At 50.0% G+C, this 60,672-nt stretch overlaps 2 protein-coding genes and 1 long non-coding RNA gene across 3 annotated transcripts; 1 reads left to right on the forward strand and 2 right to left on the reverse strand.

Annotated features, from left to right (window-relative positions):
• Positions 1-9,051: 9,051 nt before the first annotated feature.
• On the reverse strand, positions 9,052-16,086 carry LOC142072638 (uncharacterized). Its single transcript, XM_075130131.1, has 4 exons — positions 15,941-16,086; positions 14,354-14,483; positions 13,304-13,420; positions 9,052-10,764 (listed from the first exon to the last, which is right to left on the reverse strand). Exons 1-4 carry the CDS (start codon positions 15,962-15,964, stop codon positions 9,356-9,358), a joined length of 1,680 nt encoding a protein of 559 aa, XP_074986232.1. The 5' UTR covers positions 15,965-16,086; the 3' UTR covers positions 9,052-9,355.
• Positions 16,087-16,134: 48 nt separating this feature from the next.
• Positions 16,135-21,266, forward strand: LOC142072646 (uncharacterized). Its single transcript, XR_012669155.1, has 3 exons — positions 16,135-16,999; positions 17,552-17,753; positions 18,774-21,266. It is a non-coding gene; the product is annotated as an uncharacterized LOC142072646 (long non-coding RNA).
• A 3,441-nt stretch (positions 21,267-24,707) lies between these two features.
• LOC125637941 (uncharacterized) lies at positions 24,708-32,060 on the reverse strand. Its single transcript, XM_075130103.1, is given in 5 exon segments — positions 24,708-25,075; positions 25,078-26,504; positions 29,044-29,160; positions 30,094-30,223; positions 31,927-32,060. Coding segments are annotated over 5 exon segments (1,800 nt in total). The 5' UTR covers positions 31,951-32,060; the 3' UTR covers positions 24,708-24,973.
• Between the last annotated feature and the right edge of the window lie 28,612 nt (positions 32,061-60,672).

A 60,672-nucleotide genomic window follows, 5' to 3' on the forward strand; every position in this document is an offset into this window, starting at 1 on the left:
CATGAGCTTAAGTGAGCTACAGCTCACTTCAGCGGTGCATAAAGTGGAAAGTACAGTGATGAGATTTTATATATACACACAGACCATGAAAAAATGTACATTGTAAGGAGAGTGATCACTTAAGATGAGCTATTACCAGCAGGAGAGTGGGGTGGGGGGAGAGAAAACCTTTTGAAGTGATAATCAAGGTGGGCCATTTCCAGCACATTTCCAGGAGTTAACAAGAACGTCTGACAGGTTTCAGAGTAACAGCCGTGTTAGTCTGTATTCGCAAAAAGAACAGGAGGACTTGTGGCATCTTAGAGACTAACCAATTTATTTGAGCATAAGCTCTCGTGAGCTACAGCATCCGATGAAGTGAGCTGTAGCTTACGAAAGCTTATGCTCAAATAAATTGGTTAGTCTCTAAGGTGCCACAAGTCCTCCTTTTCTTTTTAAGAACGTCTGAGGAACAGTTGGGGGGCGGCAGGTGGGGCGAAGAATAAACAAGGAGAAATAGTTTCACTTCGTATAATGACTCAACCACTCCCAGTCTCTATTCAAGCCTAAGTTAATTTTATCCAATTTGCAAATTAATTCCAATTCAGCCAGTCTCTGGTGGGAGTCTGTTTTCAAAGTTTTTTTTTTTTTCTGGGGTGCCACAAGTACTCCTTTTCTTTTTGCGAATACAGACTAACACAGCTGCTACTCTGAAACAATAAGACAAGGCTCTGGATGTGTGCTGTGTTTGTTGTTAGGCTGTGTGATGTTGGTGTGTGTGTTACTTACAGGGGATCACAGCCTGGGGTGTGGTCCCCTGTAATGTGTGTGTTAAACGACAACTGTGTGTGAGTTAGAGGAGGGCGGTGTGTTCATGAGTGTTACAGGAGCTCACACGTGGCTGTAGTGTGTTTGTGTGTTTCAGGAGTTCACACCCATATCACTGCCCAGTGCCATGGGGAGGGCAGGTGCCCCATACAGATGCCGCGTTCTGGCCTCGGTGCTGGCACTGAAGCAGCTGCCCCTGCCCCCCGCTCATTGTGCCGGGCCCTGCACACCTCAGGTGTCCCACCGCGCTGGTGACAACATCAAGGGCCTGCGGGAAGCCAAGCACAACCCGCTCTTCCAGAAGCTTGTCATGCTCCTGCACTTTGCCCGCAAAGGTATGGGGAGGAAGGGATGGATCCTGTGTCTGTGTGACACAACCCCAGCCAGAGGGAGTGCTGCAGAGCCCTGTCAGCTTCCCAGATAACAGCTAACGATGGCTGAAGAGGGGAAGGGCCCTGGAACAGGTAGTTTGGGGCAGGGAGGGTCACCAGGGGCCTCAGGACTCCGGGGTCCCATCTCCGCTCTGCAAGGGGATGGCGGCTTATAGCAGAGGGCTCAGAGTCAGGACACCTTGATTCTATCCCAGGCTCTGGGAGGGGAGTGGATCGTGGTGGGTTGAAGCAGAGGGGGCTCGCAGTCAGGATTGCCCTCGAGTGGGGTCCCAGCTGTATCTTCCTTGTGACGCTCCATCTCTGTGCATTGCAGCAGGGGGACCCAACCCTGATTTCAACACCAACCTGGCAAACATCACTGAGCAATGCCAGAGTATGGTCTTGACAAAGCATCCACTGAGGTGGCCATCTAGGGAAGGGTTCGTAGCTGCGTCCCGTCAGCCGGGCTCATGGGCTGCAGCCTTTTTGAATTCTCTGGTCAGGCCCGACCTTGCCGAGGTGTTACAGGTGTCACCCTGGATGCGGCAGGTACATGGATGGGATGGATGAGGGTGAGCTGTCTTTCACGATTTGCAAAAAGAAAAGGAGTACTTGTGGCACCTTAGAGACTAACCAATTTATTTGAGCATGTGCTTTCTTGAGCTATAGCTCACTTCATCAGATGAAGTGAGCTGTAGCTCACGAAAGCTCATGCTCAAATAAATTGGTTAGTCTCTAAGGTGCCACAAGTACTCCTTTTCTTTTTGCGAATACAGACTAACACGGCTGTTCCTCTGAAACCTTTCACGATTTGCTGACTCGTGATCTGAGGACCGTGCTAACGCCACTGCGATCGGCTGCCTCTGTGACGGAGAGCATTGTGGTGACGTCACGCAGTTCCTTTTAACGGTTCTGTGACGGGAAGACCTGAGGTAAACTGTCAGTTACAGAACCAGTTCAGAGTGGCCTGTTAGCTGCCCTTTCCCGCCAAAGTTCAAAAAGGGTGCAAAACCACCACCACCCAGCTGAAACAAGATGGAGTCTTGTTGCTTGTGGCAAAGAGACACCGTATTAGATGTCTGACTCCATATTGGATAATCATTTTAGTGATTATGAGGGGATAACATTATAAAACCTCATTAAAAACACTATAAAATTACAAGATACAAATATATTAAAACTCTTAACAGGGGGCGTTCGCAGCCTTGAATGAAGGAGAGAGGCTGGGCTTGTAGTTATGGTGCTGGGCTGGACTACAGGACTCGTGGTTTCTATTCCTAGTTCTGCCACTTGGTCCCTCTCTGACCTTGAGCAAATCACTCAGGTCAATGGTTCTCAACCAGGGGTACAGATACCCCTGGGGGTATGCTGAGGGGGTACACCAGGCAGTACACCATCTCATCTAGAGAGTGGCTTAGTTTTACAACAGGTTACAAAAAGCACTCGCAAAGTCAGTACAAACTAAACTTTCATACTGACAATGACTTGTTTATACCACTCTATATACTATACATTGAAATACAAGTACAATATTTATATTGCAGTTGATTCATAATTACATGATAAAAATGAGGAAGTAAGCATTTTGTCAGTACTAGTGTGCTGGGAGACTTTTGTATTTTTATGTCTGATTTCGTAAGCAAGTGGTTTTTAAGTGAGGTGAAACTTTGGCATACGCAATAGAAATCACACTGCTGAAAGGGGTAGAGTAGTCCGGAAAAGTTGAGAGCCACTGGCTATTCCCTATGACTTAAGTCAGACTGGATCAGAGCGGAGGCCTCATTTGTTTGGTCAGTAATCTAATCTAACATAGTTCAAGTAGGCGCTAGACAGCATTTTATTTTTATTATTCTTGTAACCATTTCTGACTGTTATGCCTCATTGCTGTACTCACTTAAAATCTCTCTTTGTCATTAATAAACTTCATTCATGGTTTCATCAATTCTGAAGCACTTAAAGAAGAGGAAAGTGATCATGAACAGTCAGCATGGATTCACCAAGGGCAAGTTATGCCTGACTAACCTAATTGCCTTCTGTGACAAGATAACTGGCTCTGTGGATCAGGGGAAAGCAGTGGACATGTTATTCCTTGACTTTAGGAAAGCTTTTGATACGGTCTCCCACAGTATTCTTGCCAGCAAGTTAAAGAAGTATGGGCTGGATGAATCGACTATAAGGTGACTAGATTGTCAGGCTCAACGGGTAGTGATCAATGGCTCCATGTCTAGTTGGCAGCCGATATCGAGCGGAGTGCCCCAAGGGTCGGTCCTGGGGCTGGTTTTGTTCAATATCTTCATTAATGATCTGGAGGAGGGCGTGGATTGCACCCTCAGCATGTTTGCAGATGACACTAAACTGGGAGGGGTGGTGGATACCCTGGAGGGTAGGGATGGGATACAGAGGGCCCTAGACAAATTAGAGGATTGGGCCAAAAGAAATCTGATGAGGTTCAACAAGGATAAGTGCAGAGTCCTGCACTTAGGATGGAAGAATCCCATGTGCTGCTACAGACGAGGGACCGAATAGTTAGGCAGCAGTTCTGCAGAAAAGGACCTAGGGGTTACAATGGACGAGAAGCTGGATATGAGTCAACAGTGTGCCCTTGTTCCTAAGAAGGCTAATGGCATTTGGGATTGTATATGTAGGGGCATTTCCAGCAGATCGAGGGACGTGATCATTCCCCTCTATTCGGCATTGGTGAGGTCTCATCTGGAGTACTGTGTCCAGTTTTGGGCTCCACACCGCAAGAAGGATGTGGATAAATTGGAAAGAGTCCAGTGGAGGGCAACAAAAATGATTAGGGGGCTGGAGGAGAGGCTGAGGGAACTGGGATTGTTTAGTCTGCAGAAGAGAAGAATGAGTCGGGATTTGATAGCTGCTTTTAACTAGCTGAAAAGGGGTTCCAAAGAGGATGGATCTAGACTGTTCTCAGTGGTAGCAGATGAGAGTACAAGGAGTAACGGTCTCAAGTTGCAGTGCGGGAGGTTAGGTTGGATATTAGGAAATACGTTTTCACTAGGAGGGTGATGAAGCACTGGAATGGGTTACCTAGGGAGGTGGTGGGATCTCCTTCCTTAGAGGTTTTTAAGGTCAGGCTTGACAAAGCCCTGGCTGGGATGATTTAGTTGAGGATTGGTCCTGCTTTGAGCAGGAGGTTGAACTAGATGACCACCTGAGGTCTCTTCCAACCCTGATATTCTATAATTCTATGGATGGGCACCTAGGAAAACCAATAGGTCTTTTAAGATTCTAATGTTCCCCCCCTGACTTCCAAGCCAGCTGTCCCCCCACATCATGGAGACCTGGGTCCCCACACACCCCGCCCTGTGAAGGGGCTGCGTAGGGCCCCAGAATAGCTAGGGACGGCCCTGCCAGTCGCCTCTGCGCCTCATACATTTTAGTTGCCCAGAGGATGTTAACTCACATACGAAGCAGTTAGCTTAACACAACCATGTTGTCAGTTTATTATCCAGTATGTAAATATGGTTCATTAACCAATATGTAAATATGCAAAATGATTTTTTTCTACATATCCATTGGAGCTGGCATGGAGGTGACTTCTCTAGCTCAGCTTCACCGTTGCAGTGGCTGGTTCTAGAGACGGAGAGGGAGTTCATTCAGGTTTTTCACTCAAGGCGCTGTGACAGCCAGACGCCTGTTCTCTGCATGGATTTCTCAGTGGTTGCCCAAGACCGGACTAGAACAGACAGAGTTAATAGGGTGCTTGTCAGCAACCAACTCAAGTTGTTACCCAGCAGGTGGTGTTCTCCCTGATGCTGGTCCACTCACATCTCCTTCATGCAGACATTTTGACTTGAGGAAGCGACGTACTGAACAACATGGGACATTTTATACCATTTCTGTTAGATGGCGCTGCCGCTTAAATGGTTAACCCTTTAAATGACATATTTTACTTGTTTGAACGGTTAACTTTTAAAACAGTATTTACATCCCTAGCAGAAATTTCCATCTAGAAATTCGAACAATCTCTATGGAAAGTCTCTTTCCACTCCTGGATGGCTCCGTCCTTGGAGAGTAGTTCATCCCAGAGATATATTCAGGGATTTGACTCATTTGCGTAGTCTGTGGGCATGGCTAACAGGAGAGAACAGTTGAGGAAAGAACACGAACAGTTCTACGCACCTCTGTGCCAGGGCTTGATTTTGCCGTACCCGTCAATGATTACATGTGTGACGTCACTTCATATGCGATACTCACGGAGGAATTCTGCACCACTGCGCAAGCACAAAATTCATGTGCTCCAAATATTATTTTTCACTCCAAAATAATTGATTTTATTCTGCAATTACAGCTTTTTCCTACTAGGGACTGCTGTGGCACCAGAAGAGAGGGCAGCTGGCTTACGGCTGGAGCAGCCAGCCACTGCGGGGGAGGGGGTCAGAGGATACTTCACAGTGGGGTCAGGTGTGGAGGCAAGGAGTGTGGGGGAGATGGACCGAAGGGGGCGTACAGGGCTCCTGGGGTCTCACAGGAGCTAGTGAGGTAACAGTGATCCAGGGGTGGAATGCAAGTGGGGATGCAGGGACACATGGGAGTGGAAGGGGGGGGGCAGGGACACACAAGGATGGGGGGATGCAGGGACACATGGGGAGAGAGGGCAGATGTGCCTTACTCAATGGGAGAGGCCAAGGGTGAGCCAGGGTCCCATACGGGAGGCTCCACAACTCTCTATCAATCACTCTTCCCCTCTCCCCCCAAATCCCCCTCTTCCATACGTCCCCCACCCACACCCAACAACTCTCAAAGTTCACTCCAGGCTCCTTCCCAGTAATTACTTCCCTCTCCCTCAGCTCCTTCATTACCCCTGGCTCTCCCAAGCCTTTGCACTGCTTCTGCGGGGTGCGGGAAATACATTTCTATATTGTAGTTTAAATGAATTATCACTCAAAGTTCTCTGTTAAAAGGTCTAGTAACGAATCTCTTTGTGAAAAATCTCTTTCTCAGTCTTTTTTTGTTTGTATTGTTACGAACATAGATGCCGATAGGTGGCTTGAAATCAATTATCAAAATAATTGAAACTACTGTGATTATTGTGAGGGGTTGGTATCACAGAACCCCCTTTGGGGCTGCCACCTGATGTGCCAAGACTACTACTGCCCCTGCTTTCTCCGCCAGCTTAGGATGTCAGCATCCTGTCTTACTGAGCCAGACACGCCAGTCTGCGCCAACACAGACCCAGGGCCTGAAACAGGTGCTTCAAAGGCTTAAATCATCCCAGCGAGGCTTAAATGAAAGCCATTTGAGAAGTGTTCCTGCCTTTGACACTCAGATACCCAACTCCCAATGGGGTCCAAACCCTAGATGAATCCGTTTTACCCTGTATAAAGCCTAAACAGGGTAAACTCATAGATTGTTCGCCCTCTATAACACTGATAGAGAGCTATGCACAGCTGTTTGCCCCCTCTTCCCCCAGGTACTAAGACGTACTCCAGGTTAATTAAGAAGTAAAAAGTGATTTTAATAAGTACAGAAAGTAGGATTTAAGTGGTTCCAAGTAGTAACCGACAGAACAAAGTGAATTACCTAATAAAATAAAATAAAACATGCAAATCCATCTCTAATACAGTGATAAAAACTGAATATAGATAAAAACCCTACCAGTAAGCTTCCTTGTACAGACTGGACTCCTTCTAGCCTGGGTCTAGCAGTCACTCACCCCCCCTATAGTTATTGTCCCTTGTTCCAGTTTCTTTCAGGTATCCTTGGGGGTGGAGAGGCTCTCTCTTAGCCAGCTGAACACAAAATGGAGGGGTCTCCCAGGGGTTTAAATAGACTTTCTCTTGTGGGTGGACACCCACCCTCCTTCCCTCCCTCCCCCTGTGTAGAATCCAGCTCCAAGATGGAGTTTTGGAGTCACATGGGCAATGTTAGAGAGCTTATTTCTTCACTCTCCCACTTCCCTGGTTCTTCTCGCATGAACAGAGAGCAACAATACCCGAAGTCCGAAGGTGCAAACAATTAGATGTTTATTTGGGTGAACTTCCAGCAAGCTTAAATCTAAGTTCCTTTTTCCTTATTTTCGAATCCCAACTAACTTCCTGTTATTATTTATATAGTAATATTCTTAGCTATACCTTAACCAATCATTCTACTGAAATTTAACTAACCAACCCTAACACATTGTAACATGATTAGCTAACCAATTATATCCCACCACCTTAATTAGTTTACACCCAGCAAAATTAATTATACAGTAGACAGAAACAATCACAGAGACCATGCCAATAAACAATAGCAAAGTGGGAACTACAATGACAAAACAATACAGAAGTGAGGATTTCACAACTACATCTATAAAGACATAAGAGTTTCCCAGCTGTGTCTATTGGTAAGTGAGTTCTTACCAGACAGAAAACTAACAACCTAAATGTCCTTTTACATCTTCTAGGCACTTTCCTTTCTCTGACAGACACTATCAAGACAGGATCGTATTCCGAACAGCCCAATAGCACCTTATTTCAATGTGACTAGTTTGCAATGTGAGGATGTGACCAGTCGCTTCCCAGCTTATGACTGCCTCTGTCACTTGGCCAAAGGCCTTCGCCTAAGAACAGGGCCTCAGACTGTCACAGTAAGAGAAGGACCTTACACTGGCAGACAGTGATTTTGATTCTTTCTTTCTTTCTTTTATGCCTCTAGAACTAGCCAAGTGATAAGAATACACCTAAATTCTTAAAGTACCGGCCTTTGCAGACAGGCCTGAATATCTATATCCTAACAGGCAAGTCACATGTCCCTGCAAGACTGAGTTCCTTAGCAGTCACACCACATTCCTGGGAAAGCTCAGAAGTGGATTGGCGTCTCCCAAATCACTGTTGGCTTAAGTGGTTCTTGACTGGGCACTTACTGGGATTAGACTTCTCTCAGAAAACTGACAAAATACTTTTACCAAGGCTACCCGGAAATCAAGCATGTACACAGCCAATATTCATAACTTCAACTACAAAAATGACACATGCATATAGATAGGAGGAATAGATTCAATAGATCATAACCTTTACAGAGATATGATACATGGCACATGTACCATAAAACACATTCCAGTTATGTCATATAGACATTTACAAGCATATCCCCATAAAGCCTTATGGGGTGCCCTGTCACAATTATATTGTGTTATTTTGACAAATAAAATATGCAGAATTTTAAAATATGGGGTGCAGAATTTTTTTTTGACATAGAATTCCCCAAGGAGTAATGCAAAACTCTCTGTGTGCACCCGCCGGTCACACAGTTCATCAGGCCTCATGGTCAGTCAAGCCTTAGTACATTTGGGCTGGTTTATCTTAAAGATTTACACTTCACATTGGCTTCTGAATGCAGCAGCTTCTTTAATAGCAAAGAAACACCAGGTTAGACAGACCTTTGTTACACATTAGGTACATAGTTCTGCATCGCATTTCTATTTAAAGTAGACGGCATGAGCAGTTCCTGAGTCTTCTTTCAATCTCACGCACTGAGCTGTCCTGCCCCTCAGCTCAATCCATGCTGAGACAGGACTGCAAATCCATCCCTGTAGATGTCACCCAAGAGTCACCCGCTGGCTGAAACGGAGGTAGCTGTGGGGGAAAGTCCCTGACTCAGTCCCATCTGGATGGAGGAGGGGTAGGGAAGGATTGTCCTGGCTGCCGCACAGCTATATGTGTTGGGGGGAGTTTGATAGAGATAGACCTGGCTGGATCCCTCCGAGACGGATCTCCTTTCCTAATGGAGGAGGTTGTGACCATCTACTCTAAAATCCCCCCACCTGGCTGCTCTTCCTCCACACTGCTCAGTTAAGTCCCATTCCCTGCCCCACACAGTCTCTGCTGGGCATGATGGGGACAGGACCACTCCCTGGTCTGATTCTGCTGGCACTGTGCCAGGCCTGCCAGCAGCCCGTCGGGCCCTGGTGGTGGCAGAGGGGTATTAGGGAGTCAACTGGGGACAGGTGAGCAAAGCATTTGCCACAGTCAGCACACCTGTAGAGCCGCTCCCCACTGTGAATGCGCTGGTGTATTCTCAGGTATTAGCTCTGTGCAAAGCTCTTTCTCCAGACAGTGCACTGGAACGGCCGTTCCCCGGTGTGCGCACTGATGTATTCAGAGATTTGAGCTGTGTGCAAAGCCCTTTCCGCAGTCAGTCCAGCATTACAGCTGCTCCCCGGTGCGTGTGGGTCAGCTTGTTGGCACTGCTGAACTTCTTACCACAGTTGGCACAGCGGGAGAGCTGCTCCCCCGTGCGTGTGTGCGAAGATGTTTGGTCAGCGTACTGGCATTGCTGAAGCTTTTCTTGCAAACATCACAGTGGTAGGGCCGCTCCCCGGTGTGCGTGCGCTGGTGTGTTTTCAGGGTCGAGCTCTTTGCAAAGCTCTTGCCGCAGTCGTTGCAGCGGTACGGCCGCTCCCTTGTGTGCGTGCGCTGGTGTGTTCTCAGGTTTGAGCTATGGGCAAAGCCCTTGCCGCAGTCGGTACAGTGGAGCGGCCACTCCCCGGTGTGCGTGCGCCGGTGTCTTCTCAGGTTTGCGCTCTCTGCAAAGCTCTTGCCGCAGTCGGCGCAGCGGTGCGGCCGCTCCCCGGTGTGCCTGCGCTGGTGTATTTTCAGGTGTGAGCTCTGTGAAAAACACTTACCGCAGTCGGTGCAGCGGTGCAGCCACTTCCGGGTATCTATGCCCTGGTGCCTTCTCAGGCTTGAGATCCGATGAAAGCCCTTGCCGCAGTCAGCACAGTGGTGCGGCAGCTCCCCGGTGTGCGTGCGCCGGTGGGCTCTCAGGTGTGAGCTCTCCGCAAAGCTCTTGCCACAGTCGGGGCAGCGGTACGGCCGCTCCCCGGTGTGCGTGCGCTGGTGACTTCTCAGCTTTGAGCTCGTTGAAAAGCCCTTGCCGCAGTGGGTGCAGCGATACAGCCGCTCCCCGCTGTGCGTGCGCTGGTGACTTCTCAAGCTTGCGCTCGCTGCAAAGCTCTTGCCGCAGTCGGCGCAGCGGTGCAGCCGCTCCCCGCTGTGTGTGACCTGGTGCATTCTCAAGCTTGAGTTCTGGGCAAAGCCCTTGCCGCAGTCGGCACAGCTGTATGGCAGTTCCCCGGTGTGCGTGCGCTGGTGTCTTCTCAGGTACGAAAATTGTGCAAAGCCCTTTCCGCAGTCGGCGCAGCGGTGCGGCCGCTCTCGAGTGTGCGTGCGCTGGTGTGTTCTCAGGTGTGAGCTCTCCGCAAAGCTCTTGCCGCAGTCAGCGCAGCGATACGGCCGCTCCCCCGTGTGTGTGCGCTGGTGTATTTTCAGGACCGAGGACCATCTGAATCTTCTGCCGCAGTCAGCACAGCAATACGGCTGCTCCCCGGTGGGCATGCACCGGTGCTGCGTCAGTGCGGAGGGGTTGCTGAACCTCTTGCCGCAGTCGATACAGCGATGGGGACACCGGCCCATGGGGAGTCTCTGGTGTGTAGCCAGGTCCGGTCTCTGCCTGAGTCTGCCCCGGGGATGGACTGTGTCCTGTGCATGGATCCCTCTGTGGGCTGCGGGATTCTGCGTTCCTCCCGTGCTCTCTCCACATTCAGACTGTGTCCTCGTTCCTCCCGGGATCCTGAGCCCTGCTGGAGAGAGCAGAGGGAATCCCAGTGTTAGCTCACGGTTAGGGCTAGGGTTAGAATCTCTAACCTTGGGAGTTTAATACAAGCCTGGAGTGGCAAGTATTAAGGTTTAAAGTCCTTCCAGGCCCCCACCTTCTGCACTCGAAGTGCCAGAGCAGGGAATGAGCCTTGACAGCAGGGTTTATTAAAAATCCTGGAGCAGTCACAGTAAATTTACAGACCTGTGATTTTACTAAATTTACTGTAACTGCTCCATAATTTCTGATACAAAACGCCATAACAAGTCTTCAGCCTGACTCAGGGTGGTTCTACCTTATAGTGTTTGTGCAGCACCTAGCGCCTGCTCCCACAGGGGCTAGGCATGTCTTGGGTCTTGGTTTAAGCTTCAATTGTAGCCTGCCCAGGATACAGGCAGCGCCTGGCACAACAAGACCCTGGTTTTGTTTTCAAACTGATTTTGTCTTTATTTCAATCAGAGGGGTTTATTTATGTGGTATTGGTTCTTCACTTTCTCCTGTTTTGTAGGATGAGGCCTGTTCCTCAGTATTTTTGCTGTTATAATTATATTGGTTTGAAACTAGTTTGGTTGAGGGGCTACAATCCCTTCATGTGGACGCAGTGAGACCAGTTTAAAGCTGCTTAGAACAATGTAGCTTATTCCTGTGGGGGAGCGAGTCTCTTTCTAGGAATTCCTTTTGAAGAAATCATTTACTCTCGGCCTGAGGTTTCAGTCTTTGTGCAAAACTAAAACTAAACTAAAATCCTCAAGAAGATGAGGGTTTTGGGGGGTGTCTGTGTGTGAAGGATTTGAGGGGATGACCAGTCACTCAGAGTTTGTGTGATGTAACCTGGAAAACATGTCTGTATTGTGTCACAACCCGCTCCCTGGCACTGCTGAGCTGGAAGGGGTGAATGGCTGCCACCCAGCCTTTGGTCTACAGACAGTCACAGACACGTTAGGGCTGAGGGCTGTGCTAAGCATTGACACTGAAGCAATGTAAGTGACAAAAGTATCGTGCCACAAAGAGCAAGAGGAGAGGGGATGGGACAAAGGCCATACCGCCACCCTCTCTCTCACAGCCAGCCCATACACCAGGGTACTCCAAGTCATGGCCCGCAGGACAATTTAATCTGGCCCCTAAATGTGTCCACTCCCCCCACAGCAGCCGCCTGGCCCGCGGGGCAGTTTTAGAGCATTACAGCGAAGTGCTGCAGGTGCTAGAGATCTGTTCTACACCATGGCGCCTCTGCATGGCGTCACCTTACACTAGTCCTATGTGACTGACCCTGCCCGGCATCATTCCCAGCTTTCTCCTTGCTCTCTGGGAACAGGTTTCTCCAGTCTGAGAGGTCACATGCAAAGTGAAGTGGCAGAGAGGGGGTGGGGTGGGAACCTGGGGAGAACAGCACCTTCTCTGCCAAGGATCAGTGACTCTGGGATGCTCTTGCAGGGGGCAGAGCCATGAAAAGCCATTTGAAAAATCTCTAGGGCGCCCTTTACCTTGGTATGATTTTCTGAGGTGTGGGAAGCCTAGCAGGTCTTGTGTTCTATGACCGGACAGGCTTGTCTTTCTACCCAGGTGCTTGTTTGCCCCCCATCAGCCAGTTCACACAGTCTCTATCTTCCTCTCCCCTCCTCCTCTCCACCAGTCTACGTACCCCATCTCCTCAGAGTGAGGGCAGGGGAGACAGGGCTCAGGAGAGCTTTCAGTGAATGTCTGACTATAGACTGATTACACACACACACTCACACTCATTGGCTCTTTCACACTCACCTCCGAACACACAGTTGTAATATTGTTGTTACTTCTTGCTACTTCCTATAATGCACATATATTCTCTAAAATTTTATTCTTCCTCAATGTGTTACTTTAGTGTTTTGACTGGTCTGTGCATTTCATGATTTTTATTTCTCTTGCACTTAAATTTAATTAAATTTAATTAGTAAGTTCCAAAATACCTAAGGTCTCCTGGCTGGGGTAAATATCCCTATGGTAACTTTTAAAAAAAGTATATGTAGATTTTTTTGTGTCTACTGGTGGTACACATAACTCGATGTACATAACAAAATTTATTCTGCAAATGGATGGAAAAAATGAGAGGGAACATTGCTCACAGCCCCAGTGTCCTTTCCATTAAACAGCTGGGGTAGCCGAGACATGGTGGAGCTGCAGTGACTCTTCAAAAAAGAGTCGTACAAGAAATGGAAAGCAGGTCAAATTTCAAAAATGAGTCTTAAAAAACACCACAAGCATCTAGGGAGAAAATGAGAAAGGCCAAGGCAAAAAACAAAACTAAACTAGCAATATAAAGGGAAAAAACAAAGCGTTTTATAAATACACGGTGAGGGAGAATCCATCGCGGGAGCTCTCCCAATGGTTTATTCCCCCTCCCAGATAAACACTGGCCCCTAATTCCCAGCTTCAATTTGTCTCTCTTCAGCTCCCAGCCAGTGAATCTCGCTCTGCCTTTGCCTTCTACATCAAGGAGACCTTCGCTAGCAGGTGTGTAAATCAGAAGGGACTGGATTATTATGACTCACCTGAGGAGGGGCTCTCAGGCCCAGAGTTTACCCTGGAGATCTCAGCATCCCGGATCCAGAGCTCTGCCTCCCCTAGCTCGATCCGGTGGATTAAGTCTGGTTTGGAACCTGAAGAACCTGTTTTGGGGGAAAGTTTTATTACTAAAGTTTTGGGGGCAGGGTCTCGTTTATGTTTGTGTAGCACCTGGCATGACATCTTGCACGCTGCTTCATGGGAAAGCACAAGAGTTTCCAAGCAGGAGAATAAAGAAATAAACCTTCCTTAGAGGAGATTCCTTCCCGTCTTCCGCCAGGCAAGTTCAGTTCATACTCTGAATCAGCAACGCCTACAACCCTTCTCACATTGCAGTGGGGGCCGAGTTTAAATCCTTGCTGAAGTAACTCTAGATGTTCCATAGAAATATCCCTTTCTGCTAATACCTTGGCCTCTACGCGATGTTGTGGCACTACGTTCCATAGGACAACTGTGTGACATGGATTTTCTTTTAACCCACACTTTGGACTAAGGCAACTTTGCTCCTTGCCGACTTATAGCTGTTGAAACGTTTCAGGCATGTCATTAAGGCAAATCGGCCACAACGTGTCGTGGCAGGTATGACCCGGTGTCACCGTTACACAGACATTCCAGTTCTTTTGCATTGTTCAGTTGTACAGTTGTTAAATTTACGATGTTCATTCTTTTGGGGGAGGTGGGGAGCTGTTGCAGCAGCAGTGTTTTCCCCCTGCCTTATTTGTCTGACTAGAATGAGTTCCTGAGGCAGAGTTGCTGCCGTCAACCTCTGGCTGGGATTCCGGGAAGAGATGGTTGCTCATCGGCTCTTTGCTACCATCAGGAATGTGCCACGACTGAGGCAGGTAATTCAAATAAACCAGTTACACCAAGATTAGCCCCAGGCTCTGCAGCCCCGAGTTCTCCTCCAACAGCGAGCTGACCTGAAAGGGGCTGGCATTTGCCACCACTCAGTGACAGGGTGCCACATGGCAGCCAAAGGCTCAAGGGAACCCAAATGTTTTACAGCTGTGAATAAATGAAGGGAAATTGGTCCTTACCCAAGGAAACGAGGGCCTGGTAATTCCTCAGCATCTGGTTCCGGTACAGCTGCTTCTCTGGCTGGGACAAGAGCTCCCATTCCTCCCGGGTGAAATACAGAGCCACATCCTCAAACGCCACCGGCAGCTGCTGGCACAAGCGTTACACACTCAGCACCCTCTGCTCCAGCCCCAGCCCGGGCTCTCAGCAGGGGATGCGGGTTCTAGGGCAGCGGCTCCCGGGGAACCCCCAGCCCAGCAGCTGTGCCCCAGGGAGACCCCCCCGCACAGCCCCCCGGGGACTCGGGCCCTGCTGGCCGGCGACAGGAGTCATAGAATATCAGGGTTGGAAGGGACCTCAGGAGGTCATCTAGTCCAACCCCCTGCTCAAAAGCAGGACCCATACCCAATTAAATCATCCCAGCCAGGGCTTTGTCAAGCCTGATCTTAAAAACGTCTAAGGAAGGAGATTCCACCACCTCCCTAGGCAACGCATTCCAGTGTTTCACCACCCTCCTAGTGAAAAAGTTTTTCCTAATATCCAACCTGAACCTCCCCCACTGCAACTTGAGACCGTTACTCCTTGTCCTGTCCTCTTCCACCACTGAGAATAGTCTAGAACCATCCTCTCTGGAACCGCCTCTCAGGTAGTTGAAACCAGCTATCAAATCCCCCCTCATTCTTCTCTTCTGCAGACTAAACAATTCCAGTTCCCTCAGCCTCTCCTCATAAGTCATGTGTTCCAGACCCCTAATCATTTTTGTTGCCCTTCGCTGGACTCTCTCCAATTTATCCACATCCTTCTTGTAGTGTGGGGCCCAAAAAGTGGACACAGTACTCCAGATGAGGCCTCACCAATGTTGAATAGAGGGGAATGATCACGTCCCTCGATCTGCTCGCTATGCCCCTACTTATACATCCCAAAATGCCATTGGCCTTCTTGGCAACAAGGGCACACTGCTGACTCATATCCAGCTTCTCGTCCACTGTCACCCCTAGGTCCTTTTCCGCAGAACTGCTGCCTAGCCATTCGGTCCCTAGTCTGTAGCTGTGCATTGGGTTCTTCCGTCCTAAGTGCAGGACCCTGCACTTATCCTTATTGAACCTCATCAGATTTCTTTTGGCCCAATCCTCCAATTTGTCTAGGTCCCTCTGTATCCTATCCCTCCCCTCCAGCGTATCTACCACTCCTCCCAGTTTAGTATCATCCGCAAATGTGCTGAGAGTGCAATCCACACCATCCTCCAGATCATTTATGAAGATATTGAACAAAACCGGCCCTGGGCTCCCCACGGGGCTCTGGGGCGGGGCGCTGGGAAGGGCCCGAATCCCAGGGCAGGGACCAGGCTCCTCCCCCGGCCGGAGTCCCCGCCTCCGCCCCAGGCCTGGGCTCGGCCCCGCTCCCGCCCCCGGCTCGGCCGCCTCGGGGCTCCTCGGCCCGGCTCCGCGTGTCCGCCCGGCCCGGGGCCCCCAGCGCCGCTCCCCGGCCCCAGCGCTCCGAGTGCGGCAGCCCCCAGCCCCGGGGTCACTAGCGCGGGAGGGACCCGGTCCCGGCCCCCCTCGGCCCCAGCCAGTGCCCGGCCGGGGAGTCCCCGCCCCGCGTCCTACCTGCGCCGGCCCCGCTGCAGCCATCGCCGGGCTCGGCTCCGGCCCCGGCCGCTTCCTCCGCCCGGGCAGCGACTTCCCGCCCCCGGCTGGTGCCTCCCCGGGGCCGCCTCCCGCCCGCTCCGCGCCCGGCCCCGCGCCTGCGCCGCCAGCTCCAGCAGCTGGGGGGGGCCCCAGCGCAGCGACCCTCCGGCCCAGCCCCCCGCCGGACGACTGGGTCCCGAGTCCCGCCGCTGGGGGCGCTCGCGGCACCTGGTCCCCCGGCGGCAGGAGCCCGTAATGGGGCAACCCGGTCCCCGCCCCTGGGCTGTGCGCGGGGCCCCGCTGTGCTGTGGGGAGCTGGGAGCCCGGAGCCCGGACTCCTGGGTCCTCTCTTGGCTCTGGGAGGGGAGCGGGGACTAGTGGGTACAAGAGGGCCTCGGCCAGGCTGTGCAGCGTGGGAGTGTCACAGTAACACACGGGTCGGGCTGTGGTTGTTGATTGGCTGTGTGAGGTTGGTGTGTGCATCTGAGGAGATCAACCCCCAGGCTGTCTGTGGGTCTGAGTGGTACAGGAAGGCTGTGTAACGTGAGTGTTTTACAGATCACAAGGTGACTGTGTAGTGTGTGTGTGTCACAGTAAGACAAGGCTCTGGATGTGTGCTGTGTTTGTTGTTATGCTGTGTGATGTTGGTGTGTGTGTTACTTACAGGGGATCACAGCCTGGGGTGTGGTCCCCTGTAATGTGCGTGTTAGACGACAATTGTGTGTGAGTTAGAGGAGGGCGGTGTGTTCATGAGTGTTACAGGAGCTCACACGTGGCTGTAGTGTGTTTGTGTGTTTCAGGAGTTCACACCCATATCACTGCCCAGTGCCATGGGGAGGGCAGGTGCCCCATACAGATGCCGTGTTCTGGCCTCGGTGCTGGCACTGAAGCAGCTGCCCCTGCCCCCCGCTCATTGTGCCGGGCCCTGCACACCTCAGGTGTCCCACCGCGCTGGTGACAACATCAAGGGCCCGTGGGAAGCCAAGCACAACCCGCTCTTCCAGAAGCTTGTCATGCTCCTGCACTTTGCCCACAAAGGTATGGGGAGGAAGGGATGGATCCTGTGTCTGTGTGACACAACCCCAGCCAGAGGGAGTGCTGCAGAGCCCTGCCAGCTTCCCAGATAACAGCTAACGATGGCTGAAGAGGGGAAGGGCCCTGGAACAGGTAGTTTGGGGCAGAGAGGGTCACCAGGGGCCTCAGGACTCCGGGGTCCCATCTCTGCTCTGCAAGGGGATGGCGGGTTATAGCAGAGGGCTCAGAGTCAGGACACCTTGATTCTATCCCAGGCTCTGGGAGGGGAGTGGATCGTGGTGGGTTGAAGCAGAGGGGGCTCGCAGTCAGGATTGCCCTCGAGTGGGGTCCCAGCTGTATCTTCCTTGTGACGTTCCATCTCTGTGCATTGCAGCAGGGGGACCCACCCCTGATTTCAACACCAACCTGGCAAACATCACTGAGCAATGCCAGAGCATGGTCTTGACAAAGCATCCACTGAGGTGGCCGTTCGTAGCTGCGTCCTGTCAGCCGGGCTCATGGGCTGCAGCCTTTTTGAATTCTCTGGTCAGGCCTGACCTTGCCGAGGTGTTACAGGTGTCACCCTGGATGCGGCAGGTACGTGGATGGGATGGATGAGGATGAGCTGTCTCGTGATCTGAGGATCGTGATCTCGATTTGCTGACTCGTGATCTGAGGACCGTGCTAACGCCACTGCGATCGGCTGCCTCTGTGACGGAGAGCATTGTGGTGACGTCACGCAGTTCCTTTTAACGGTTCTGTGACGGGAAGACCTGAGGTAAACTGTCAGTTACAGAACCAGTTCAGAGTTGCCTGTTAGCTGCCCTTTCCCGCCAAAGTTCAAAAAGGGTGCAAAACCACCACCACCCAGCTGAAACAAGATGGAGTCTTGTTGCTTGTGGCAAAGAGATGCCATATTAAATGTCTGACTCCATATTGGATAATCACCATTTTAGTGATTATGAGGGGATAAAATCAGAAAACCTCATTAAAAACACTATAAAATTACAAGATACAAATATGTTAAAACTCTTAACAGGGGGCGTTCGCCACCTTAAATGAAGGAGAGAGGCTGAGTTTGTAGTTATGATGCTGGGCTCGACTACAGGACTCGTGGTTTCTATTCCTAGTTCTGCCACTTGGTCCCTCTCTGACCTTGAGCAAATCACTCAGGTCAGTGGTTCTCAACAAGGGTACAGATACCCCTGGGGGTATGCTGAGGGGGTACACCAGGCAGTACACCATCTCATCTAGAGAGTGGCTTAGTTTTACAACAGGTTACAAAAAGCACTCGCAAAGTCAGTACAAACTAAACTTTCGTACTGACAATGACTTGTTTATACCACTCTATATACTATACACTGAAATACAAGTTCAATATTCATATTGCAATTGATTCATAATTATATGATAAAAATGAGGAAGTAAGCATTTTGTCAGTACTAGTGTGCTGGGAGACTTTTGTATTTTTATGTCTGATTTCGTAAGCAAGTGGTTTTTAAGTGAGGTGAAACTTTGGCATACGCAAAAGAAATCACACTGCTGAAAGGGGTAGAGTAGTCCGGAAAGGTTGAGAGCCACTGGCTATTCCCTATGACTTAAGTCAGACTGGATCAGAGCGGAGGCCTCATTTGTTTGGTCAGTAATCTAATCTAACATAGTTCAAGTAGGCACTAGACAGCATTTTATTTTTATTATTCTTGTAACCATTTCTGACTGTTATGCCTCATTGCTGTACTCACTTAAAATCTCTCTTTGTCATTAATAAACTTCATTCATGGTTTCATCAATTCTGAAGCACTTAAAGAAGAGGAAAGTGATCAGGAACAGTCAGCATGGATTCACCAAGGGCAAGTTATGCCTGACTAACCTAATTGCCTTCTGTGACAAGATAACTGGCTCTATGGATCAGCGGAAAGCAGTGGACATGTTATTCCTTGACTTTAGGAAAGCTTTTGATACGGTCTCCCACAGTATTCTTGCCAGCAAGTTAAAGAAGTATGGGCTGGATGAATGGACTATAAGGTGGCTAGAAAGCTGACTAGATTGTCAGGCTCAACGGGTAGTGATCATGGCTCCATGTCTAGTTGGCAGCCGATATCGAGCGGAGTGCCCCAAGGGTCGGTCCTGGGGCTGGTTTTGTTCAATATCTTCATTAATGATCTGGAGGAGGGCGTGGATTGCACCCTCAGCAAGTTTGCAGATGACACTAAACTGGGAGGGGTGGTGGATACCCTGGAGGGTAGGGATGGAATACAGAGGGCCCTAGACAAATTAGAGGATGGGGCCAAAAGAAATCTAATGAGGTTCAACAAGGATAAGTGCAGAGTCCTGCACTTAGGATGGAAGAATCCCATGCGCTGCTACAGACGAGGGACCGAATAGTTAGGCAGCAGTTCTGCAGAAAAGGACCTAGGGGTTACAATGGATGAGAAGCTGGATACGAGTCAACAGTGTGCCCTTGTTGCTAAGAAGGCTAACGGCATTTGGGGTTGTATAAGTAGGGGCATTTCCAGCAGATCGAGGGACATGATCTTTCCCTCTATTCGGCATTGGTGAGGTCTCATCTGGAGTACTGTGTCCAGTTTTGGGCTCCACACCGCAAGAAGGATGTGGATAAATTGGAAAGAGTCCAGTGGAGGGCAACAAAAATGATTAGGGGGCTGGAGGAGAGGCTGAGGGAACTGGGATTGTTTAGTCTGCAGAAGAGAAGAATGAGTCGGGATTTGATAGCTGCTTTTAACTAGCTGAAAGGGGGTTCCAAAGAGGATGGATCTAGACTGTTCTCAGTGGTAGCAGATGAGAGTACAAGGAGTAACGGTCTCAAGTTGCAGTGCGGGAGGTTAGGTTGGATATTAGGAAATACGTTTTCACTAGGAGGGTGATGAAGCACTGGAATGGGTTACCTAGGGAGGTGGTGGGATCTCCTTCCTTAGAGGTTTTTAAGGTCAGGCTTGACAAAGCCCTGGCTGGGATGATTTAGTTGAGGATTGGTCCTGCTTTGAGCAGGAGGTTGAACTAGATGACCACCTGAGGTCTCTTCCAACCCTGATATTCTATAATTCTATGGATGGGCACCTAGGAAAACCAATAGGTCTTTTAAGATTCTAATGTTCCCCCCCTGACTTCCAAGCCAGCTGTCCCCCCACATCATGGAGACCTGGGTCCCCACACACCCCGCCCTGTGAAGGGGCTGCGTAGGGCCCCAGAATAGCTAGGGACGGCCCTGCCAGTCGCCTCTGCGCCTCATACATTTTAGTTGCCCAGAGGATGTTAACTCACATACGAAGCAGTTAGCTTAACACAACCATGTTGTCAGTTTATTATCCAGTATGTAAATATGGTTCATTAACCAATATGTAAATATGCAAAATGATTTTTTTCTACATATCCATTGGAGCTGGCATGGAGGTGACTTCTCTAGCTCAGCTTCACCGTTGCAGTGGCTGGTTCTAGAGACGGAGAGGGAGTTCATTCAGGTTTTTCACTCAAGGCGCTGTGACAGCCAGACGCCTGTTCTCTGCATGGATTTCTCAGTGGTTGCCCAAGACCGGACTAGAACAGACAGAGTTAATAGGGTGCTTGTCAGCAACCAACTCAAGTTGTTACCCAGCAGGTGGTGTTCTCCCTGATGCTGGGTCCACTCACATCTCCTTCATGCAGACATTTTGACTTGAGGAAGCGACGTACTGAACAACATGGGACATTTTATACCATTTCTGTTAGATGGCGCTGCCGCTTAAATGGTTAACCCTTTAAATGACATATTTTACTTGTTTGAACGGTTAACTTTTAAAACAGTATTTACATCCCTAGCAGAAATTTCCATCTAGAAGTTCGAACAATCTCTATGGAAAGTCTCTTTCCACTCCTGGATGGCTCCGTCCTTGGAGAGTAGTTCATCCCAGAGACATATTCAGGGATTTGACTCATTTGCGTAGTCTGTGGGCATGGCTAACAGGAGAGAACAGTTGAGGAAAGAACACGAACAGTTCTACGCACCTCTGTGCCAGGGCTTGATTTTGCCGTACCCGTCAATGATTACGTGTGTGACGTCACTTCATATGCGATACTCACGGAGGAATTCTGCACCACTGCGCAAGCACAAAATTCATGTGCTCCAAATATTATTTTTCACTCCAAAATAATTGATTTTATTCTGCAATTACACCTTTTTCCTACTAGGGACTGCTGTGGCACCAGAAGAGAGGGCAGCTGGCTTACGGCTGGAGCAGCCAGCCACTGCGGGGGAGGGGGTCAGAGGATACTTCACAGTGGGGTCAGGTGTGGAGGCAAGGAGTGTGGGGGAGATGGACCGAAGGGGGCGTACAGGGCTCCTGGGGTCTCACTGGAGCTAGTGAGGTAACAGTGATCCAGGGGTGGAATGCAAGTGGGGATGCAGGGACACATGGGAGTGGAAGGGGGGGGGCAGGGACACACAAGGATGGGGGGATGCAGGGACACATGGGGAGAGAGGGCAGATGTGCCTTACTCAATGGGAGAGGCCAAGGGTGAGCCAGGGTCCCATACGGGAGGCTCCACAACTCTCTATCAATCACTCTTCCCCTCTCCCCCCAAATCCCCCTCTTCCATACGTCCCCCACCCACACCCAACAACTCTCAAAGTTCACTCCAGGCTCCTTCCCAGTAATTACTTCCCTCTCCCTCAGCTCCTTCATTACCCCTGGCTCTCCCAAGCCTTTGCACTGCTTCTGCGGGGTGCGGGAAATACATTTCTATATTGTAGTTTAAATGAATTATCACTCAAAGTTCTCTGTTAAAAGGTCTAGTAACGAATCTCTTTGTGAAAAATCTCTTTCTCAGTCTTTTTTTGTTTGTATTGTTACGAACATAGATGCCGATAGGTGGCTTGAAATCAATTATCAAAATAATTGAAACTACTGTGATTATTGTGAGGGGTTGGTATCACAGAACCCCCTTTGGGGCTGCCACCTGATGTGCCAAGACTACTACTGCCCCTGCTTTCTCCGCCAGCTTAGGATGTCAGCATCCTGTCTTACTGAGCCAGACACGCCAGTCTGCGCCAACACAGACCCAGGGCCTGAAACAGGTGCTTCAAAGGCTTAAATCATCCCAGCGAGGCTTAAATGAAAGCCATTTGAGAAGTGTTCCTGCCTTTGACACTCAGATACCCAACTCCCAATGGGGTCCAAACCCTAGATGAATCCGTTTTACCCTGTATAAAGCCTAAACAGGGTAAACTCATAGATTGTTCGCCCTCTATAACACTGATAGAGAGCTATGCACAGCTGTTTGCCCCCTCTTCCCCCAGGTACTAAGACGTACTCCAGGTTAATTAAGAAGTAAAAAGTGATTTTAATAAGTACAGAAAGTAGGATTTAAGTGGTTCCAAGTAGTAACCGACAGAACAAAGTGAATTACCTAATAAAATAAAATAAAACATGCAAATCCATCTCTAATACAGTGATAAAAACTGAATATAGATAAAAACCCTACCAGTAAGCTTCCTTGTACAGACTGGACTCCTTCTAGCCTGGGTCTAGCAGTCACTCACCCCCCCTATAGTTATTGTCCCTTGTTCCAGTTTCTTTCAGGTATCCTTGGGGGTGGAGAGGCTCTCTCTTAGCCAGCTGAACACAAAATGGAGGGGTCTCCCAGGGGTTTAAATAGACTTTCTCTTGTGGGTGGACACCCACCCTCCTTCCCTCCCTCCCCCTGTGTAGAATCCAGCTCCAAGATGGAGTTTTGGAGTCACATGGGCAATGTTAGAGAGCTTATTTCTTCACTCTCCCACTTCCCTGGTTCTTCTCGCATGAACAGAGAGCAACAATACCCGAAGTCCGAAGGTGCAAACAATTAGATGTTTATTGGGGTGAACTTCCAGCAAGCTTAAATCTAAGTTCCTTTTTCCTTATTTTCGAATCCCAACTAACTTCCTGTTATTATTTATATAGTAATATTCTTAGCTATACCTTAACCAATCATTCTACTGAAATTTAACTAACCAACCCTAACACATTGTAACATGATTAGCTAACCAATTATATCCCACCACCTTAATTAGTTTACACCCAGCAAAATTAATTATACAGTAGACAGAAACAATCACAGAGACCATGCCAATAAACAATAGCAAAGTGGGAACTACAATGACAAAACAATACAGAAGTGAGGATTTCACAACTACATCTATAAAGACATAAGAGTTTCCCAGCTGTGTCTATTGGTAAGTGAGTTCTTACCAGACAGAAAACTAACAACCTAAATGTCCTTTTACATCTTCTAGGCACTTTCCTTTCTCTGACAGACACTATCAAGACAGGATCGTATTCCGAACAGCCCAATAGCACCTTATTTCAATGTGACTAGTTTGCAATGTGAGGATGTGACCAGTCGCTTCCCAGCTTATGACTGCCTCTGTCACTTGGCCAAAGGCCTTCGCCTAAGAACAGGGCCTCAGACTGTCACAGTAAGAGAAGGACCTTACACTGGCAGACAGTGATTTTGATTCTTTCTTTCTTTCTTTTATGCCTCTAGAACTAGCCAAGTGATAAGAATACACCTAAATTCTTAAAGTACCGGCCTTTGCAGACAGGCCTGAATATCTATATCCTAACAGGCAAGTCACATGTCCCTGCAAGACTGAGTTCCTTAGCAGTCACACCACATTCCTGGGAAAGCTCAGAAGTGGATTGGCGTCTCCCAAATCACTGTTGGCTTAAGTGGTTCTTGATTGGGCACTTACTGGGATTAGACTTCTCTCAGAAAACTGACAAAATACTTTTACCAAGGCTACCCGGAAATCAAGCATGTACACAGCCAATATTCATAACTTCAACTACAAAAATGACACATGCATATAGATAGGAGGAATAGATTCAATAGATCATAACCTTTACAGAGATATGATACATGGCACATGTACCATAAAACACATTCCAGTTATGTCATATAGACATTTACAAGCATATCCCCATAAAGCCTTATGGGGTGCCCTGTCACAATTATATTGTGTTATTTTGACAAATAAAATATGCAGAATTTTAAAATATGGGGTGCAGAATTTTTTTTTGACATAGAATTCCCCAAGGAGTAATGCAAAACTCTCTGTGTGCACCCGCCAGTCACACAGTTCATCAGGCCTCATGGTCAGTCAAGCCTTAGTACATTTGGGCTGGTTTATCTTAAAGATTTACACTTCACATTGGCTTCTGAATGCAGCAGCTTCTTTAATAGCAAAGAAACACCAGGTTAGACAGACCTTTGTTACACATTAGGTACATAGTTCTGCATCGCATTTCTATTTAAAGTAGACGGCATGAGCAGTTCCTGAGTCTTCTTTCAATCTCACGCACTGAGCTGTCCTGCCCCTCAGCTCAATCCATGCTGAGACAGGACTGCAAATCCCTCCTTGTAGATGTCACCCAAGAGTCACCCGCTGGCTGAAACGGAGGTAGCTGTGGGGGAAAGTCCCTGACTCAGTCCCATCTGGATGGAGGAGGGGTAGGGAAGGATTGTCCTGGCTGCCGCACAGCTATATGTGTTGGGGGGAGTTTGATAGAGATAGACCTGGCTGGAACCCTCCTAGACGGATCTCCTTTCCTAATGGAGGAGGTTGTGACCATCTACTCTAAAATCCCCCCACCTGGCTGCTCTTCCTCCACACTGCTCAGTTAAGTCCCATTCCCTGCCCCACACAGTCTCTGCTGGGCATGATGGGGACAGGACCACTCCCTGGTCTGATTCTGCTGGCACTGTGCCAGGCCTGCCAGCAGCCCGTCGGGCCCTGGTGGTGGCAGAGGGGTATTAGGGAGTCAACTGGGGACAGGTGAGCAAAGCATTTGCCACAGTCAGCACACCTGTAGAGCCGCTCCCCACTGTGAATGCGCTGGTGTATTCTCAGGTATTAGCTCTGTGCAAAGCTCTTTCTCCAGACAGTGCACTGGAATGGCCGTTCCCCGGTGTGCGCACTTATGTATTCAGAGATTTGAGCTGTGTGCAAAGCCCTTTCCGCAGTCAGTCCAGCATTACAGCTGCTCCCCGGTGCGTGTGGGTCAGCTTGTTGGCACTGCTGAACTTCTTACCACAGTTGGCACAGCGGGAGAGCTGCTCCCCCGTGCGTGTGTGCGAAGATGTTTGGTCAGCGTACTGGCATTGCTGAAGCTTTTCTTGCAAACATCACAGTGGTAGGGCCGCTCCCCGGTGTGCGTGCGCTGGTGTGTTTTCAGGGTCGAGCTCTTTGCAAAGCTCTTGCCGCAGTCGTTGCAGCGGTACGGCCGCTCCCTTGTGTGCGTGCGCTGGTGTGTTCTCAGGTTTGAGCTATGGGCAAAGCCCTTGCCGCAGTCGGTACAGTGGAGCGGCCACTCCCCGGTGTGCGTGCGCCGGTGTCTTCTCAGGTTTGCGCTCTCTGCAAAGCTCTTGCCGCAGTCGGCGCAGCGGTGCGGCCGCTCCCCGGTGTGCCTGCGCTGGTGTATTTTCAGGTGTGAGCTCTGTGAAAAACACTTACCGCAGTCGGTGCAGCGGTGCAGCCACTTCCGGGTATCTATGCCCTGGTGCCTTCTCAGGCTTGAGATCCGATGAAAGCCCTTGCCGCAGTCAGCACAGTGGTGCGGCAGCTCCCCGGTGTGCGTGCGCCGGTGGGCTCTCAGGTGTGAGCTCTCCGCAAAGCTCTTGCCACAGTCGGGGCAGCGGTACGGCCGCTCCCCGGTGTGCGTGCGCTGGTGACTTCTCAGCTTTGAGCTCGTTGAAAAGCCCTTGCCGCAGTGGGTGCAGCGATACAGCCGCTCCCCGCTGTGCGTGCGCTGGTGACTTCTCAAGCTTGCGCTCGCTGCAAAGCTCTTGCCGCAGTCGGCGCAGCGGTGCAGCCGCTCCCCGCTGTGTGTGACCTGGTGCATTCTCAAGCTTGAGTTCTGGGCAAAGCCCTTGCCGCAGTCGGTACAGCTGTATGGCAGTTCCCCGGTGTGCGTGCGCTGGTGTCTTCTCAGGTACGAAAATTGTGCAAAGCCCTTTCCGCAGTCGGCACAGCGGTGCGGCCGCTCTCGAGTGTGCGTGCGCTGGTGTGTTCTCAGGTGTGAGCTCTCTGCAAAGCTCTTGCCGCAGTCAGTGCAGCGATACGGCCGCTCCCCCGTGTGCCTGCGCTGGTGTGTTCTCAGGGCTGAGCTCTTTGCAAAACTCTTGCCGCAGTCAGCACAACAATACGGCCGCTCCCCCGTGTGTGTGCGCTGGTGTATTTTCAGGACCGAGGACCATCTGAATCTTCTGCCGCAGTCAGCACAGCAATACGGCTGCTCCCCGGTGGGCATGCACCGGTGCTGCGTCAGTGCGGAGGGGTTGCTGAACCTCTTGCCGCAGTCGATACAGCGATGGGGACACCGGCCCATGGGGAGTCTCTGGTGTGTAGCCAGGTCCGGTCTCTGCCTGAGTCTGCCCCGGGGATGGACTGTGTCCTGTGCATGGATCCCTCTGTGGGCTGCGGGATTCTGCGTTCCTGCCGTGCTCTCTCCACATTCAGACTGTGTCCTCGTTCCTCCTGCGATCCTGAGCCCTGCTGGAGAGAGCAGAGGGAATCCCAGTGTTAGCTCACGGTTAGGGCTAGGGTTAGAATCTCTAACCTTGGGAGTTTAATACAAGCCTGGAGTGGCAAGTATTAAGGTTTAAAGTCCTTCCAGGCCCCCACCTTCTGCACTCGAAGTGCCAGAGCAGGGAATGAGCCTTGACAGCAGGGTTTATTAAAAATCCTGGAGCAGTCACAGTAAATTTACAGACCTGTGATTTTACTAAATTTACTGTAACTGCTCCATAATTTCTGATACAAAACGCTGTAAGAAATCTGCAGCCTGACTCAGGGTGGTTCTACCCTATGCTGTTTGTGCAGAACCTAGCACCTGCTCCCACAGGGGCTAGGCATGTCTTGGGTCTTGGTTTAAGCTTCAATTGTAGCCTGCCCAGGATACAGGCAGCGCCTGGCACAACAAGACCCTGGTTTTGTTTTCAAACTGATTTTGTCTTTATTTCAATCAGAGGGGTTTATTTATGTGGTATTGGTTCTTCACTTTCTCCTGTTTTGTAGGATGAGGCCTGTTCCTCAGTATTTTTGCTGTTATAATTATATTGGTTTGAAACTAGTTTAGTTGAGGGGCTACAATCCCTTCATGTGGACGCAGTGAGACCAGTTTAAAGCTGCTTAGAACAATGTAGCTTATTCCTGTGGGGGAGCGAGTCCCTTTCTAGGAATTCCTTTTGAAGAAATCATTTACTCTCGGCCTGAGGTTTCAGTCTTTGTGCAAAACTAAAACTAAACTAAAATCCTCAAGAAGATGAGGGTTTTGGGGGGTGTCTGTGTGTGAAGGATTTGAGGGGATGACCAGTCACTCAGAGTTTGTGTGATGTAACCTGGAAAACATGTCTGTATTGTGTCACAACCCGCTCCCTGGCACTGCTGAGCTGGAAGGGGTGAATGGCTGCCACCCAGCCTTTGGTCTACAGACAGTCACAGACACGTTAGGGCTGAGGGCTGTGCTAAGCATTGACACTGAAGCAATGTAAGTGACAAAAGTATCGTGCCACAAAGAGCAAGAGGAGAGGGGATGGGACAAAGGCCATACCGCCACCCTCTCTCTCACAGCCAGCCCATACACCAGGGTACTCCAAGTCATGGCCCGCAGGACAATTTAATCTGGCCCCTAAATGTGTCCACTCCCCCCACAGCAGCCGCCTGGCCCGCGGGGCAGTTTTAGAGCATTACAGCGAAGTGCTGCAGGTGCTAGAGATCTGTTCTACACCATGGCGCCTCTGCATGGCGTCACCTTACACTAGTCCTATGTGACTGACCCTGCCCGGCATCATTCCCAGCTTTCTCCTTGCTCGCTGGGAACAGGTTTCTCCAGTCTGAGAGGTCACATGCGAAGTGAAGTGGCAGAGAGGGGGTGGGGTGGGAACCTGGGGAGAACAGCACCTTCTCTGCCAAGGATCAGTGACTCTGGGATGCTCTTGCAGGGGGCAGAGCCATGAAAAGCCATTTGAAAAATCTCTAGGGCGCCCTTTACCTTGGTATGATTTTCTGAGGTGTGGGAAGCCTAGCAGGTCTTGTGTTCTATGACCGGACAGGCTTGTCTTTCTACCCAGGTGCTTGTTTGCCCCCCATCAGCCAGTTCACACAGTCTCTATCTTCCTCTCCCCTCCTCCTCTCCACCAGTCTACGTACCCCATCTCCTTAGAGTGAGGGCAGGGGAGACAGGGCTCAGGAGAGCTTTCAGTGAATGTCTGACTATAGACTGATTACACACACACACTCACACTCATTGGCTCTTTCACACTCACCTCCGAACACACAGTTGTAATATTGTTGTTACTTCTTGCTACTTCCTATAATGCACATATATTCTCTAAAATTTTATTCTTCCTCAATGTGTTACTTTAGTGTTTTGACTGGTCTGTGCATTTCATGATTTTTATTTCTCTTGCACTTAAATTTAATTAAATTTAATTAGTAAGTTCCAAAATACCTAAGGTCTCCTGGCTGGGGTAAATATCCCTATGGTAACTTTTAAAAAAAGTATATGTAGATTTTTTTGTGTCTACTGGTGGTACACATAACTCGATGTACATAACAAAATTTATTCTGCAAATGGATGGAGAAAATGAGAGGGAACATTGCTCACAGCCCCAGTGTCCTTTCCATTAAACAGCTGGGGTAGCCGAGACATGGTGGAGCTGCAGCGACTCTTCAAAAAAGAGTCGTACAAGAAATGGAAAGCAGGTCAAATTTCAAAAATGAGTCTTAAAAAACACCACAAGCATCTAGGGAGAAAATGAGAAAGGCCAAGGCAAAAAACAAAACTAAACTAGCAATATAAAGGGAAAAAACAAAGCGTTTTATAAATACACGGTGAGGGAGAATCCATCGCGGGAGCTCTCCCAATGGTTTATTCCCCCTCCCAGATAAACACTGGCCCCTAATTCCCAGCTTCAATTTGTCTCTCTTCAGCTCCCAGCCAGTGAATCTCGCTCTGCCTTTGCCTTCTACATCAAGGAGACCTTCGCTAGCAGGTGTGTAAATCAGAAGGGACTGGATTATTATGACTCACCTGAGGAGGGGCTCTCAGGCCCAGAGTTTACCCTGGAGATCTCAGCATCCCGGATCCAGAGCTCTGCCTCCCCTAGCTCGATCCGGTGGATTAAGTCCGGTTTGGAACCTGAAGAACCTGTTTTGGGGGAAAGTTTTATTACTAAAGTTTTGGGGGCAGGGTCTCGTTTATGTTTGTGTAGCACCTGGCATGACATCTTGCACGCTGCTTCATGGGAAAGCACAAGAGTTTCCAAGCAGGAGAATAAAGAAATAAACCTTCCTTAGAGGAGATTCCTTCCCGTCTTCCGCCAGGCAAGTTCAGTTCATACTCTGAATCAGCAACGCCTACAACCCTTCTCACATTGCAGTGGGGGCCGAGTTTAAATCCTTGCTGAAGTAACTCTAGATGTTCCATAGAAATATCCCTTTCTGCTAATACCTTGGCCTCTACGCGATGTTGTGGCACTACGTTCCATAGGACAACTGTGTGACATGGATTTTCTTTTAACCCACACTTTGGACTAAGGCAACTTTGCTCCTTGCCGACTTATAGCTGTTGAAACGTTTCAGGCATGTCATTAAGGCAAATCGGCCACAACGTGTCGTGGCAGGTGTGACCCGGTGTCACCGTTACACAGACATTCCAGTTCTTTTGCATTGTTCAGTTGTACAGTTGTTAAATTTACGATGTTCATTCTTTTGGGGGAGGTGGGGAGCTGTTGCAGCAGCAGTGTTTTCCCCCTGCCTTATTTCTCTGACTAGAATAAGTTCCTGAGGCAGAGTTGCTGCCGTCAACCTCTGGCTGGGATTCCGGGAAGAGATGGTTGCTCATCGGCTCTTTGCTACCATCAGGAATGTGCCACGACTGAGGCAGGTAATTCAAATAAACCAGTTACACCAAGATTAGCCCCAGGCTCTGCAGCCCCGAGTTCTCCTCCAACAGCGAGCTGACCTGAAAGGGGCTGGCATTTGCCACCACTCAGTGACAGGGTGCCACATGGCAGCCAAAGGCTCAAGGGAACCCAAATGTTTTACAGCTGTGAATAAATGAAGGGAAATTGGTCCTTACCCAAGGAAACGAGGGCCTGGTAATTCCTCAGCATCTGGTTCCGGTACAGCTGCTTCTCTGGCTGGGACAAGAGCTCCCATTCCTCCCGGGTGAAATACAGAGCCACATCCTCAAACGCCACCCGCAGCTGCTGGCACAAGCGTTACACACTCAGCACCCTCCGCTCCAGCCCCAGCCCGGGCTCTCAGCAGGGGATGCGGGTTCTAGGGCAGCGGCTCCCGGGGAACCCCCAGCCCAGCAGCTGTGCCCCAGGGAGACCCCCCCGCACAGCCCCCCGGGGACTCGGGCCCTGCTGGCCGGCGACAGGAGTCATAGAATATCAGGGTTGGAAGGGACCTCAGGAGGTCATCTAGTCCAACCCCCTGCTCAAAAGCAGGACCCATACCCAATTAAATCATCCCAGCCAGGGCTTTGTCAAGCCTGATCTTAAAAACGTCTAAGGAAGGAGATTCCACCACCTCCCTAGGCAACGCATTCCAGTGTTTCACCACCCTCCTAGTGAAAAAGTTTTTCCTAATATCCAACCTGAACCTCCCCCACTGCAACTTGAGACCGTTACTCCTTGTCCTGTCCTCTTCCACCACTGAGAACAGTCTAGAACCATCCTCTCTGGAACCACCTCTCAGGTAGTTGAAACCAGCTATCAAATCCCCCCTCATTCTTCTCTTCTGCAGACTAAACAATTCCAGTTCCCTCAGCCTCTCCTCATAAGTCATGTGTTCCAGACCCCTAATCATTTTTGTTGCCCTTCGCTGGACTCTCTCCAATTTATCCACATCCTTCTTGTAGTGAGGGGCCCAAAACTGGACACAGTACTCCAGATGAGGCCTCACCAATGTCGAATAGAGGGGGACGATCACGTCCCTCGATGTGCTCGCTATGCCCCTACTTATACATCCCAAAATGCCATTGGCCTTCTTGGCAACAAGGGCACACTGCTGACTCATATCCAGCTTCTCGTCCACTGTCACCCCTAGGTCCTTTTCCGCAGAACTGCTGCCTAGCCATTCGGTCCCTAGTCTGTAGCTGTGCATTGGGTTCTTCCGTCCTAAGTGCAGGACCCTGCACTTATCCTTATTGAACCTCATCAGATTTCTTTTGGCCCAATCCTCCAATTTGTCTAGGTCCCTCTGTATCCTATCCCTCCCCTCCAGCGTATCTACCACTCCTCCCAGTTTAGTATCATCCGCAAATGTGCTGAGAGTGCAATCCACACCATCCTCCAGATCATTTATGAAAAAAGAAAAGGAGTACTTGTGGCACCTTAGAGACTAACCAATTTATTTGAGCATGAGCTTTCGTGAGCCACAGCTCACTTCATCAGCTCACTTCATCACATCTGATGAAGTGAGCTGTGGCTCACGAAAGCTCATGCTCAAATAAATTGGTTAGTCTCTAAGGTGCCACAAGTACTCCTTTTCTTTTTGCGAATACAGACTAACACGGCTGTTCCTCTGAAACCTGTCATTTATGAAGATATTGAACAAAACCGGCCCTGGGCTCCCCACGGGGCTCTGGGGCGGGGCGCTGGGAAGGGCCCGAATCCCAGGGCAGGGACCAGGCTCCTCCCCCGGCCGGAGTCCCCGCCTCCGCCCCAGGCCTGGGCTCGGCCCCGCTCCCGCCCCCGGCTCGGCCGCCTCGGGGCTCCTCGGCCCGGCTCCGCGTGTCCGCCCGGCCCGGGGCCCCCAGCGCCGCTCCCCGGCCCCAGCGCTCCGAGTGCGGCAGCCCCCAGCCCCGGGGTCACTAGCGCGGGAGGGACCCGGTCCCGGCCCCCCTCGGCCCCAGCCGGGACCAGCCAGTGCCCGGCCGGGGAGTCCCCGCCCCGCGTCCTACCTGCGCCGGCCCCGCTGCAGCCATCGCCGGGCTCGGCTCCGGCCCCGGCCGCTTCCTCCGCCCGGGCAGCGACTTCCCGCCCCGCGGCTGGTGCCTCCCCGGGGCCGCCTCCCTGCGCACGGGGCGGGCTGGGATCCAGGGGGCCGGGAAGGCCCCGCCCCGCTCCAGTCCCGCTGCCCTCCCCGGCCGCCCCACCGGCTCTGTCGGGGAGCCGGGGGAGGCTCCAGCGCAGGGACCTTCTGGCCCAGCCCCCCGACTCCCAGTTCACCGCGAGGATCCCGGAGCCCTGCGACGGGGCTCTGTCCCCAAGAGCAGCATGTTCTGGAACTCGTGTCTCTGGGGGCTCCCTCTGCCCCCCCCCCATCCTGAGCGAACCCCCTCTGGGTGTCAAGCTGAAGGCCAGCCTGGGGTGCAGATGGAGCTGCGACAAGCCAGAGAGAGAAGGTCCCCGACAGGAGGCTGGGGAAGCAGGGGCATGAAATCCATGGGTGGCATAACAGGGGTGGGGGGCTGTAATACAGGGGGATGGACAGAGGGTGGGGATCGGGGCCAGGTAAGCTGACCAGACAGCAAATGTGAAAAATCAGACAGGGGGTGGGAGGTAATAGGGGCCTATGTAAGAAAAAGACCTAGAAATCAGGACTGTCCCTGTAAAATTGGGACATCTGGTCACCCTAAGGCGAGGATACATGGGACTGATGCGGTGCGATTTGAAACACATGGGGAGAGAAAAGGGGTTGCCAGTAGATTTCTTTTTCTGACACTCTTTAATTAAAGATTAATTTTTAATTCTTGGAAACTCCAGGCCTAAGGGTTGTCAGCCCTAGTGAGAAATGGGATGGGGGGACTGGGACCCAGTGGGCAGAGGGGAGGGGCTAGAAAAACGGTAGGGAAGGAGCAGATGGTGGGTGGGAATAGAACATGGGGGGCAGATCGGGCAGAATGCTAGAGAAGGGCTCCCATGGGATGGGGGTCAGGACCTGAGGACAGATGAGAGCAGGCCACTGTGGGGCAGATTGCCACAGTAGGGGGCTGGACCTGGGGGCACATGAAAGGGGGAGGATGCAGATGCACTAGAATATGGGAGGCCGGGGAGATGTGGACAGGAAGGCTAGGGCAGTGGTGTTAGGATATAGGGGGCAGGAGCCATGGGGTCGGGGCAGGTAGGCTGGGGTAGGACACAAGGAGCGGAGAGGGGCAGGAGGACTAGAGCAGGTGGCAGATGAGAGGGAGGAGGAACCACTTACCTGGTTGCATGCCCCTGAGCTTACCCAGGGAGAGGCTGCCAGGGGCCAGGCTGGGCTCTGGATGTCAGTTTATAGCAACTTCACTTGTATTAGCCCTCAATGGCCCAACCAGGGCACCCACTGTCAGGCTTCCAGCTCCCCAGTTGTTCCCTCTCTTGGCTGAAGACACTTGCCCCTCTTCCTTCTGATAGGGGTATTTCCAGGTTGCACTGTTCTCCCTTCCCTGTGTTATCCCAGCACAGACAGGCTGCCCAAGGACTTTCTTTTCAGAAATTGTTAATAGATGCACTGCGACAGGTATAAAGTACCACCCAGCATTTCCTAGCAAGTCTGCTTTCTTCTTAAGGTACAAAGAACTACAGAGAAAACACACAAAATAAATCAAGTAAAAATAAGAAACCTATACTCATGCTAACAAGACCAGGATTCCCCAACCTGCCATGGATTCTGGCAGAAGCAGTCCTTCAAACCCCTGCCCAATTGTGTTCCTTGTGGTTACCAACTCTTCCCAGTTTCAGCTCAAAACTAGCACCCAATCCTTCCAGCCCTCCCCTAAGGCCTGAAGTTTTGCGTGGCTCAGGGGTCCTGTCCATTTGATGGATCAGGAAGAAGGCCCTGAGCCTGTTTGAAACCAGGCTAGTTATTCGCAAAACCCTTCTTTGTGATTTGGTCCCTAGAGAATCCAGTCTGAACTAGTACACGCAGATCTCTCTGGGGTGGGATAACAGAGGAAGGATATTAGCCTCCCTACCAGAGAAGGTACGAGCAAGGTAACAATAACGCATACACAGCTGCATTTTTAGTATAATGTACCCCAATGATATTAACCCTAATTCAATACAGTTTAACTTAATTCACTAACTTGTATCATAATTCCATACGGTTTGTTCAGGATATTATAGGTCAGGCTGCGTTTTAGTCACAGGTATTTTTAGTAACCATGACCTGTCAATGATTTTTATTCCAGCCCCTAACTAAAACTTGGGCCAGGGGGCCACCCCCAGGACCCCTCTTGCACTGGGAGTGGGGGAAGGAGGCGGGCAGGTGGCAGAATGTACTATTGCCACCCTTTCTTTAGGAGAAAATACAGTGGGTGACTCTTGTCAGCATACATTTCAATAAAATCTCTTGAGAAGTTCAGAGTTTCCAAAAGGGCTCTTAAGGATGCCACATCAGTAGGAGTGGGAAGTTTTCTAATCAACTCCACCCATTGTGCAGCTGAGGCTCATCCTTCCTTTCCCAATATGACCCCTAAATATTTTACTTCTTGCTGTCCCGACTGGGCCTTGGCTTTGCAAGCCTTGAATCTTAAATGATCTGTAACACCTCCTCAGTGATCTAACCAACCTATTGTCCCCATGCACCAATAGATCATCAACTTAAGAAATTACTCTCTTTTGTTCATCCCGTGTCAATTTTTCCCACATCTTAACCACATGGGAGTGACAAATTGTGGGTGCGTTATGAAAACCCTGAGGGAATCTTGTGCAACCGAAGTGTCGTCCCCTGTAGCAGGGCAACCACTCACCGCTGCAGCGCCTCCTGCTGGTCAGTCCAGGAATTAGCTCATCCAGCTCAGGATCACCCGCCTATGTCCAGTTTCTCCCGTGCCCTTACCTGCTCCTTCGCAGTCCCTTTGTCTCCACCAGTTCAGGTCCTGCATCCCTCCCGGACCACAGTTCCCACGGTTTAGGGTCCTCCCCTCCCAGGGGATCCCAATCCCATAAGCCAACCTCGCCTCAGTGACCCATTGCCAGTGTTCATTCATTCGGGCAGCTAGGCCTTGCATTTCTTTGTTGCACTGTTTGCATTTTGCACGCATGCCTGTCCTACCCACAGGTAGAGGAACTTCATTAAAATATTCCCAAACTGGGTCTCTTTTATGGATTGCTGCCATTATAGGTTTTCCCTTCTAGTGAGAGAATGGTAAGGTAGAGCTCAAATCAATGAAGGCTACACTCAGAAAGAGCTCAAGACTTCTGGAATATGCTACTGAAACAGTTTCACTTTTGTTTCTACTTCCTGTCCCTCCCTTCTCACATTTATCTCCAGACTTCTTCTCCTTGTCCAGATCTATTCCGCCCCCAACAATCTTCTATTCACTGAACTTTTTGAAACTTTGCACTTTTAGAGAGAGGTAAGGGATTGACTCTGTGTACACAAACTTGCAGAGGGACAATAGGGTTGAGGTCTGTTATTTCTCATCACTATATATCATTTATATATTTATTTAAAACATTTTTGCTGTTAATAAGCATGTTATTTGTAGAGATACAAATCCACAGTTTGAGAACTGCAAAACTAAGCATCTCTGATGGTATCTCCTAGACTGAGCACTAAGTCCCATTGGGTAGATAGAAAGATTAACCTAAATAATCTATACAGAAGCCTCTGGAACCCAGTAAGATTGGGTCCCTAGTCCATGAACTATTGGAACTCATTTACAAAATTCATTTACAAAACTTTTCTTAAACATTACATTAATATATTGTCTCATACTATAGAATTAGAATTTATAATCCCTATTCCATTATGAAATATCTTTGAGCTATAATGTATCTTAATTAAAACTTTTTTCCTCAAAAAGCATTTTATCAAAAAAACTGATTTAAATGAAAAAAATATCATTGATTTTTATCCACCTTGAGTAGCACTGACCCTGTTGCCCCTAACCCCAGCACCTCCTAACCTCTATTAGCCCAAGGCCCGCACCGTCCCTGCCTGCTGGAACAGAGGATGCTGGTCTGTGGGGTAGTGTCTCCCATTCTCATCGTTCTTCCACTGTACCTTTCCTCTGTCTCACAACACCTCCTCTAACGTGACTGGGTCTCTGTCCCGCTCTTGCAGCTACTTTGCATAAGTGGGGGGAAGCCCAGTCCCTGTGGTTCAGGTGGCCTAAGATAACATCTAACTGTGGCTGAAGAGGGGAAGGGTTTGGGACAGGTGGTTTAGGGCAGGGAGGGTAACCAGGGGCCTCAGAACTCCTCGGTTCTATCCCTGGCTCTGGGAGGGGGATAGTTAGAATCAAGATGCCTGGGTCCTACCCCTGGCTCTTGGAGAGGAGAGGAGTGGAGGCTGGTGGTTTAAAGTAGTAGGGGCTGGGAGCCAGGACTGGCCTGGAATGGGATCCCAGCCATGTCTCCCTTGTGACACTTCCTGCAGACCCAACCCTGATCTCAGCACCAACCTGGCCAACATCATCAAGCAGTGCTGGAGCAAGAGCATGCCCAAAGCATCCATTGAGGAGGCCATCAAAGGAGGGGTAAGTAGCCGGGTCCTGCCAGCTCATCTCAGGGGGCAGAGGGGCCCTTGCTGCATTCTATGGGCCAGGCCAGGCCCTGCCGAGGGGCATTGGGAGCCTTGAATGAGGGAGCAAGAGTGGGGTTGTGGCTACGATGCTGGGCTGGGCTACAGGACTCCTGGTGTCTATTCCTAGCTCTGCCACTTGCTGCCTCTGTGACCATGGGCAAATCACTTGGGTCATAGGGAATTGCCAGATGGGATCAGTGCAGAGGTGTGTCCACTCCAATGTCCTGTTTCCAGCACCAGAGGCTGAGAGGTTGGTGTAAGAATCCCGCAGTAGCAGATGTGGGGATAATCATCCTGTGCTCGTGTCACTGTGCTTCAGTGGGTCACACCTGAGAATACCAGATTCAGGACAAACTGCTGAGAAATAGGGCAGACACATGTCAGAACTGATGGTTATTCTTCCATAAGTTGTGCCACACCAGCAACAAAAGTAAACTTCTGTCTCACTACACTGGCTAACAAGAAGTCAGAATTGCAGCCTCGTTAGGTATCCCCATCCTTGTTTCACTACCCAGACACTAGACTTAATGATGAGTGGTTATTTAAAACCAATTTCATCAACCAAAGGGTTCTTCTGATCCCAGAGGACCAGCCACATATAGCTCAGATCATGCCCAATAATCACTGTTGCCAATCCTTTAGTAGCTAAAGGTTTATTTATAAGAAAAAAGAAAGAAGTGAGAGTTAAAATGGTTAAAGGAATCAAATACACACATTGCAAAGTTCTTCTATCAGGTTTGAAGCAGTGATGGAATAAACTGCTGGCTTGTTAAGTCTCTGACAACATCCAAAAGATTGGAAGGTCCCGAGTCCATTGGTTAGAACGCTCCTTTTATTATAAGTCCATAGCCCAGAGATCAGAGCAGGAAAGAGGCAAAATGCAGATGTTTCCAGGGCTTTTTATAGCTTCTGCCAGGCCTAAGTGTTTCATGATTTTTATTTCTTTTTTTTTTATTTTGCTAAATGTGGCAAAAAAGGTCAATAACCAAGTCTGTGTTTTGTCTCATACATGGGTATACTGGCCAAATTTTACATTGTTAGAGTTATCTGACATTAGGCTGTGTGTGTGTTTTGTATAAAATATTGCTGAAAAGAAGTATGATCTTCCGTGAGACTTAGCTGTCAAATAAAACTAATTTTACATTATGTAGAAAAAGGAAATTTGATTCCTGGTCCAGAATTAAAAACAAATCAGTATAATCGCCAACAGTCATAATCTTTTGTAAAAAGATTAATAAATAAATCTACGTGCACACTGCTTTTTCTAGCTATTTTAGCTATAATTTATATTTGAGGATGCTACAATACCCATAAAAGGCCATGGGGGTAGAAAGAAATTCAGAGTGACTGAAGAAGATGTGATGCAGTTTAATATTTTACCATGTGTGGTTCTGCAAAAGGTCCTGGGGTTAGGGCATACCTACAGGGTCCAGAGATAAAACGCGCACCCAAACAGAGGGTCTGGGGTAAAACACTGACACACACTGTGACACTGCACCTCATATTTTTCACTGTGATACTATTATGACATGATTATGACATAATCATCATGTATTTTATGCAAGATAACTCATGTGAGGTGTCATTGGAAAGGTTAGGGTTTTCTGAATAATTATCCGATTCGTTAGCATGTTTCATTTTTGTATCTGAAGTTAAGAATATTGACTATATATCTGTATTACAAATGCCTGGGTAACGCCCACTAGGCAAAAGCCTGTCCATCTAAATGGCTGGCTGGGAATCGCCCATTCAGGTGAATCAATAGGCCTTAGAAGAAGCTTATCTCTCAGTCATAGGCGCCGACTTTAGCCAGCGCCGGTGGGTGCTCGTGCCCCCTCGCCTCGGCCCCGCCCCCATTCCAACCCCTTCCCCAAATCCCTGCCCCCGCCTCCTACCCCGTATTTCCCCTCCACCCCCCTCCCGCCCAGGCTTGCACACGCAAGCCTGGCAAGGAGGGGGGAGAAGTGGAGCGGTGGCCTGCTCAGGGGAGGAGGAGGAGCAGAGGTGAGCTGGGGCGGGGGGGTCGCGGGGAGGGCCGCAGGAAGTAACCCTCGGTGGGCGGGGGTTGCAGCTGATTGGCAGATGATTTGCAGCAAGCCTGGCAGGGAGGGGGGAGAAGTGGAGTGGCGGCCTGCTCAGGGGAGGAGGCGGAGCAGAGGTGAGCTGGGCGGGGTGGCCGGCGGGGAGCTGCCGGTGGGTGCTCCGCACCCACCAATTTTTCCCCATGGGTGCTCCAGCTCCGGAGCACCTCTCTCAGCGGGGAGCCTTCCTGAGGATGCTACACACAGCCTCCGAGTTATGGCTGCTGTAACACTACAGGGACACGTGACCAAGTCACCTGGTGCTCGTCTCCATCTTGGGATACCAGTGTTTTTCCACTGACTGGCGTGGGAACTAAGCATTGAAACAAAGGGTTTCCGGCATATGCAAAAGCCATTTAAGGCAGGGGAGTGACATCACTGTTGTGCTTCACTGACTCCCCACCCAATAGACTCTTGGAAACACTTAAGGGTATGTTTACACTACGAAATTAGGCTGATATTATAGAAGTCAATTTTTAGAAATCGATTTTATACAGTCGATTGCATATGTCCACACTAAGTGCATTAAGTCGGGGGAGTGCGTCCTCACTACCGTGGCTAGCATCGACTTACAGAGCGGTGCACTGTGGGTAGCTATCCCACAGTTCCCGCAGTCTCCGCCGCCCATTGGAATTCTGGGTTAAGCTCCCAATGCCTGATGGGGCAAAAACATTGTCGTGGGTGGTTTTTGGTACATGTCATCAGTCTCCCCTCCCTCCATGAAAGCAACGGCTGACAATCGTTTCGCACCTTTTTTCCATGCGGACGCCATACTGCTTTCAGCAGACGGTACAGTAGGACTGCTAACTGTCGTCATCCACCGCTTCCGCTGCAATTCTGGTCTGCTGCTATTGTCTCAATAGCAAATTACTCCATGTTGTCTGTCATGCGCTCCTGGGAACGTGTGTTCTTCCTCAGAAAATGTGCGCGGTGCAAACCGTCGTCCTCCACCGCTTCCGCTGCAACTCTGCTCTCCTGCTCTCATGAATCCACTTCACAGGTCCTCTTTTCGTTCTGTATAAATATCTATTCTTGTGTCATCCGTCATCCGTCATCCTCCACCGCTTCTGCTGCAACTCTGCCCTCCTGCAGATGCCATACCATGGCAAGCATGGAGCCCGCTCAGATCACCATGGCAGTTATGACCATTGTAAACACCTCATGCATTATCCTGCAGTATGTGCAGAACCAGAACCTACAAAAGCCGGCAAGGAGGCAATGGCAGCGCAGTGAGGAGAGTGAGGAGGACATGGACACAGATTTCTCTCAAAGCATGGGCCCAGCAATTTGGACATCCTGGTGGCAATGGGGCAGGTTCATGCCATGGAACATCGATTCTGGGCCAGGGAAACAAGCACAGACTGGTGGGACCGCATAGTGTTGCAGGTCTGCGATGACTCCCAGTGGCTGCAAAACTTTCGCATGTGTAAGGACACTTTCATGGAACTTTGTGACTTGCTTTCCCCTACCCTGAACCGCCAGAATACCAAGATGAGAGTAGTCCCCACAGTTGAGAAGCACGTGGCGATAGCCCTATGGAAGCTTGCAACGCCAGACAGCTCTACCGGTCAGTCGGTAATCAATTTGGAGTGGGCAAATCTACTGCAGGGGCTGCTGTGATCCAAGTAGCCAACGCAATCACTGAGCTGCTGCTATCAAGGGTAGCGACTCTGGGAAATGTGCAGGTCACAGTGGATGGCTTTGCTGCAATTTGATTCCCTAACTGTGGTGGGGCGATAGACAGAACGCATAGCCCTATCTTGGCACTGGACCACCTTGACAGCCAGTACATAAACCACAAGGGGTACTTTTCAGTGGTGCTGCAAGCACTGGTGGATCACAAAGGACGTTTCACCGACATCAACGTGGGATGGCCGGGAAAGTTACATGATGCTTGCATCTTCAGGAACTCTGGTCTGTTTGAACAGCTGCAGGAAGGGATTTACTTCCCAGACTAGAAGATTACAGTTGGGGATGTTGAAATGCCTGTAGTTATCCTCGGGGACGCAGCCTACCCCTTAATGCCATGGCTCATGAAGCTGTACACAGGCACCCCGGACAGTAGTCAGGAGCCGTTCAACTATAGGCTGAGCAAGTGCAGAATGGTGGTAGAATGTGCATTTGGATGTTTAAAAGCGCGCTGGCGCAGTTTACTGACTCAGTTAGACCTCAGCAAAACCAATATTCCCATTGTTATTGCTACTTGCTGTGTGCTCCACAATATCTGTGAGAGTAAGGGGGAGATGTTTATGCTGGGGTGGTAGGTTGAGGCAAATCGCCTGGCTGCTGATTATGCACAGCCAGACACCAGGGCGATTAGAAGAGCACAGCAGGGCGCGCTGCACATCAGAGAAGCTTTGTAAACCAGTTTCATGACTGGCCAGGCTACGGTGTGACACTTCTGTTTGTTTCTCCTTGATGAAACCCCCCACTCCTTGGTTCACTCTACTTCCTTGTAAGCCAGCTGCCCTCCCCGCTTCGATCGCTGCTTGCAGAGGCAATAAAGTCATTGTTGTTTCAAAATCATGCATTCTTTATTAATTAATCACAGAAATAGGGGGATAACTGCCAAGGTAGCCTGGGAGGTGTAGGAGCGGAGGGAAGCACTGGGTGGGGTGGTGGATGAGGGGAGGAGGGAAGGACAAGGCCACAATGCACTTCAATACTTATTGAATGCCAGCTTTCTGTTGCTTGGGCAATCTTCTGGGGTGGAGCTTGTGGGTGCCCAGAGCCTTCCCCCCCACCCCGGGCGTTCTTGGAAGTCTGGGTGAGGAGGCTATGGAACTTGGGAAGGAGGGCAGGCGGTTATACAGGGGCTATAGCGGCGGTCTGTGCTCCTGCTGCCTTTCCTGCAGCTCCACCAGATGCCTGAGCATGTCAGTCTGATCCCACAGTAGCCCCCAGCATTGACTCCTGCCTCCTCTCATCACGCTACCGCCACCTCTCCTCTTGCATGTCCCTCCTGTCCTCGTGTTCATTTTCCGCTATCCTGGACTCTGCCATTGTTTGCCTCCACGCATTCTGCTGAGCTCTTTCAGTGCGGGAGGACTGCATGAGCTCAGAGAACATTTCATCGTGCATGCGTTTTTTTCACCTTCTTATCTGCGCAAGCCTCTGGGATGGAGATGATAGGGGGAGCATTGAAACATTTTCAGCTGTGGGAGGAAAAAAAGGGAGAGTAGTATTTAAAAAGATGCATTTTAGGGAACAATTTGTAGACTCTTTCACGGTGAACCAAGCTATTCACATTACATAGCACATGTGCTTTCAGTACAAGGTCGCATTTTGCCTTTTATATTGAGTACCTGCCGGTATTGGTGTGAGAGATCACAGACGCAGGGCCGGGCAACAGAATTCGGCTTGCAGGTAGCCATGGTAAGCCATAGTCTTTCGGCTTCTTCAACCTTCATAACATGTGGGAATGGTTTCAAACAGCAGCGCCCTGCTTTCCCACACCAAGCTAAGCCTGTTGTTTTGGGCATTTAAAAGGAGGTGCTGCAGTTTTCGGGTTAACATGCAGCACAAACCCAACTAACCCTCACCCCCAGTTCTCTGGGATGATCACTTCACCCCTCCCCACATCTATGGCAAGTATCAGGAAGATCCCTGCTAGCCAAATGTGAACAGCTCAGCATGACTCGCCCCCCCCACCCTCCGCCACCGCGTGGCTAACAGCGGGGAGGATTTCTGTTCAGCCACAGGCAAACAGCCCAGCAGGAACGGCCACCTCTGACTGTTCCCTTAATAAAATTCTCCTCTTTCAACCAGGTGACCATGAATGATATAACTCTCCTGAGGATAACACAGAGAGATAAAGAATGGATGTTGCTTGAATGCCAGCAAACACTGGGACCATATGCTGCCAGGCTTTGTTATGCAATGATACCAGATTACTTGCTACTGGCTTGGCGTGGTAAAGTGTCCTACCATGGAGGACGGAATAAGGCTGCCCTCCCCAGAAACCTTCTGCAAAGGCTTTTGGAGTACCTCCGGGAGAGCTTCATGGAGATGTCCCTGGAGGATTCCCGCTCCATCTCCAGGCATGTAAACAGACTTTTCCATTAGCTGTACTGGCCGCGAATGCATCCCAAGTCTTCAGGGCAAATGAATAATTTTTAACCATGTATTATATTTACAAAGGTACACTCACCAGAGGTAGTTTCTCCGGCTTCATGGTCCAGGAGCCCGCCTTGGGAGGGTCGGGAGGGTATTGGCTCCAGGGTGATGAACAGTTCCTGGCTGCCAGGGAGAAGGGATTCTCCGCTTGCCTGCGATATCCTCAACCTCCTCCTCCTCCTCCTTATCTTCCTCGTCCCTGTAGCATGAGACTCCCCGCTTGCTGGTGACCACGGCCAGGGCCCCTCCCCCCTAGAATTGCATGCAGCTCGTCATAGAAGCGGCATGTCTGGGGCTCTGACCTGGAGCGTCTGTTTGCCTCTTTGGTTTTCTGGTATTCTTGCCTGAGCTCCTTAATTTTCACGCGGCACTGCTGTGCGTCCTTGTTGTAGCCTCAATCCATCATGCTCTTGGAGACTTTGGAATATGTACTGGCATTTCGTCTTTTAGAATGGAGTTCTGATAGCACAGATTCGTCTCCCCATACAGTGATCAGATCCAGTACCTCCCTTTCAGTCCATGCTGGAGCTCTTTTATGATTCTGGGACTGCAAGGTCACCTGTGCTGATGAGCTCGCCACGCTGGCCAAACAGGAAATGAAATTCAAAAGTTCCCAGGGCTTTTCTTGTGTACCTGGCTAGTGCATCTGAGTTGAAAGAGCTGTCCAGAGTGGTCACAATGGAGCACTATGGGATAGCTCCCGGAGGCCAATACCATCAAATTGCATCCACACTACCCCAAATTCGACCCAGCAATGTTGATTTCAGCACTAATCCCCTTGTCAGGGAGGAATACAGAAATTGATTTTAAGCCCTGGTCTACACTAGGACTTTAGGTCGAATTTAGCAGCGTTAAATCGATTTAAACCTGCACCCGTCCACACAATGAAGCCCTTTATTTCGACTTAAAGGGCTCTTAAAATCGATTTCCTTACTCCACCCCTGACAAGTGGATTAGCGCTTAAATCGACGTTGCCGGCTCGAATTTGGGGTACTGTGGACACAATTCGATGGTATTGGCCTCCGGGAGCTATCCCAGAGTGCTCCATTCTGACCGCTCTGGACAGCACTCTCAACTCAGATGCACTGGCCAGGTAGACAGGAAAAGAACCGCGAACTTTTGAATCTCATTTCCTGTTTGGCCAGCGTGGCAAGCTGCAGGTGACCATGCAGAGCTCATCAGCAGAGGTGACCATGATGGAGTCCCAGAATCGCAAAAGAGCTCCAGCATGGACTGAACGGGAGGTACGGGATCTGATCGCTGTTTGGGGAGAGGAATCCGTGCTATCAGAACTCCGTTCCAGTTTTCGAAATGCCAAAACCTTTCTGAAAATCTCCCAGGGCATGAAGGACAGAGGCCATAACAGGGACCCGAAGCAGTGCCGCGTGAAACTGAAGGAGCTGAGGCAAGCCTACCAGAAAACCAGAGAGGCGAACAGCCGCTCTGGGTCAGAGCCCCAAACATGCCGCTTCTATGATGAGCTGCATGCCATTTTAGGGGGTTCAGCCACCACTACCCCAGCCGTGTTGTTTGACTCCTTCAATGGAGATGGAGGCAATACAGAAGTAGGTTTTGGGGACGAAGAAGATGATGATGAGGAGGTTGTAGATAGCTCACAGCAAGCAAGCGGAGAAACCGGTTTTCCCGACAGCCAGGAACTGTTTCTCACCCTAGACCTGGAGCCAGTACCCCCCGAACCCACCCAAGGCTGCCTCCTGGACTCAGCAGGCGGAGAAGGGACCTCTGGTGAGTGTACCTTTTAAAATACTATATATGGTTTAAAAGCAAGCATGTGAAAGGATTACTTTGCCCTGGCATTTGCGGTTCTGCCTTTGCAAAAGGTTTCTGGGGAGGGCAGCCTTATTTCGTCCTTCATGGTAGGACACTTTACCACTCCAGGCCAGCAACACGTACTGGGGAATCACTGTAGAACAAAGCATTGCAGTGTATGTTTGCTGGCATTCAACCAAAATCACGCGGTGGGAGGAGGCAAAATGCGACCTTGTAACGAAAGCACATGTGCTATGTATGTAATGTTAACAGCAACACGTACTGGGGAATCACTGTAGAACAAAGCATTGCAGTGTATGTTTGCTGGCATTCAACCAAAATCACGCGGTGGGAGGAGGCAAAATGCGACCTTGTAACGAAAGCACATGTGCTATGTATGTAATGTTAACAGCAAGGTTTACCCTGAAAGAGTGTAGCCACTGTTTTATAAAATGTGTCTTTTTAAATACCGCTGTCCCTTTTTTTTTCTCCACCAGCTGCATGTGTTTCAATGATCACAGGATCTTCTCCTTCCCAGAGGCTAGTGAAGCTTAGAAAGAAAAAAAAACGCACTCGCGATGAAATGTTCTCCGAGCTCATGCTGTCCTCCCACACTGACAGAGCACAGACGAATGCATGGAGGCAAATAATGTCAGAGTGCAGGAAAGCACAAAATGACCGGGAGGAGAGGTGGAGGGCTGAAGAGAGTAAGTGGCGGGCTGAAGAGAGTAAGTGGCGGGCTGAAGACAGGGCTGAAGCTCAAAGGTGGCGGCAGCGTGATGAGAGGAGGCAGGATTCAATGCTGAGGCTGCTGCAGGACCAAACCAGTATGCTCCAGTGTATGGTTGAGCTGCAGCAAAGGCAGCTGGAGCACAGACTGCCACTGCAGCCCCTCTGTAACCAACCGCCCTCCTCCCCAAGTTCCATAGCCTCCACACCCAGACGCCCAAGAACGCGGTGGGGAGGCCTCCGGCCAACCAGCCACTCCCCCACAGAGGATTGCCCAAAAAAAAGAAGGCTGTCATTCAATAAATTTTAAAGTTGTAAACTTTTAAAGTGCTGTGCTTAAAGTGCTGTGTGGCATTTTCCTTCCCTCCTCCACCACCCCTCCTGGGATACCTTGGTAGTCATCCCCCTATTTGTGTGATGAATGAATAACGAATGCATGACTGTGAAGCAGCAATGACTTTATTGGCTCTGCAAGCAATGATTAAAGGGAGGAGGGGAGGGTGGTTAGCTTACAGGGAAGTAGAGTGAACCAAGGGGTGGGGGGGTTCATCAAGGAGAAACAAACAGAACTTTCACACCGTAGCCTGGCCAGTCATGAAACTGTTTTTCAAAGCTTCTCTGATGCGTACCGCGCCCTCCTGTGCTCTTCTAACCGCCCTGGTGTCTGGCTGCGCGTAACCAGCAGCCAGGCGATTTGCCTCAACCTCCCACCCCGCCATAAACGTCTCCCCCTTACTCTCACAGATATTGTGGAGCACACAGCAAGCAGTAATAACAGTGGGAATATTGGTTTCGCTGAGGTCTAAGCGAGTCAATAAACTGCGCCAGCGCGCCTTTAAACGTCCAAATGCACATTCTACCACCATTCTGCACTTGCTCAGCCTGTAGTTGAACAGCTCCTGACTACTGTCCAGGCTGCCTGTGTACGGCTTCATGAGCCATGGCATTAAGGGGTAGGCTGGGTCCCCAAGGATACATATAGGCATTTCAACATCCCCAACAGTTATTTTCTGGTCTGGGAATAAAGTCCCTTCCTGCAGCTTTTGAAACAGACCAGAGTTCCTGAAGATGCGAGCATCATGCACCTTTCCCGGCCATCCCACGTTGATGTTGGTGAAACGTCCCTTGTGATCCACCAGAGCTTGCAGCACTATCGAAAAGTACCCCTTGCGGTTTATGTACTCGGCGGCTTGGTGCTCCGGTGCCAAGATAGGGATATGGGTTCCGTCTATAGCCCCACCACAGTTAGGGAATCCCATTGCAGCAAAGCCATCCACTATGACCTGCACATTTCCCAGGGTCACTACCCTTGATATCAGCAGATCTTTGATTGCGTGGGCTACTTGCATCACAGCAGCCCCCACAGTAGATTTGCCCACTCCAAATTGATTCCCAACTGACCGGTAGCTGTCTGGCGTTGCAAGCTTCCACAGGGCTATCGCCACTCGCTTCTCAACTGTGAGGGCTGCTCTCATCTTGGTATTCATGCGCTTCAGGACAGGGGAAAGCAAGTCACAAAGTTCCATGAAAGTGCCCTTACGCATGCGAAAGTTTCGTAGCCACTGGGAATCGTCCCAGACCTGCAACACTATGCGGTCCCACCAGTCTGTGCTTGTTTCCCGAGCCCAGAATCGGCGTTCCACAGCATGAACCTGCCCCATTAGCACCATGATGCATGCATTGTCAGGGCCCATGCTTTCAGAGAAATCTGTGTCCATGTCCTGATCACTCACGGGACCGCGCTGACGTCGCCTCCTCGCCCGGTATCGCGTTGCCATGTTCTGGTGCTGCATATACTGCTGAATAATGCGTGTGGTGGTTAATGTGCTCCTAATTGCCAAAGTGAGCTGAGCGGGCTCCATGCTTGCCGTGGTATGGCGTCCGCACAGAAAAAAGGCGCGGAACGATTGTCTGCCGTTGCTCTGACGGAGGGAGGGGCGACTGACGACACGGCTTACAGGGTTGGCTTCAGGGAGCTAAAATCAACAAAGGGGGTGCCTGTACATCAAGGAGTATTTCAGGCAGGACTGCACGGAGGGTTCCAATAAGAAATGGTGCACCTAAGTTATCCTTGTTATTGGAACAAGGAGGTTAGCCTGGCCTCTGATTGATACATGGCTAGATTTACCTCGCTGCACCTTCTCTGTGAGTGACTGCAGTGTGACCTAGAGGAATGAGTCCCCTAGACAGGGGAGGAGGCAAATGAGTACAAAACAAATCTGGTCTATTTCTTGTTTTGACCCACTCCATCTATCTTTTACATCTTTGGCTGGCAGCAGACGGTGCAGAAGGACTGCATGCCATCCACATCTCATGGCTGCTCGGCAGAAGATGGTACAGTACGCCTGCTAGCCATCCCCATCTCTTGCCTGCCTGGCAGAAGATGGTGCAATACGACTGCTAGCAATCCTCATCTCTTGCCTGCCTGGCAGAAGATGGTACAGTACGACTGCTAGCAGTCCGTATCGCCTGCCTGCTCACCATAAGACGGTTCAATAGGACTGACTGCAGGACTAAAGAGAATGACCTGGTCAAGTCACTCCAAATGTAGTCCCTGCGCCCATGTCTGCCCAGGCGCTCCCAGCCGACGCGGCCAGGAGCACCTCGGACACGATGAGGACGACTACCAGTCGTATTGCACCGTCTGCTGCCAGAAGGCAAGGGGTTGCTGCTACTGTGCAGCAAAGCCGTACCGCGTCTGCCAGCACCCAGGAGACATAGGGTGACGGTTACCTGAGCGGGCTCCATGCTTGCTGTGGTATGGCGTCTGCACAGGTAACTCAGGAAAAAAGGCGCGAAATGATTGTCTGCCCTTGCTTTCACGGGGGGAGGGAGGGAACGGGAGGCTGACGATATGTACCCAGAACCACCCGCGACAATGTTTTAGCCCCATCAGGCATTGGGATCTCAACCCAGAATTCCAATGGGCAGCGGAGACTGCGGGAACTGTGGGATAGCTACCCACAGTGCAACGCTCCGGAAGTCGACTCTTGCCTCGGTACTGTGGAAGCGCTCCGCCGAGTTAATGCACTTAATGCACTTAGAGCATTTTCTGTGGGGACACACACACTCGAATTTATAAAACCGATTTCTAAAAAACCGACTTCTATAAATTCGACCTTATTCCGTAGTGTAGACATACCCTAAGCCCTGGTCTACACTAGGACTTTAGGTCGAATTTAGCAGCGTTAAATCGATTTAAACCTGCACCCGTCCACACAATGAAGCCCTTTATTTCGACTTAAAGGGCTCTTAAAATCGATTTCCTTACTCCACCCCTGACAAGTGGATTAGCGCTTAAATCGACGTTGCCGGCTCGAATTTGGGGTACTGTGGACACAATTCGATGGTATTGGCCTCCGGGAGCTATCCCAGAGTGCTCCATTCTGACCGCTCTGGACAGCACTCTCAACTCAGATGCACTGGCCAGGTAGACAGGAAAAGAACCGCGAACTTTTGAATCTCATTTCCTGTTTGGCCAGCGTGGCAAGCTGCAGGTGACCATGCAGAGCTCATCAGCAGAGGTGACCATGATGGAGTCCCAGAATCGCAAAAGAGCTCCAGCATGGACTGAACGGGAGGTACGGGATCTGATCGCTGTTTGGGGAGAGGAATCCGTGCTATCAGAACTCCGTTCCAGTTTTCGAAATGCCAAAACCTTTCTGAAAATCTCCCAGGGCATGAAGGACAGAGGCCATAACAGGGACCCGAAGCAGTGCCGCGTGAAACTGAAGGAGCTGAGGCAAGCCTACCAGAAAACCAGAGAGGCGAACAGCCGCTCTGGGTCAGAGCCCCAAACATGCCGCTTCTATGATGAGCTGCATGCCATTTTAGGGGGTTCAGCCACCACTACCCCAGCCGTGTTGTTTGACTCCTTCAATGGAGATGGAGGCAATACAGAAGTAGGTTTTGGGGACGAAGAAGATGATGATGAGGAGGTTGTAGATAGCTCACAGCAAGCAAGCGGAGAAACCGGTTTTCCCGACAGCCAGGAACTGTTTCTCACCCTAGACCTGGAGCCAGTACCCCCCGAACCCACCCAAGGCTGCCTCCTGGACTCAGCAGGCGGAGAAGGGACCTCTGGTGAGTGTACCTTTTAAAATACTATATATGGTTTAAAAGCAAGCATGTGAAAGGATTACTTTGCCCTGGCATTTGCGGTTCTGCCTTTGCAAAAGGTTTCTGGGGAGGGCAGCCTTATTTCGTCCTTCATGGTAGGACACTTTACCACTCCAGGCCAGCAACACGTACTGGGGAATCACTGTAGAACAAAGCATTGCAGTGTATGTTTGCTGGCATTCAACCAAAATCACGCGGTGGGAGGAGGCAAAATGCGACCTTGTAACGAAAGCACATGTGCTATGTATGTAATGTTAACAGCAACACGTACTGGGGAATCACTGTAGAACAAAGCATTGCAGTGTATGTTTGCTGGCATTCAACCAAAATCACGCGGTGGGAGGAGGCAAAATGCGACCTTGTAACGAAAGCACATGTGCTATGTATGTAATGTTAACAGCAAGGTTTACCCTGAAAGAGTGTAGCCACTGTTTTATAAAATGTGTCTTTTTAAATACCGCTGTCCCTTTTTTTTTCTCCACCAGCTGCATGTGTTTCAATGATCACAGGATCTTCTCCTTCCCAGAGGCTAGTGAAGCTTAGAAAGAAAAAAAAACGCACTCGCGATGAAATGTTCTCCGAGCTCATGCTGTCCTCCCACACTGACAGAGCACAGACGAATGCATGGAGGCAAATAATGTCAGAGTGCAGGAAAGCACAAAATGACCGGGAGGAGAGGTGGAGGGCTGAAGAGAGTAAGTGGCGGGCTGAAGAGAGTAAGTGGCGGGCTGAAGACAGGGCTGAAGCTCAAAGGTGGCGGCAGCGTGATGAGAGGAGGCAGGATTCAATGCTGAGGCTGCTGCAGGACCAAACCAGTATGCTCCAGTGTATGGTTGAGCTGCAGCAAAGGCAGCTGGAGCACAGACTGCCACTGCAGCCCCTCTGTAACCAACCGCCCTCCTCCCCAAGTTCCATAGCCTCCACACCCAGACGCCCAAGAACGCGGTGGGGAGGCCTCCGGCCAACCAGCCACTCCCCCACAGAGGATTGCCCAAAAAAAAGAAGGCTGTCATTCAATAAATTTTAAAGTTGTAAACTTTTAAAGTGCTGTGCTTAAAGTGCTGTGTGGCATTTTCCTTCCCTCCTCCACCACCCCTCCTGGGATACCTTGGTAGTCATCCCCCTATTTGTGTGATGAATGAATAACGAATGCATGACTGTGAAGCAGCAATGACTTTATTGGCTCTGCAAGCAATGATTAAAGGGAGGAGGGGAGGGTGGTTAGCTTACAGGGAAGTAGAGTGAACCAAGGGGTGGGGGGGTTCATCAAGGAGAAACAAACAGAACTTTCACACCGTAGCCTGGCCAGTCATGAAACTGTTTTTCAAAGCTTCTCTGATGCGTACCGCGCCCTCCTGTGCTCTTCTAACCGCCCTGGTGTCTGGCTGCGCGTAACCAGCAGCCAGGCGATTTGCCTCAACCTCCCACCCCGCCATAAACGTCTCCCCCTTACTCTCACAGATATTGTGGAGCACACAGCAAGCAGTAATAACAGTGGGAATATTGGTTTCGCTGAGGTCTAAGCGAGTCAATAAACTGCGCCAGCGCGCCTTTAAACGTCCAAATGCACATTCTACCACCATTCTGCACTTGCTCAGCCTGTAGTTGAACAGCTCCTGACTACTGTCCAGGCTGCCTGTGTACGGCTTCATGAGCCATGGCATTAAGGGGTAGGCTGGGTCCCCAAGGATACATATAGGCATTTCAACATCCCCAACAGTTATTTTCTGGTCTGGGAATAAAGTCCCTTCCTGCAGCTTTTGAAACAGACCAGAGTTCCTGAAGATGCGAGCATCATGCACCTTTCCCGGCCATCCCACGTTGATGTTGGTGAAACGTCCCTTGTGATCCACCAGAGCTTGCAGCACTATCGAAAAGTACCCCTTGCGGTTTATGTACTCGGCGGCTTGGTGCTCCGGTGCCAAGATAGGGATATGGGTTCCGTCTATAGCCCCACCACAGTTAGGGAATCCCATTGCAGCAAAGCCATCCACTATGACCTGCACATTTCCCAGGGTCACTACCCTTGATATCAGCAGATCTTTGATTGCGTGGGCTACTTGCATCACAGCAGCCCCCACAGTAGATTTGCCCACTCCAAATTGATTCCCAACTGACCGGTAGCTGTCTGGCGTTGCAAGCTTCCACAGGGCTATCGCCACTCGCTTCTCAACTGTGAGGGCTGCTCTCATCTTGGTATTCATGCGCTTCAGGACAGGGGAAAGCAAGTCACAAAGTTCCATGAAAGTGCCCTTACGCATGCGAAAGTTTCGTAGCCACTGGGAATCGTCCCAGACCTGCAACACTATGCGGTCCCACCAGTCTGTGCTTGTTTCCCGAGCCCAGAATCGGCGTTCCACAGCATGAACCTGCCCCATTAGCACCATGATGCATGCATTGTCAGGGCCCATGCTTTCAGAGAAATCTGTGTCCATGTCCTGATCACTCACGGGACCGCGCTGACGTCGCCTCCTCGCCCGGTATCGCGTTGCCATGTTCTGGTGCTGCATATACTGCTGAATAATGCGTGTGGTGGTTAATGTGCTCCTAATTGCCAAAGTGAGCTGAGCGGGCTCCATGCTTGCCGTGGTATGGCGTCCGCACAGAAAAAAGGCGCGGAACGATTGTCTGCCGTTGCTCTGACGGAGGGAGGGGCGACTGACGACACGGCTTACAGGGTTGGCTTCAGGGAGCTAAAATCAACAAAGGGGGTGCCTGTACATCAAGGAGTATTTCAGGCAGGACTGCACGGAGGGTTCCAATAAGAAATGGTGCACCTAAGTTATCCTTGTTATTGGAACAAGGAGGTTAGCCTGGCCTCTGATTGATACATGGCTAGATTTACCTCGCTGCACCTTCTCTGTGAGTGACTGCAGTGTGACCTAGAGGAATGAGTCCCCTAGACAGGGGAGGAGGCAAATGAGTACAAAACAAATCTGGTCTATTTCTTGTTTTGACCCACTCCATCTATCTTTTACATCTTTGGCTGGCAGCAGACGGTGCAGAAGGACTGCATGCCATCCACATCTCATGGCTGCTCGGCAGAAGATGGTACAGTACGCCTGCTAGCCATCCCCATCTCTTGCCTGCCTGGCAGAAGATGGTGCAATACGACTGCTAGCAATCCTCATCTCTTGCCTGCCTGGCAGAAGATGGTACAGTACGACTGCTAGCAGTCCGTATCGCCTGCCTGCTCACCATAAGACGGTTCAATAGGACTGACTGCAGGACTAAAGAGAATGACCTGGTCAAGTCACTCCAAATGTAGTCCCTGCGCCCATGTCTGCCCAGGCGCTCCCAGCCGACGCGGCCAGGAGCACCTCGGACACGATGAGGACGACTACCAGTCGTATTGCACCGTCTGCTGCCAGAAGGCAAGGGGTTGCTGCTACTGTGCAGCAAAGCCGTACCGCGTCTGCCAGCACCCAGGAGACATAGGGTGACGGTTACCTGAGCGGGCTCCATGCTTGCTGTGGTATGGCGTCTGCACAGGTAACTCAGGAAAAAAGGCGCGAAATGATTGTCTGCCCTTGCTTTCACGGGGGGAGGGAGGGAACGGGAGGCTGACGATATGTACCCAGAACCACCCGCGACAATGTTTTAGCCCCATCAGGCATTGGGATCTCAACCCAGAATTCCAATGGGCAGCGGAGACTGCGGGAACTGTGGGATAGCTACCCACAGTGCAACGCTCCGGAAGTCGACTCTTGCCTCGGTACTGTGGAAGCGCTCCGCCGAGTTAATGCACTTAATGCACTTAGAGCATTTTCTGTGGGGACACACACACTCGAATTTATAAAACCGATTTCTAAAAAACCGACTTCTATAAATTCGACCTTATTCCGTAGTGTAGACATACCCTAAGAGCCCTTTAAGTCAACAAAAATGGCTTCGTCATGTGGACGGGTGCAGGGTTAAATCGATCTAACGCTGCTAAATTTGACCTGATTTGACCAGGCCAAATCACACCTGGAGTTGCAGCTAGCAAGAGATGTTCAGAGTAACAAGAAGGGTTTCTTCAGGTATGCTAGCAACAAGAAGAAAGTCAAGGAAAGTGTGGGCCCCTTACTGAATGAGGGAAGCAACCTAATGACAGAGGAGGTGGAAAAAGCTAATGTACTCAATGCTTTTTTTGCCTCTGTCTTCACAAAAAAGGTCAGCTCCCAGACTACTGCACTGGGCAGCACAGCATAGGGAGGAGGTAACCAGCCCTCTGTGGAGAAAGAAGTGGTTCGGGACTATTTAGAAAAGCTGGACGTGCACAAGTCCATGGGGCCGGACGAGTTGCATCCGAGAGTGCTGAAGGAATTGGCGGCTGTGATTGCAGAGCCATTGGCCATTATCTTTGAAAACTCGTGGCGAACGGGGGAAGTCCCGGATGACTGGAAAAAGGCTAACGTAGTGCCCATCTTTAAAAAAGGGAAGAAGGAGAATCCTGGGAACTACAGGCCAGTCAGCCTCATCTCAGTCCCCAGAAAAATCATGGAGCAGGTCCTCAAGGAATCAATTCTGAAGCACTTAGAGGAGAGGAAAGTGATCAGGAACAGATAGCATGGATTCACCAAGGGCAAGTCATGCCTGACTAATCTAATTGCCTTCTATGACGAGATAAGTGGCTCTGTGGATGAGGGAAAAGCAGTGGATGTGTTGTTCCTTGACTTTAGCAAAGCTTTTGACACTGTCTCCCACAGTATTCTTGCCAGCAAGTTAAAGACTATGGGCTGGATGAATGGACTATAAGGTGGATAGAAAGCTGGCTAGATTGTCGGGTTCAACGGGTAGCGATCAATGGCTCCATGTCTAGTTGGCAGCCGGTATCAAGTGGAGTGCCCCAAGGGTCGGTCCTTGGGCCGGTTTTGTTCAATATCTTCATAAATGATCTGGAGGATGGTGTGGATTGCACCCTCAGCAAGTTTGAAGATGACACTAAACTGGGAGGAGAGGTAGATACACTGGAGGGTAGGGATAGGATACAGAGGGACCTAGACAAATTGGAGGATTGGGCCAAAAGAAATCTGATGAGGTTCAACAAGGACAAGTGCAGAGTCCTGCACTTAGGACGGAAGAATCCCATCCACTGCTACAGGCTGGGGACTGAATGGCTCGGCAGCTGTTCTGCAGAAAAGGACCTAGGGATTACAGTGGATGAGAAGCTGGATATTAGTCAACAGTGTGCCGTTGTCGCCAAGAAGGCCAATGGCATTTTGCGATGTATAAGTAGGGGCATTGCCAGCAGATCGAGGGACGTGATTATTCCCCTCTATTCAACATTGGTGAGGCCTCATCTGGAGTGCTGATTAGCTTTTTCCACATCCTCTGTCACTAGGTTGCCTCCCTCATTCAGTAAGGGGCCCACACTTTCCTTGGCTTTCTTCTTGTTGCCAACATACCTGAAGAAACCCTTCTTGTTACTCTTGACATCTCTTGCTAGCTGCAGCTCCAGGTGCGATTTGGCCCTCCTGATATCATTCCTACATGCCCGAGCAATATTTTTATACTCTTCCCTGGTCATATGTCCAACCTTCCACTTCTTGTAAGCTTCTTTTTTATGTTTAAGATCCGCTAGGATTTCACCATTAAGCCAAGCTGGTCGCCTGCCATATTTACTATTCTTTCGACTCATCGGGATGGTTTGTCCCTGTAACCTCAACAGGGATTCCTTGAAATACAGCCAGCTCTCCTAGACTCCTTTCCCCTTCATGTTAGTCCCCCAGGGGATCCTGGCCATCCGTTCCCTGAGGGAGTCGAAGTCTGCTTTCCTGAAGTCCAGGGTCCGTATCCTGCTGCTTACCTTTCTTCCCTGCATCAGGATCCTGAACTCAACCAACTCATGGTCACTGCCTCCCAGATTCCCATCCACTTTTGCTTCCCCCACTAATTCTACCCGGTTTGTGAGCAGCAGGTCAAGAAAAGCGCCCCCCCTAGTTGGCTCCTCTAGCACTTGTGCCAGGAAATTGTCCCCTACGCTTTCCAAAAACTTCCTAGATTGTCTATGCAGTGCTGTATTGCTCTCCCAGCAGATATCAGGAAAATTAAAGTCACCCATGAGAATCAGGGCATGTGATCTAGTAGCTTCCGTGAGCTGCCGGAAGAAAGCCTCATCCACCTCATCCCCCTGGTCCGGTGGTCTATAGCAGACTCCCACCATATCCCACCCCCGATAATGTCACGGCTAACCTGGTGGCTGAACTTTGTGACTTTGTCCTTACCCATAACTATTTTACATTTGGGGACAATGTATACCTTCAGATCAGTGGCACTGCTATGGGTACCCGCATGGCCCCACAGTATGCCAACATTTTTATGGCTGATTTAGAACAACGCTTCCTCAGCTCTCGTCCCCTAAAGCCCCTACTCTACCTGCGCTATATTGATGACATCTTCATCATCTGGACCCATGGAAAAGAAGCCCTTGAGGAATTCCACCATGATTTCAACAACTTCCATCCCACCATCAACCTCAGCCTGGTCCAGTCCACACAAGAGATCCACTTCCTGGACACTACAGTGCTAATAAACAATGGTCACATAAACACCACCCTATACCGGAAACCTACTGACAGCGTATTCCTACCTACATGCCTCCAGCTTTCACCCTGACCACACCACACGATCCATCGTCTACAGCCAAGCTCTGCAATACAACCGCATTTGCTCCAACCCCTCAGACAGAGACAAACACCTACAAGATCTCTGTCAAGCTTTCTTACAACTACAATACCCACCTGCGGAAGTAAAGAAACAGATTGATAGAGCCAGAAGAGTTCCCAGAAGTTACCTACTACAGGACAGGCCTAACAAAGAAAATAACAGAACACCACTAGCCGTCACCTTCAGCCCCCAACTAAAACCCCTCCAACACATTATTAAGGATCTACAACCTATCCTAAAGGATGACCCAACACTCTCACAAATCTTGGGAGACAGGCCAGTCCTTGCCTACAGACAGCCCCGCAACCTGAAGCAAATACTCACCAACAACCACATACCACACAACAGAACCACTAACCCAGGAACTTATCCTTGCAACAAAGCCCGTTGCCAACTGTGCCCACATATCTATTCAGGGGACACCATCACAGGGCCTAATAACATCAGCCACACTATCAGAGGCTCGTTCACCTGCACATCCACCAATGTGATATATGCCATCATGTGCCAGCAATGCCCCTCTGCCATTTACATTGGTCAAACTGGACAGTCTCTACGTAAAAGAATAAATGGACACAAATCAGATGTCAAGAATTATAACACTCATAAACCAGTCGGAGAACACTTCAATCTCTCTGGTCACGCAATCACAGACATGAAGGTCGCTATCTTAAAACAAAAAAACTTCAAATCCAGACTCCAGCGAGAAACTGCTGAATTGGAATTCATTTGCAAATTGGATACTATTAATTTAGGCTTAAATAGAGACTGGGAGTGGCTAAGTCATTATGCAAGGTAGCCTATTTCCCCTTGTTTTTTCCTACCCCCCCCCCAGACGTTCTGGTTTAACTTGGATTTAAACTTGGAGAGTTTGGATGAGCTGTTGCCAGCAGGAGAGTGAGTTTGTGTGTGTGTGTGTGTCCCTGGGGAAAAAAAAAAAAAAGTGGGGGGGGGGGTGAGAAAGCCTGGATTTGTGCTGGACATGGCCCACCTTGATTACCATGCACATTGTAGGGAGAGTGGTCACTTTGGATGAGCTATTACCAGCAGGAGAGTGAGTTTGTGTGTGTATGGGGGTGGGGGTGGGGTGAGAAAACCTGAATTTGTGCTGGAAATGGCCCACCTTGATTATCATGCACATTGTAGGGAGAGTGGTCACTTTGGATGAGCTATTACCAGCAGGATAGTGAGTTTGTGTGTGTGTTTTTTGGAGGGGGGTGAGAGAACCTGGATTTGTGCAGGAAATGGCCCAACTTGATTATCATGCACATTGTGTAGAGAGTTGTCACTTTGGATGGGCTATTACCAGCAGGAGAGTGAATTTGTGTGTGGGGGGGGGTGGAGGGTGAGAAAACCTGGATTTGTGCTGGAAATGGCCCAACTTGATGATCACTTTAGATAAGCTATTACCAGCAGGACAGTGGGGTGGGAGGAGGTATTGTTTCATATTCTCTGTGTGTATATAAAGTCTGCTGCAGTTTCCACGGTATGCATCCGATGAAGTGAGCTGTAGCTCACGAAAGCTCATGCTCAAATAAATTGGTTAGTCTCTAAGGTGCCACAAGTACTCCTTTTCTTTTTGCGAATACAGACTAACACGGCTGTTACTCTGAATCCCACCACTACATCACTCTTGTTGCACACACTTCTAAACTTAATCCAGAGACACTCAGGTTTTTCTACAGTTTCGTACCGGAGCTCTGAGCAGTCATACTGCTCCCTTACATACAGTGCTACTCCCCCACCTTTTCTGCCCTGCCTGTCCTTCCTGAACAGTTTATAACCATCCATGACAGTACTCCAGTCATGTGAATTATCCCACCAAGTCTCTGTTATTCCAATCACGTCATAGTTCCTTGACATCACCAGGACCTCCAGTTCTCCCTGCTTGTTTCCAAGGCTTTGTGCATTCGTATATAAGCACTTGAGATAACCTGTTGATTGCCCCTCATTCCCAGTATGAGGCAGGTATGGGCCCCACACTACAAGAAGGATGTGGAAAAATTAGAGAGAGTCCAGCGGAGGGCAACAAAAATGATTAGGGGGCTGGAGGAGAGGCTGAGGGAACTGGGATTGTTAATCTGCGGAAGAGAAGAATGAGGGGGGATTTGATAGCTGCTTTCAACTACCTGAAAGGAGGTTCCAAAGAGGCTCGATCTAGACTGTTCTCAGTGGTAGCAGATGACAGAACAAAGAGTAATGGTCTCAAGTTGCAGTGGGGGAGGTTTAGGTTGGATATTAGGAAACACTATTTCACTAGGAGGGTGGTGAAGCACTGGAATGGGTTATCTAGGGAGGTGGTGGAATCTCCTTCCTTAGATATTTTTAAGGTCAGGCTTGACAAAGCCCTGGCTGGGATGATTTAGTTGGGGATTGGTCCTGCTTTGAGCAGGGGGTTGGACTAGATGACCTCCTGAGGTCCCTTCCAACCCTGATATTCTATGATTCTATGACCTAAACTCATAGTGTAGACCAGAACTAAGGAACAGAGAATGAACTGCAGGAAGTGCTGGACCAAGACTAAAGGGATTTTTAGTCTGTGTGTGAAAGACCTGAGGATTTTAAGCTGTAAGCAAGTGCTGCTGGCCCCTTAAGAATTTGCAGCCTGCTTGTATCAACTTTTTAGGGTGACAATCTGCTATTCATATCCATTCTCTTTAGTATATTGATCTTAGATTGTATTTTTGTTTATTTGCTAATCTGTTTTGATCTGTTTGCTATCCTTTGTAATCATTTTAAGTCTATATTTTGTAGTTAATAAACTTGTTTTTGCTTTGTCTAAAACCAGTGTGTGGGAGGCATAACTTGGGGCAGAAAGCTGTTGTATAGTCTTCTGCACATTGAAGGAGGAGGCGAATTTCATGAGCTTACGCTGCACAGTTCTCTGTGCAGCACAAGACGGCATAATTTTGGGTTTACACTCCAGAGCGGGGTTTGTGCCTGAGTAGCTGGGAAGTTCCTTGGCTGGAGCCTTCCCATGCAGGGCTGGACACAGCATCTGAATGTAACTACAGCTGGGTGTGCCCCTACCTGTATGGGTGCTGGTGAGTATGCAGGCTGGTCAGAGCAGTACAGTGTAAAGGGAGCCCAGGCTGGTGATTAGGGAGGCTCAATGGTACCCTGGTTCCAGGGTGGCACCCGGGGGCATCACACACACAGTCCTGCAGCTCATAGGACAGAACTGAACTGGCCAAACCGTGTCTAGTCGAAAAGAAACAAAAGGTTTTAAACTAATTTATTTTCCAAATGAGCCCTGCTCTGACCTGAGAACATACAAGACCACAGGGGCGCCCAGGCTTGACCTTGACCAGTTAATGGCAAACTTCCTTGTCCTGACTGGGATTTTACCCTCAGATAAGAACACACCTTGTTTTCCTCGGCCTTGTCTACATTACAGAGTTCTTTCTACAAACATTATGCCAACAATCCAAGAGTGCAATAACTATATCAGTAATAAGAAAAGGAGTACTTGTGGCACCTTAGAGACTAACCAATTTATTTGAGCATGAGCTTTCGTGAGCCACAGCTCTGTGGCTCACGAAAGCTCATGCTCAAATAAATTGGTTAGTCTCTAAGGTGCCACAAGTACTCCTTTTCTTTTTGCGAATACAGACTAACACGGCTGTTCCTCTGAAATATATCAGTAATGCGTGTCCACACTACACTCCCTGTCTCTGCACAGTGTGTCCACACTTGGGCCTGGTCTACAGTACGCGATTATATCAAAATTAGCCGTGTTATATTGAATTAAATCTAAATCCGTCCATGCAACCAACCTGGTTTTGTCGACTTTAAGGGCTCTTAAAACCAGTTTCTGTACTCGAACTCAGCAAGGGGAGTAGCGCTAAAATCAACATTGCTGTTCCGGATTTGAGGTACTGTGGACGCAATTCGATGGTATTGGCCTCTGGGAGCTATCCCAGAGTGCTCCATTTTGACCGCTCTGGACAACACTTTCAACTCAGATGCACTAGCCAGGTAGTCAGGAAAAGCCATGGGAACTTTTGAATTTCATTTCCTGTTTGACCAGCATGGCGAGCTCATCAGTGACCATGCACCGCTCACCAGCACAGGTGACCATGCAGAGTCCACCAGCACAGGAGACCATGCAATCCCAGATGCGCAAATGAGCTCCAGCATGGACCAAACGGGAGGTACTGGATCTCATCGCTGTATGGGGAGAAGAATTTGTTCAGGCAGAACTCCATTCAAAAAAAAGGAACGCAAACATATTTGTGAAAATCTCCCAGGACACGACGGACAGAGGCTACTCCAGGGACACACAGCACTGCCCTGTGAAAATCAAGGAGCTCAGGCAAGCCTACCAAAAGACTAGAGAGGGAAACGGGTGCTCCAGGTCACAGTCCCAAACATGCCACTTATACGATGAGCTGCATGCAATTCTGGGGGGGGGGGGCGCGGGGGGCACCACCACTACCCCACCACTGTCCATGGACATCTGCAAGGGGGGAGTCTCACAGAACAGGGAGGATGATTTTTTGGAGGAGGAAGAGGAGTAGGAGGACAGTGCATAGGCAGCAAGCGGTGAATCCGTTCTCCCCGACAGCCAGGAACTGTTCGTCCCCCTGGAGCCAATACCCTCCACCCCCTCCCAAGGCGGACTCCGGGACCATGATGCTGGAGAAGGCACTTCTGGTGAGTGTACCTTTGTAAATACGAGACAGGGTTTAAAAGAAAGTGTGTTTAATGATTCATTTGCTCTG

This window comes from Caretta caretta, chromosome 6 (assembly GCF_965140235.1).
Source record: "Caretta caretta isolate rCarCar2 chromosome 6, rCarCar1.hap1, whole genome shotgun sequence".
Taxonomy (NCBI): Eukaryota; Metazoa; Chordata; order Testudines; family Cheloniidae; genus Caretta; species Caretta caretta.

Bases quoted from the DNA above. Each gene is read 5' to 3' on its own strand.
- LOC142072638 (XM_075130131.1), bottom strand. From the start codon at position 15,964: ATGGCTGCAGCGGGGCCGGCGCAG. The intron at 13,421-14,353 runs GTAAGGACCAAT...CCCCCAAAACAG, and splicing joins CCAGGCCCTCGTTTCCTTGG to GTTCTTCAGGTTCCAAACCA. The intron at 10,765-13,303 runs GTGAGTCATAAT...TGCTCTCTCCAG, and splicing joins GCCTGAGAGCCCCTCCTCAG to CAGGGCTCAGGATCCCGGGA.